This window comes from Pleurodeles waltl, chromosome 10, assembly GCF_031143425.1.
Source record: "Pleurodeles waltl isolate 20211129_DDA chromosome 10, aPleWal1.hap1.20221129, whole genome shotgun sequence".
In the NCBI taxonomy this organism is placed as follows: Eukaryota; Metazoa; Chordata; class Amphibia; order Caudata; family Salamandridae; genus Pleurodeles; species Pleurodeles waltl.
Genome location: NC_090449.1, coordinates 295687599 through 295748546, shown reverse-complemented (window position 1 = coordinate 295748546; position 60948 = coordinate 295687599). Strand labels below are relative to the sequence as shown.

At 43.6% G+C, this 60948-nt stretch overlaps 1 protein-coding gene across 1 annotated transcript; it reads left to right on the top strand.

Moving 5' to 3' along the window:
* The first annotated feature begins 1946 nt into the window (after positions 1-1946).
* ECI1 (enoyl-CoA delta isomerase 1) lies at positions 1947-53069 on the top strand. The gene is made up of 7 exons (XM_069210440.1): positions 1947-2064; positions 7640-7747; positions 9372-9499; positions 16372-16518; positions 21454-21575; positions 45688-45866; positions 51780-53069. Exons 1-7 carry the CDS (start codon positions 2022-2024, stop codon positions 51944-51946), a joined length of 894 nt encoding a protein of 297 aa, XP_069066541.1. The 5' UTR covers positions 1947-2021; the 3' UTR covers positions 51947-53069.
* Positions 53070-60948: the final 7879 nt, after the last annotated feature.

Genomic DNA, 60948 nt, shown 5'->3' with positions numbered 1-60948 from the left:
GCGGGCACTAAGCCTACCCACACCTGTGAGGTCACATTTTTACCGGGAGACTTGGTAGAATGCTGGGTGGAAGGAAGTTTGTGGCTCTCTTCAGACTGCAGAAATTTGCATCACAGAAATGTGAGGGAAATGTGTTTTTTAGACAAATTTTGAAGTTTGGAAAAGGATTCTGGGTGACAGAACCTGGTGAGAGCCCTACAAGTCACCCCATCCTGGATTTCCTTAGGTGTGTAGTTTTCAGAAATGAAGAGGTTTGCTAAGTTTTCTTAGGTGCTGGATAAGCTAGAGCCCAAAATCCACAGCTAGGCAGTTTGCAAAAAACGGTCAGTTTTCAGTGGAAAAATGTGATGTGTCCATGTTGATTTTTGGGGTGTTTCCTATTTTAGGCACTAGGCCTACCCACACAAGTGAGGCACTTTTTGATCGGGAGACTTGGGGAAATGCTAGGTGGAAGGAAGTGTGTTGCTCCCCTTAGACTGCAGAACTTTGCAACACCGAAACGTGAGGAGAATGTGTTGTATTTGGACAAATTGTGAGGTTTGTCAAGGATTCTGGGTGACAGAACCTAGTGAGAGCTCCACAAGTCTCCCCATCCTGGATTCCCCTAGGTGTCTAGTTTTAAAAAATGTACAGGTTTGCTAGGGTTCTCTAGTTGCCGGCTGAGCTAGAACCCAAAATCCACAGCTAAGCACTTTGCAAAAAACGCATCAGTTTTCAGTGGAAAAATGTGATGTGTCCATGTTGCGTTTTGGGGCATTTCGTGTCGCAGGCAGTAAACCCTCCTACACAAGTGAGGTACCATTTTTATCAAGATACTTGGAGGAACACAGACTATTAGTTATTACCAATTGTCTTGCTCTGCATTTGTGCCTTCCAAATGTATGACAGTGTGTAAGAAAGAAGTCATTTTCAGAAATGCCCTGTAATTCATATGCTAGTTTGGGTACCCCCAAATTCAGAGATGTGCAAATCTTGTGCCCATTTCGTAAATACTTAGGTTTTTCCTATTTTTTACTATGGATATTTTACCAAATTAATTGCTGTACACCCGGTACACAATGAAAAACCATTGCTAGGTGCAGCTCAGTTATTGGCTCTAGGTAGCTTGGACTTTTGGAGACTCTAAAAGCCCTATATATTCTTGTAACCAGAAGGGTTCATCGGACGTAACGGTATGTTGCTTTAAAACATCTGCCATACTTAGAAAAAGTTAAAGAGGAAATTTAAACACAAATGGCAGTTTTTTTAGCTCACTTTCAATTACTTTTTTTTATTTCAAGTGTTATTTTCTATTGGAAAACCTTGAAGGGTCTACACAAATGACCCCTTGCTGAATTCAGAATGTTGTCTACTTTTGAGAAATGTTTAGCTTTCTGGGATCTACCACTGGTTTCACACCCATTTCTGTCACTAACTGGAAAAAGGTTAAAAGCACAAAAAATAGGAAAATGGGTTATGTCCTCGTAAAACGCCAACACTGTGTTGAAAAAGTGGTTTTCTGATTTTAGTCTGCCTGTTCCTGAGGAAGATGGTGATTTTGGCATCCTTTGTTGATGCCGTTTTAAAGGGAAAAAAAAAGAATATTTCTTCTGCAGCACCTTTTCTCATTTTACTCAAAAAATAAATAAATAAATAAACGTAGCTTTCTGGGTTTCCTCCAAGGGAATCCACAAACCCTAGGTAACTTTAGAATGCCCCTGGTGTTGGAAAAAAGGAGGAGAGTTTGGCTGGATACCTTATGTGAACAAAATGTTATGGGGACTCAAGAGCGACGAACCCCAAATAGCTAAAAAAAAAAAAAGGCCTAGGAGCGAAGTGATGAAAGTGTAATTAGCAATCCTATTCATTCTTCTACTACCCTGCCTTAGCCCTGGGCACGGATTATCATTCTCTGCTTGCTTCGGCCACACCCCCTTCTCAGCAGCCCTTTCTACTCCCCCTTGTTACTGCCCAGCCCTGCCTTCTGCGCGCCGCCCCTCTTCTCCCCTCGCCTGCCCTCAGCCCCGCCTCGCTTGCTGAAGATGGCGGCTCTCTTGAAGCGCTCGGCGTCACTCCTCCGTGCAGGTGTGCTCCCTTCCCTCAGCCCCTTCGCGCAGTGACTGCCCGGTCTTTCGGGAGACGTCCGTTGGTTTCTTGGAGGTCGCACGTGGACTCGGGGTGGGTGGTCGGAGGGAGGCTTGTCATTGGGAGGCACATCCAGGGTCACCGCTCCTGTGCCCCTTCACTGGGCCAGCCGCGCTCTCCTCCTTGCGAGTGACCCTCATTAACACCTCCTACCCGCGCTGCGAAGATCCACCCTTTCGACACGTGTCGCAGCGCCTCGATGCTTTACCCGTCCCTCCTCTGCCCTGTGTGGTATTATACTTTAGATTCAGAACCGATTCTTTGAGTATTGTCAGAAAAGTAGAAACGCTTCCTAATTGGCTTGGTACTGTCTCACAAATGAACGCCGATTTAATGTTAAAAGTTTTCCTTTCTTGGAAGGGCAAAAGCTGGTCGTTTCTAACGAATTTGTGAAAAGCATTATTATTTTTTAACATGGGCGGTTCTCTCAGTTTGCTTTAAAATAATTCAGGAAAAAATACTTATTAAGTAATCTGTTCTTGTCAGTTTGTTTCTGTCTGGTAGATGTACAGTGTTTTGTTGATTTGCCAATTTTTATTCTGGCCTTGAAACAAAAAATACTTTTCAGGTGTCAGCCCCGTCTAGATGCCCACTGTCACGGCGAACCCATGACCCCTTGATGTCCCGTGTAACAGTTCTCTTCCAGTGTCTCATTTACCCTTGGCTATGTTCGTTTCCAATTTTGTTTCCCTCTTTCCTATTCTAGAACTGTTGGTACCTGTTGTGATTTTTCAAGACATAGAGTTTTGTTTTTGAAGTTTAACATTTTCTATAACATTTAATTTTTGTTTGCCTTCCTACACTTTTCTCAGAAACTGGAATATGAAGCGAATTCTTTGGCATGTGAAGGTGATACGTGTACGTGCAAGGTGATACATAGTTTGTGTGGTAGCCGCATATGCAAGCAATTAAAGAAAATTAAAAGCCGAGGTTTGAGGCCCAGTGGGTTGATTTAGGGAAATTAAAAAGCTGGTGCATCCTTATAACGTGTGTGTTATTTTGCTAAGGCTTTCATTGCCGGAACCGGTTTGTTTTTCTAAAGTGAAAAGTTTGTATTTCATAGCGAAATCTGTATTTTCTCAAAGTACCAAGCCAGTTTTTTGGAGAGAGTTGAGTGGTGGCAGAGGGCTGACCTTCCACATCTAACTCACCAAACCTCACTACTACCGTGACCTCCAACACAACCCTACTAAATTCTCCCGCATTTATCTCACCCTGCTACTATGCTCTCCCTAACCCTTTCACATACTCTTCCCTCCTCTATCCCCCTTTACTCTTCCCAAGCCGTTGGGTTGAGTAAATTAAGGATATACTTCCAATTAACACTTCTGGATTTCTTTCCTCCTCCACCCCTCCATTACTCCAGTCAATCTAACAAGCTCTCATATCCGCGGCTCAAATGAACTCATAATAATACTAAAACTGTACTCATTTTTTCCCGATACTAATTCTTGTTGGGTTCCAGAGTAGCGTGCGACTCACAGAAAAGGGCATCAACGCCTCGTCAGGGGTAGTGAGCGCTATATAAATACGATTACAATATCACTCAAATATTTTATTTGGATGTAATTGAAGCTTACATTAGAAGACATTGCGTGTGCATTTTATTTGCGCCAATGACTTTAGTTTCTTGACTGACCTTATCCCCAGGGTTTGCCGGATGCACATATTTTTAGATTGGTGCGTCCTATCTGATGTTGAACCTCTACACCCTATGTAATCTAAGTGGTAACACAGCCTTACCAACCTGTTAAATCAAGCAAACTGATTGAGATTGAGATTGTGAGGTCTTTGTAACCTTTACTGTTGCTGCTAAGTAGTTCCCCTTCTGTATAAGAGGAGCAGTAGAACTTATAAAAGAACCAGGTGAATCTGTCTTGATATGGTGTGTACAGCCTGGGACTGTAAGATCTGTTTGTTAGAATTTTTCTAGAGAGCGGGGCTTGTCAAGTTGACATCAAATTGCTGTGCAATCAATGAAAAAAGACCTTTTTGTAAAGACTACTTGATCCTGCGTACATATACTAAATTTGCAGGGATTGAATCTTGGTGGGTTTAATTTTTGAGAGATAAATTGTGAAGTAGATACATATTTAGAGAAGCATATGAACAATATGTAATAATATACAGCTGTAAACTAATACTTGGTAACCAGTGTCTAAATATGGGGCTGTTATGGTAGAGCATTCCCTTTTTAGGGGCGAGCGAGAAGCGCTTCGTCCCCAGTAGTAATCTCTCTTTGGGCTTCTTACCACACCCATGTCACGTCAGTCACTTTGAGTGGTTCGTGGGCTTGCCTTTTAAAATCCCCTTGCTTTCATTAGTGAAAGGCATGCGTACGTCATGTCTTTTCCGGTGTTTACCCCTCCTTGAACGCACCGACCAACTACTGAAAACATGAGGCTCGATGTTTTCCGTCTGGTTTCTGAACTACTTTTTCTCTTTATTTTGCAGCGCAATCTCGTTGGGCAGTAGTCTAGAGCTTTGCATGACATCGACCCTGTTACATAGATAATTGCATTTTTTTGCCAGTTACATGGATAATTGCACTTTTGCCGATACGTTTCACTGCGAGTAAAATTTTATTTCCCTTTGTGTGCCTGCTTTACACTGATGGCGGCCGTCAGTTCGTTTTAATTATGTTTTCATTTTGTTTGTTTTACTCTAGCTGTGTGTCTGCTTTTTGACAGCTTGTAACAGACAACGGAAAAAGGTGTGAAGTTTATTGGCCGTTTCAGTTTAACACCGACTGCCATTTAAACATATGTTTCCTGCTCATTCCTTGATCATTGGGGCATTAATATCCCAGAGTTTCACGAATGCTGAAATAGACCTGTTATCACCACATCCCACATGTTTTCCATCGTCCTATATCTACTTTGAATTTGCACATAAAAAATCATAAGAGTAAAAAAAAGTAGAATTCGTCTCTTTAGTTTACTGTTTTTTTCCTATGACATGTCTGGCAAAATTCGAACGATAGATGAACAGCTTCAAAGTCGGAGTGCTTTTCAGAGCAGTGACACTTTTGTTTGTATGTCGGTACATATTCACCTATTTAGGATAGAATTGCTAAGGCCGTTGAAAACTTCCAATGACCTTCTGATCATTAATATGAATTCTGGTGTTACTAAATCAGGCATTCATCTTTCCAAAATTGATTATATGAAATCCTTAACAATGGCAATACTGGTAGTAGTACAGTACGTAAAATTGGAAAACCGGGATATTAAAGTGCTCTATAAAAACACATTATTTGATTATTATTTTTTTGTCCATGACGCCAATATTTGATCTTTCAGACCACTTCAGAGCAGGTCGGTAAACAAAACAAACAGTGGAAAAACAGTAAAAGCATTAGTGATACATATAGATAAGATATAGATAATGTTGGTGTAGGTTAGTGTGGCTAGATTGAACTGGCGTATATTTATTACATTTCCAGAATTATTGTGAGTTCGCCTTTAAGTGAAGAGTAATTAATAGTGAGGGATAGTAGATAGCTTTCAAAGCTGATGATAGTAACTGAGTTCTATAGGATAGTAGCAGTTGAGGTTTGTGTTGCAGCAAAGATGTCGTAGGGCCTTATGCAGGCAAGGAAATTAGCCCTCTAGTCCGTTTCGGAGCAATATAGAGCGTTAATTGGGGTCAGGATGGCTGCCTTCCAAATCCTGTATCTCGATGCTGTTGCTACCGCTACACTATTGATAGCTGCGCTTCCCCTTGGAGTCAATGAAGTCTAATGAGAGATCTGCACTTCAGCTTCACTAAGGTTTGGTGTAGCAAGCAGTTGGGTTCTGTCCAGTTCTTTGTTTTGTTTTCCTTACTCCTTAGGCCTGATTACAGATGGCCCCATTTGGGTGCAATAATTATCTCACCAATGAAAATCCAACACTGAGGCGTTCTGAATTTATAGGATGTTATACTTATCACATATACAGAGGTTTTTGGGCATGGAATGTGGGTTTTTGTGCTTACTGCATTAAAATCTGCATGTTATTGTAAGCACTGTACACTTTCCATATTAAAATACGACAAGTTTTAGCTGCCAAAATCTAACAAAAGAATGTCATTATGACCCCTGTGCAAACAGGGACTTGCACTGTGGTAGAATAACACCATCTTGGTCATTGTCAGCGCTATTTTATTCTAGGTTCCCTGTTCTAACTTCACAATTTGTAGTAATAATTCAGTTTCAAAGATGTTTCTTGAGGGGTAGGTGCATCATTTCGCTGCCTTGACCGCTGCACTTTAAAATCTCCCAGCATGTCAGGAACAGTGCTACTTTGTGTTTTTCACAACATGCACTCCTCTAGCGTACCGGCCAACTACTGAAAACATACGAGGCTCCATGTTTTCAGCATGGTTTCTGGACTACTTTCTCTTTTTAATTTCCTAAGCAACGCAATCACGCTTTTTTTTTGTTTTTTTTTCTTCTTTCAATTTATGTGGCAAGAAAAGTGCGGTTAGGAGTTTACAACACTAATAGCTCTAACTCGACGTAATGCGAGACGTGTTGCATTGAAAATGCTTGTTTTTCTTCAACCCAAAAAAATAAAGTTAAGCGAACATGTGCAATATGGGACCCCTATGTGTTAAGAGTTTGAAACAGAACAGTAATGTTATATATTTCCCCTAGTCCATACAAGAAGATTTCAAATAATTTCTTATGAATGAGGAAAGAAGATAGAATAATGAAAGCAAGTGGAATGTAGAAGTAAAGAAAGATGCTTTATGCATTTAGAAAACTGAGGGGCAATGTAAAGTTTGTTTTGGCCTCACCAGCTCTATTGTTCACCAACAGGCCTCGTTTTTCAGCATCTGCAGCAAAACACATGCTTGTTTCTCTGCAGAACAGTAAATTACTTAATTCCCCAACAATAAATGCCACTCATCTTTCCTGGGTACCCACCTCCCTAGTGATGAGTCGTACTACTGCTGGTAAAAGAAATGGTTGTCTTGTTCTCTTAACTTGCTTACATCCCCTGCCAATATGAGTGCATTATATTCCTTGAAGCAAAAACAGAGTGCTAACAAAATAGTGATGAGGCACCCAGGAGCCATTCCTCACCCCTAAAAACAAAAAATGCCTCAAAACAGCAGTGGGAGTTTCATGGGGCAGGTTTTGAACTATATATTTTACATAGGCCCTCACCACCACTCTCCTTGCATGTCTAATGTGCCCATCAAAGGCAGAACAATCAACACTTCAGCTTTCAGTTTCAACAAAATCAGCATCTGTGAAGAGCACTGGATTTTCACTTCAGAAGAGCAAGATGGCTCTCGTTTTTGTGCCCCAACTGAATGGCTGAAATGGAGCCATGCTGCTTGGCCCCGCATGGCATTTTTGTACTGTCCTTACCATTTCTGCTGACTTGAAGAACATTCACATAGCAGGAGCTCCAGATCGGTGCCTAAAGTGTGCTTAAGAGTCACTTTTTTATTTTTTATGGAAACGCATTAGAAGTGCTAATTTGTTTACGTAAACAGAACTTACATATTCATTGTATTTCAGGTGCTCTTCAGAAACATGGAGTCCTCACAAAACAGGCCTTGTGCCTGTTCTCCACCAACATGCGGATGTTTACCAACAAGATTTCAGTCGAAATGGATGGCACAACAGGTATTTTGAGTTGTTTACCTTTTTCTTCAGCACCTAAACACAGCATTTTAATGAGGAACAGAACTACAGGGAGTTGGAAATCCCCCCCCCCCCCCAAATTCATGACATTTAGGGCCAGATGTACAAAGCCCTTGTGCATTTTTTAACGGTCGGAATCGCTATTTCGGGCTGTTAAGAAATGCAAGACAGCCTTTTCTTATGTACAAAGGCTCTTAAGAAATCGCAAATTGCGATTTCTACCTTGTAGAAATCAGTTTGCGATTTCCAGAATAGGAAATCGCAAGTGGGGATTCCCTATTTGCGATTTCTGCTCTGATGTACAAAGAATTTCCTTAATGCGACTTGGGCATTTTGGAGATGCAATTACCACCGTAACCAGTTGCAAAGTGCTTTTTTAATTGCAATAGAGCACACAAATACCCCGTAGGCATATGTGTGCTCTAGAGGTGCACCCCCTATCTTTGGGGTGCACCAAGGGGGGCCTTTTGCCCTTTGCCATCCCTGGTTTTCCGTTTCCTAGATAGTGATTTCTTAACAAGAAATCGTTATTTAGGAAATGCAAAACCAGCCCATTGACTAAAATGCAATGGGATTTCTTAATACTGATTTCCTAATAGCGATTCTTACTTTGTAGGAATCGCTATTAGGAAATTAGCATCTGTGTATATTGCATTTTACATTCCCTAAATAGCAATTTCTAAGAAGTCGCTATTTAAGAAATGCAAAACTGCATTTTTGCACATCTGGCCCTTAGTGATCCTATTTTCCTGCCTTTCGAGAAATAAGGGTTCAAAATGTACAGAAGGTGAGCGTGCAGTTTTATGAATGAAATGTTGGAGCTTGGTTGAGCGACGCATAAACATGTTGGTGTGTGAAATAAGACTTACCAGTACTCCCCAGTCACTAGAACCACAAAAATCCCACCTTTAAACCCATCTCTCTTGCACATTAAAAAAGAAAATGCATATTCCACATAATATATTCCTCTGTCTTTAATACCAGATGTTTGCTTAAACGAAGCAGGAAATGAAAACATTTAATTCCAGTACTTGTTAATTATTTTTTTTCCAATCAAGCATAGTCATGCGTCTCCGCATGAAGCAGCCCCTTGAGTAGCTATTATATTTGCATAGGATTCTGATTCTGTACACTCAAGACCCAATTCATTGTCTCCACCAGCTTTATCTCTTGTCCGTACTGCTACCCCTAATAATTGACATACATACCCCTACACATCTTCAGGTTAAATGGAGCCTTTCCTCCATTTACCTTGCGGCATAGGCGTTACACTCCCCTATTCTTTAACTCCTCACCACTGGTATGTCTGGGTCAGATAAGGTAAAGGGGGAACAGCTTTAGTGGCCCATGGTAAACATGGGTTAACACTTATTTGTGCAAGATAAATTGCTTGAAGTGCACTGTGGTACAGGCTGCTAGTGGCTTCTCTTATAGGTGGTCCACTTTGGGAGTTATATTTGGAGTTGGTGGTTTGGTTTTTTGACTTGTATTGATTTCCATTCTGCTAAAGAGTCATACGTCTAGTAGTAATTGAATCTGAGTGGCAAAATGTTTTCTTGATGTCCTCACACATAAACAATTGAACCTATGCTTTGATGTCTTCCAGGAGTTGCTGTATTGACCATGAAAAGCCCGCCTGTCAACAGCCTGAGCCTGGACTTCTTGACAGAGTTCACCATCAGCTTGGAGAAGTTGGAGATGGACAAAGCTTGCCGTGGGGTCATCTTAACATCGGTAGGACTTGTGTTCCTTCAGACCACAAAGGCGGATATGGCAGATGCTCAAACAGACACATTGCAGCTCACTGATAGACCCCTCAGAATCTTATTTGCTACTTGTTCATTGAAAGAATGTTTCTTTCAAGACCTCTATCTTTATAGTCTGGTTCAAGAAAAATATATTTTCAGTTAACAATAAATAGAAAATGGGAATGAGCCTTCAACATCTGTATCAGATTTTAAGTGTCATTCACACACTAAAAGGATCGAGGAAACCAAGACCTCTTGTACTGATTACTTAAAAGGGTTAGGGTAGAAAATTCAACACTTATTGTGGGTGATGCCCTCCTCTTTTACAGAATGAGGTGCTTAGAGAGAATGCAGGGCACACTGGTTGGTGGGTGAGTGGGCATCAACACTTTTCATTATTTCACACTGAGGGTTCAGTGTTCTACTGATGTGGGTAGTAAATGGGACTTGTGAACATGAAAATCATACTGGAGTTCCAGTCTTTCTTGATCTCCTCCTGGCACCAGCATAATCAAGTAGTTTGATTGGTTTTTGCCTTAGTGTTCCATCAACCATGAAGCGTGATTCGCATGTATTTTAGCACCAGCCAAAAACTTCATTTTTATTCATCCCTTTCATCTTCCAGTTCCACAGTAAGTGCACTTTGCCACAAAACCAGGAGCAAAGCTTAAACTGAGAACTCCAATAAGTGCACAATCAATGGACATTTGAAGTTCTCTTCATTGGTTGTGTTTATCTTTAGTAAGACTGAGAATGTGTCTGAAGTACTTCCCAACACCCTGAGCATAAGCAGAACTACCACTTTCGGAAGGTGTATTTTAACCATAATAATATGTGTCCAGCATGGTCAAAGTAGTGACAGGCTCTTAAGAGGATTCAGTGGTCTGGTTGATCATGTTAATCAAAATAAGCAACTTTGGAGTGACAGTACATGGTTCCTTGACATACAATAAGAGAATATCGAACTCCAGAGGCATAATATAGCATTGTTTGGCAAAGAAGACCTCTTCCTGACCTTTCTTCCCTATCAGCAGATGTGCTAGCTAATCTAACAAATACGCAAATAGAATGGAAGACCATGGATATTCCTTTTCCAGTCCTCATTGAACTTGTCTTGGTTCTTGAGTAAATTCTTTTGTCTTCAGCTCAGCTTTAAGCTTCTTGTACAACAGTTTAGCCCATGTCTGCATTTCAGGGCCAAAATATATCCTTATTATGATCTAGAAAAGATGCCCTAAAGTAGGGAATTGCTGTTCAAGAAGGTCTGCCTATTTCATAACTTCGTCCATTATATGGAAGAGGTATCTTATGTTAGCTTATAGGCAGTGTACAGGAGTAAATCCCAGTGGTTCTCTTTCTGCCACATAACTAAAGCACTTCCATTTACCTTCTTACTCTATCTGCAGCCAAAAATGAAAATGTTGCCATTTAGCATCCTAATTTAAGTCTGCCATGCTAATTCCAGTAGAATACCACTTTCACCAACCAACATCAGAGTTGCTGGCTGGCGAACACAATTCCCAAAACAAGACAGTCTCTGAGAAGTAACAAGAGAAATAAACGAGAAGTGTCACCCAAACATATCAAAAGTGTTCAAACAGTCATAGTGGAATAAGGATGTTAAGGGGGCCTGAGTCATGATCATAATTGCAATAAGGAGCAATTAATAAAACATGCACTTTTCATATAAACCCAATGAAACACTTTATCAGAAATCAATGTTTGGCATTAGACTGTAATGCTCAGAACAGCCCCTAGAGGACACCACAATGAAAATACTGTTTGTAAGAAACATGGTTATGTTACCACATAGTTAGCCCCTAGAAGTATAACCACATCACTAGAAAAATTAATGAAAGTATTGCAGTGTAGCCATATATTTAGCCCCTAGGGGGAATAGTGCATAACACATTTTCAGGGCTAGCAGGCCTACTGCAATGATATGACAAACAGCCCTTAATACACAAACTACTCTCAGCTGTAAAACAAAAGTTCCAACCACAAGAGAGGTTCAAAATGAACTGAATGGTGGGAGGGTTATTATTTTGGGGTCCCCATTAACCTAGAGTGTGGACCAATGGATGACCTTGACAGAGAGAGTGTGTCATGCTGAGTTTGGTGGTGGCCCCATTGTCCTAGGACCACCACAGACTGAGTTATGAGCAAAACATGTTTTGTAAAACAAAAATGCCCTGCAAAGCATTATGGGACGACTGAGTGCAGCAAACATTGTAGTATGTTGACTGTAATGCTCAGACCACATCCTAGAGGACACCACAATAAAAAATATCAATTGTAAGAAAAGTGGTCATGAAACCATATCATTAGCCCCCAAAGGGCATAACCTTATGAAAATAAAATAGAATGGCAGAAAGTAATGTAGTGCAACAATATATTTAGCCCCTAGAGGGCATAGTGTATTACACATTTTCAGGACTAGCAGGCCTACTGCAATGATATTACAAACGACTCTTAGAACACAAACCACTCCAAGCTGTAAAACAAAAGTTCCAGCCATAAGAGAGCTTAACAAATCTTTTGCAGTGCAATAGATTTCACATTTTCTTGAGTTAGAGCTATTGGCATTGTAAATTCAGAACTGGTCTTTTCTTGCCACATAAATTGGTCAATCATCTCTCATAATTTTGTCTTTTCCTACCAATCAGCAGCTAGGCCACTTTACTTCCTGCGTAGCAGCTTTCTGGCCAACAGAAAACCCAAGAGATTGGTAAGTACATTTGAAAGGCTGCTATACCTTGGACAGGGATATCCACAGTGCAACCCAGTGTTATTGGAACACCTCAATAATCCAAGGGTTTTTTCACACCATGGTGGCTTACATGAGTACTCAGTAATCACATTTCACGAGAAACAGTCAGTTTTGATTACTTTAAAAGAAGCATATTTGATTCTAGTAGAATTAAAAAAAAAAAAAAAAAAAGTGGGGTATTGGATAAAACAAATACAGAACGTCTAGGATACGTCACACCAGACACGTTTGAAGTCATGGGCAAAGTGGGCAAAGACCCAGGACCCCAGTTTTCAGGAGGTCCCATAGAGTTAGCTCTGTTCTGTTCTGTCCGTTTTCCTTTAGTTTATTTTTAATGTGTGTGATGTCTGAGCATCTATTACAGATGTTCTGCAGAGAAATCTGTTTGTGTTTCATGCAACCTCCATAACAAAGTTTCTTTTGGATCAAAACCGGATTCATCTATGAGCAACTGGAGAGTGTAACATAGGTTTGCTCTAATATATATTAGTAGGCTGCTCCTGTGTTACAGTATTGAATCACAAATCACTTTCTGTAAATATTAGAAAAAACACGTTTAGAATCTGGCGAGTGTGCCTGCCCAGTGTCAGAGACCTGACCAAAGAGAGCATGAAAAATCTGAAACTGGATCATAAATTCAAAGCTGTTCAGACCAGGACCGCCGAAATACAGTTTGTATAGGGCCCACAATATCCTTAAGATGCCCCTTGACAGTCTCAAGATCCCTGGAGGACTTGCACCCAAAAGCATCACAGTATAGTGCAGTCGTTAAACCTGACCATCTCAATACCGCAGGACGTTTCACATCACAGAATCTCAGTACTTTAAGAGGCCACATGGCACAGTTCTTCACAGTAAAGGTGACTACTCATACCCCAGAATCTCAGTATTGAAAAGGGACTCCAATGCCATACTGTACTGGAGATGCCCCCACCTCTGAGTGTCACTGCTACCGTGGGTCTCGTACTACACTGCCTCACTTACACAAGTGAATGCTCACAAGCGAGGTTCTCAATACCACAGGGGCCACATGAGTCAGACACTTGCTAAAACTGACGGATGCTCCCACAAGCATCTTTGTACCTTCACTGGCCCACTATGTAGACATATGTGGGAGTTGACAGCCAGAATACTACTACAGTTTCAGTATTATCAGCATCAATACATTAGGGATAAACATAACCTGCAGTCTTACTACACAGAGCGAGGGCTTACACTAATGTCTGTCTAAACCAAAGAGGCAGAGTCATGCTTTAGAATCTCCCTCCACCAAGAGGGATTATTAGGATGTCACACAACAGTGGTACCTACTCAATACCAAGACACACAAGGGCTTCTCATGCAGGAGTCTCACTTCACTACACTCACATAGGCCATATCAGATCAGCAGGCAGAGCAACAGCACGGCGGCACAAGAGCTCCTCATCTTTTCCAGGACCGTTGTGGGTGCTGCATATTCAGACCTGGTTGAGGGGTCATGACTCTGTCTTGGGGACAAGCAGGTGTTGTCAAGGGCAGTGAGGTAAGCAGAGGGGGCTGGTTTGCCCCGTTGTTTCCAGTCAAAGACCAGGAGGGTGACACAGCGAGAGCTGCGAGGAGCGCCAGCAAAAGCCAACCTCAAGCAATGACCCGCCACCCGCTGACAAAGCCAATCCTCACCAGCAAGAGCCAACCAGCGGGCACGCACCCTGCACTACCTCCTGCCCAGGGAGCGAGCTGACCTCCAACTCAATGCTGGTAATGGCCCTGCCCCCTTTGGTCAACGGACGCTGAATTGGAAGCAAGCGTGTCGTCAGCATGTATCTTAGAGCAGCCAGCTTTCTTTCAACATTGGTCTGATCACTCACAAACATGGAACAAGCAATAGCGAAGGAAAAGAGACAGCCTTGTCATGACGTTAATGACGTCATCCCGCATGATGTCTGGCGGCCATCTTAAATTTGAGAAACATACATAAAATATTGTAACTGTAGCGCTTTGCTCTACGCATCGGCCACGTATAAGGAAAACACTGTAAACATAGTTTGTCCACAATTGTATTTGTGCGACAGGGGCGGAAATAGGTGCCCTAATAAAACAGCCTGTAACATTGGACCTCTGTCTTTGAATGCACTGCACATGTAACCAGAGAAGAATGTGATTTACAGCTCCGTATGGAGAAACGGACTGGAGCCACTGAAAACATCCAGTGCTTTGGTCAAACGCTCTTAGTGTAAGAAAAAAATAGTCCCTAAGCACATGTTACAGTGGCACAAGTGGAAGGGTACAAGTGCTTGGGCCATGCTCCGGGGGAGTGTACAGCTGAGGAAAAGGTGGGACAAAGAGGAAGGACTGACCGCTAGCAATCAAGGATTTTATAAGGACACTAAAACCAATGAAAAAGCAGCGAGCCCTCAAGTATATAAGTATATATCAAAGTATATACAAGAGGTTGTACGCTTATGCTCGACATAAAAAGGAACTGAATGGTGGGAGAGGTTATTATTTTGGAGTCCCCACTAACCTAATGTGGGGGCCCTTAGATGACCTAAACAGAGAGTGTGTTGCGCTGAATGCTTTGGTGTAGTCCCCTTGTCCTAGGTCCACCACAGGCTGAGTTATGGGCAAAAATGTTTCGAAAAAAAATGCTTGCAAAACATTATTGGTCAACTTTTCCTTAGTGCAGTGAATATTGTTGTATCGGCTCTCCTGCTGTCCATTATAAGTGTTTTTGGGAAAGCTATGGAGCATGAAGGAGAGAGCCAAAAGAAATGACTAATAAGGTAACAGTGTGCACAATGTGACCACTGCTCCAATACCGCTGATGGAGTTAGGGTGTTTGGGCTGTCTGCACTGTGAGGGCAATGGAGCACGAAGGGGGGGGAGAGAAAAGAAAAAAATAGTTCATCCATGCTGAAGTATATTGGCAATCGTGCAGTTATCTATTTAACAGGGTCAGTCTGCAAGGTGTTAACAGAAACGCCCGAAGGCAGGACAAATGTAAAGCAATTACCAACGACATCAAGGGATTTTTGAAAGGCTAGCCCATGAGCGAGTGAAAGTGATGGGTGTGAGGTGGGTGTGGTTAAAAGCCCACTGTACTTACAATAGGGCAGAGTGCTGCGTGCTCGACCTAAAAAGGAAGTCTTATTTCGAGAGTGGAAATCAAAAAGCAGGAAAAGCTTCCAATAGTATTTGTGTAAAAATAATGTAAGCAGTAGGGAGTAATCCCTCCCACCAGTAATGTCAATTTCTAATTATATAGCATTAATTGTATTCTGTTTCTTTCAAGAAATATGGTTGCACCTTCTTTCAGAGTTGACTTTTTATTTCCATCTCAGTCTTAATGCAGTTTGCTACTAGACTTTATTTGTATTTCTACATCTTCAGTTCACTTGTTCGCAAGCAGATAGGTTAGCTTTACTTTTGAAATTGTCCACCCACTTTTCGGAATGAGTTGGTGTTCGTTTGAACAGTAATGCTGTAACCCAGCCTCGGAAGGTTTTAGAAGAGATCTAACTATTTCAGATGTGTTCATTAGTCACACTTCCTCACTCCCCGTGATTTCTACGAGCACTACTCTCGAGTACCTGTTGTATAACAAATGTTCCAATAGTACAGATAGCATAAGAATCCCTTATTCGGGTTTCATTCCAGCAGCTGAAGTTAGCACTTTCCAGAGTTTGTGAGCTTTGTGGGGAGAAGCTGCCATAAAAGTAACTTTACTCCCAAGCTTAGTGTTTCCTTGTTGAGCACTTCTTTGATTCCTCTGCAGTGTAGTTACACCTAGTGCGATGGTACTACCAGCCTGTCCTCCAAAACCACCGTCACAGCTAATCTGGACTAGGTTTCCATTGAATTGAGAATTATGAATGCGCGAGGAGGCATTGATGTTGAAAAACAAAAGAAACGCACATGTATTGGTTTGGCCCGGATTGTGGTACTTTTGCAAGTCTCAGCACTATTAATACGATGATAGCAGGAGGTACGTGAATTGGTTTTTCCCTTATTGCCTTTTTATTTTTACACATTACTGCAGTGTTTTTTGCTTGTACTGGTTATTATCCCCTAGCACAGTTCACGCTAATATTCTAGCCTTTATGTTGCAGGCACTTCCCAGGGTCTTCTCAGCGGGGCTGGACATCACCGAGATGTGTGGAAAGAGCGCTGAGCACTATGCAGCGTTCTGGAGGGCTGTACAGGAGTTTTGGCTGAAGCTCTACACCTCAAATATGGTCACCGTCGCTGCCATCAATGTAAGTCTCTTTTACGGTTTCAGGGATTAATTATGAAGGGTGCTGTAGTTAAGGGCCTTGTGGGTCGTGCTGAGTGCAATAGCGTGTGGTACCTAATAAATTATAGTGTGATGCACACTGCAGCCAATGCAGTGAGCTATCTAGGTTCTAGTCCTGGTCTGCATGCCTTATTTTTTATCTTGGGGCCTTGTCTAGAGGATTCGTTCTTTTTCTGCTCTGGATGATTGTTATTGTACCAACTAAATCTTCTGCCTCTGATTTGCCTAATTTCTGTATGTTAGCAAATCGAGAATCTGCCTAGGCCATTCCTACCATCTTTACCAGAGGGTGTGCCTGTGCAAAAAGATGCCACTGTCTGCAATATCTAAAGCTCAACAACTGCTTACTTTTCGGAAGCCTTTGAATAACTCAGTCAAATTCAGAGTGTACTCATTTGTTGCACAGAGTTAGACAATGAGTAAATATTACATTGATTCTCTCGTGGAGATTCCTTTGCAATGGGGACCTCAGTTGGCCTTTCATCTTAATAGCACTATTTTAGAGCAATGTTTTCAATCATGAAAATACTTCCAGATGAAACAAACCTTGAAGCACTCTTATCAACACCTTAAACGCCGCCTCATTTCCCAGGTATTATCAGGTGTTACAGGAATCCCAGTAACTAACTAAACCCTAAGCATACTTCTACACCAAGTATGGCTTTGTAAGTCTGCATACATGGAAAATTGCTTTGTCATATCTGTGTTGGGCATTCTTGAGAACAAAGTGAACATCCAACTTGGAAAGATTCAATCAAATTGGAAAAATACACCCTCCACAATCTTTCAATTACCATTTTTCTTTTTTCCACAAATCAGAAATGAAGTTTTAATTTATTAGAAATATGGTATAAAAATGTTTAATTGCATGAGGCATCTAATAATTGTTAAATACTTAGAAATCTACCCCAGCACACTATCTATTCATGACCTATTGTTTTCATTTTTTGAATGGAAGACTTAAGGACAAATGCAATATGCTATTCTACTGTCCGTTCCTTGCCAACCTGTGCTGTCTTATCAAGACCTCTTTTTGCAATCTATATTTCTACGTTCATCACCCATTGAATTCCGAACCTGCTCTCTATATGTTCGCACCCAAGCGGAAAGCTGCTTAAGTTGTTAACCTGTACAGGGAATCCCAAACCCAGTCATTTACATGCATGAAAATTCTGAAGGACAGATTATAGTACGTTGTGAAAGTGGAGAAAAATATGCACATCACAGGACACACCTTTAGACTCCTGATTCACAGGAACTGTCTGTTTGAAACAAAGCCAGATTCTCCTTGTATGGGTGAGAATCTATGTAATGGTGATTGCACTCTTTAATATCATGTTATATTTGCAAAATGAAGTAAACTTTTATTTACCATTATCAGGTGGTCAAGAACAATGCATCTTCTGCAGACAGTAGGGTCTGACTTCTGTAGATGATGACTGGGTTGGAGGGGGATGGACAAGTTTCCAACTTACCGCTAAGTACTATGACTGCAACAAGAAACAGTGATGGGCAGAATTCATAAATTGATCTCTCCCACTGACGATTGCCCTAGGTTGCATTTCAGTCCACCATTTTTGTCACCCTGGCACTCTAGATAGAGCCCAGACCTTTGCAAATCAGTGTTGACCCTGCTCCAGTAAGGACAGTCTAGCCTGCACTGGAAGACTAATTCCCCTCCAGAATGGAGCACAAGCAACCCCAGACAAGCTTTGGCCTAATTATGCCTTCAGTATAGCTTGAGTACTATAACACAGTGGCCATGATATCCAGATCTGGAAATACCGGTCAGTCTTGGGACTTCTTCCTCTTCAAACAAAGTTAAATGCTTGTGTCAATCTTAGCCACTGCTAGCTAAAAGCCACAGGCATTAATCTCATGACCAGTTGTAGCAACTGGTCTCCTTTACTACCCACGAGAGTCAGTCTCTTGACATTCTGGCTAGTAATCCTTATGTAATGAGGATTCCATTGGTTCTTATCTCCAAGTTGGGCAGCATGGAGCACTTTTAACCTTGCCAATGATGCAGAGCATTTCATGCAGAACGATACAGAGCATGCCATCTCCTGCAGATCATGATTTTGGCACAGAGGTGTAGTCCGTTATCTAAATGATTGCTCGAGCCCTGGGCAAACACTCCCCAACCGCCCCCACCTCTAACCCACAACAACACCTTCTCCCCCAATCCGCTGCCTGGTTTGGATAACTTTCAATTATCCTTTTTTAGCTAAATGAAACTCTTGTGATGCCAACTAATATTGATTTACACTATAAAGTAGCCCAAAAGTGGCAAAAGAAATGTTCAACAAGCTGATAAATCCATTTATCTTTGAGCTTTGTATAAATTGTTTTGTCTTGCAAAAGCAATAAATTGTATAGAATTCAGTCTTTGCCTGTTCACACATAGTAGAAACGACATATTAAAGACCTGGATATTTAGAGGTTTAGTACATAATATTAAAACATAGGCTTGTGTAAGCGCTTGAGTTGCTGAATATTCATAATCGCAAGTATATACTCCTTAATTGTTGACATTCTGTCCACAATAAAGAAAATCAAAGCACTCCTCTGTGCTCCTCAGGTAAAAATATGAACATTTTGCTCTCAGTTCTCTTCACCTGCCGTACCCCTTATCTCCTCTTTCTATGTGTACACTTCAGTCCCTGGACTGTGGCCTCTGGCTCTGCTCATTAAGAGAAATGAAGGCAACCGGAGACCCGGTCAGAACAGCGGTATAGAGAAAGATCTAATGGGTAGGCAACGAAGAGGTTGCCGGGAGGTAGAGGCATGTAAGGGTGCGAGGGATGTAAGATAAAAAGAGAAAGGTGAGGTATCCCCAAGGAACAATACTGAGGGTTCGAGGAATGTGGAGAAAGAACATTCAGTAGGCAGTGTTTTAAGTGAGGGAGCGCGTTAGTGAAAGCTAGAGTGGAGGGAAGACGAACAGGAGGTTCGGTAGATTTAGAGGTACGTTAGACAGGTGCGCTAGTGTGGTAAGAACACGAGAGGTTTGACCAGTGTAAGGGGAGACGGAGTGGTGTAGTAGAGAGAATACAGAGAAGTGGGGTGTAGATCAGTGGGTCAGTAAGAGAGGTGAAACAAAGCAAGGTAGTGGGAGTGGTGAAGGGGAGAAAAAGAGGAGGTTTATAGAGAATAACAATTGAGACACAATTAAGAAAGAGGTTAAGTTCTTAAACTGCTAGGGGGAGAGGATGGCTTTGAGAGAGTGATTGTGAGAGGGGAAGATTCCCAGGTGGAGTAAAGAGATAAAATAGAGGCAGGGTATAGAGGATGAGTATAAATGGTGAAGGAGTAAACCGTAATGATAGAGACTGGAGGTAATAATGGAGGAAAAGACTGATTGATGGAAAGGACTTTGGTAGCAAGAAGATAGATGTAAAGGGGAACAGTAGGCGGGTGAGGGGCGAATAAGTGATGAGGCTAATTGGGAGGTTAAATATTGAGGAAAACGAAGGTGTGGTAGGGATGGATTTACTGGAGGATGTGTGGAGAGGTATGGTAATAAATATACGGAAAGTTAAGTTGAGAGGTTAAGTACAGCAAGAGATGGGTAAAGACTGGTTAGGCGGGGAGAACAGCAAGAGATTGATGAGCGGCTGAGAGATGCATAGAGGGGCCAGGTACAGGGTGGGATTAAGATAGATGTATGAGGTGAGGTAAAAAGGGATGCGACTGAGAAAAAGGAGGGATAGATGAATGAGAACTACACATGTGTGAGATCAAACTAGAACAGTGACGTGTAGAGCTAAATAGGCTTGGGAGAGTTGCAGGATAGAGACAGTGTTGAGGTAGCGATCTGCAGGGGACCACAGAATTGTGCTAGAGGTGAGGTTGTGAGGCAGGTGGATAGGGGTGTGGTAGAAGGAGATGGCAGGAAATCAGAGCAAGGCAATTGGAGAAGTGAGGTCGGGCGAAGGAAGGTGATTTACTGAGTAGAAGAGAATGGTGAAATGGAAAGATGTGGGAGGTTGAAAGAGACGGTAGACAGAGGGAGATAAGAGTAAATAAGAGGGAAGTAGAGAGAGGTAAACAATGGCGAGGATGGCTGGGAAAGAGGCGATAGTGAGTGGTGAGGTAAAAAGAGTGCGATAGATACCGGTAGGTTGTGAGAGAAGTTAAGATGGAGAAAGGGACAGATTAGAAAGAGGGGTAAAGATAGTTTTCTGAGTGTCCCTAACTCGTTACCAGGAGGCTCCTTGGACCCTGAGGGGTCCTGGCCAGTTGCCCACTTTTCCCAGGCCTTAAAACATTTCTGGTTGTACATAAACTCCTAGGGAAAAAAACGAATGCTAGTCTTTCTCACGCTTAGAAATCTTTTCCTGTCAAAATCAGGCTGGCTTAAAAAAATAACTCTAATTCACACGCTTTGTGAGGCAACCTTGCTCCCCTTTCCATAGAAGAGCTTTCTTGCCTTGCCAAGCTCCCTTCCTGGCGTACCCCATGCCCCACAGCCTGACAAGTCATGCACTCCACCCTTTCCATTACGTGCTATATATTCCTCCCCCTAAATGCTCCCCTCAATTGGATGCTGCTTGTTTCTTTCCCGATATATTTTTATTATTTATTTAATGTGTGCATAAATTGCCAGAAAAATATAAAACTTCAAGGCACCACTACAGTAGAGAGAGTAACAAGATTGAAATAAATACTGTATAAAACATTTAAAAAAAAAAAACACAAGTACATTAAAAAAAATACACAGGACAGCTGAATACGAAAAGTAACTAACTTAGACTGAAAGCTTGATAAAGCCCTCTTTGGCTTTGTAAATAGGCTTGTGCTAAACAAGTCCACTTTCATACAAAGCTGGGGGGGATACATATGCTATAAGACGGTTTCTTGATTAGATGAGGTGATATCTCTTTTCTGTTTTCAGGGTTCTTGTCCTGCTGGAGGTTGCTTAATGGCACTGGTCTGCGACTACAGAGTCATGGCTGATGATCCGAAATTTAGTATTGGACTCAATGAGACAAAGTTGGGAATTGTGGCACCTTTCTGGTAAAATCCTTAATGTAATCACTTATTTTTTTCAAGTTTCTTCATTTTATTTATTGTGAATGTACAAAGTGCTATTTGCGAGGAAGAGATGCTTTAGACTGTAAAGCCGATCAAAGGGGGAAGTAAGTGGAAGCTGAGAGTGTGCATGATGGGCTGGAACGTGCAAGTACTTGTAGAGAGCAACAAATAGAGACAGGCTCATTGAAATGGTGTGTGGTTTTTAGGGGGCCCAGTATGATAAAAGGTTAAAAAGAAATTACTTTAGTATTGTTTGGGATTATAGCAGGCTGGCTCGTTTCTGAAGGGTAATATGAGGTAATCCCACTTAATAGAGGCTTAATTTGACACTGTATTCTCAAAGAGGTTATCTGGAACATGTAGCCACTGAGAGTAGTAAAGCAGGGTTGGTTTATTTTACTTGTATTGCCAGTGCCTGGAAAGCCTCTCTGCAAGGTGTTAGGGTTGGTCTTGTGCAGTGCTTAGTGAAGCAAAGGGTTTCAAATTCGATGTGAGCGTTCATGGCAGACAATTTAGAGATTGATTTGCAGTGTTCTCAAGGCTTGAGAGTGTACAGTAGCATGGCTGCTCTGTTTTTAGTTTGTTGGGTTTGCACTCTGGTGGCAGGGAAATCTGATGCGGAAGGATTTGTGGTACTACGTTGTATTCTGGTTTGACCAAGAAAAGGCCTGAGGTGCCCAAAATGAGTTAAGTGAGTTTCCCAACCAGAATGAGGAGATGGTTACAGCTGTTTTAAGTGTTTGTTTATTTTTTTAATATATATATATGTTCGATGGCATGTGTAGCTGCAGATACACATGCTGTGCACATCCCATCTGGTGTTGTGCTATATATATTATATATATATATATATATAATTGCCTTAGCCCCGAGGTTCAGACAGTTATAAAATGGTCAACAGATAATCAAGTTGAGCAATGAATACCACAAAAAAAGATAGGTTGACATGGGATTTCATTTCATAGAGATTATTCTTAAACCAGCATTAGTGTTAGATCAATCGATCCGTTTTACACTTTTTTGTTGGGGGAAGAGGGGAGGGAACTCATAACCTGTCCAAATCTAGTTAATTTATTCACTCTGGGACTTGTTTTAGGCCAATGAATCTTTTGACCCTGATTTGAAGACACCTTAGGACGAGATAACTGATCAACATGTCAATCAGCAAGTAAATAACGTCATCAATTAGACTCAGAAACCACCATGACCTTTCAGTCATGAATAACCACACCAGATTAGTACGATTTTGTGATGTTTATTCCCTATTGATTACAATTCTACTAACAAGTTTATTAGTCTCAAAACTATGGAACACATCAGCATTGTCATAATCTGGCAACTCGAATAAGATTTCATCAAAGCAAAGATCACAAACATTAGCACCTAGCACAACTTCAGCATGAATTAACATTAGCAGAGTATCATTAGAGCATTATTCAACAAAGCATTGATTCAGTCATTTGTCTATTTGCGTCCGTTTAGTGAACCCCTTAACTAATCTCGAATTAGCATTAGCATTGGCATGTTGGGCTTCATGCAAAACAATTTAGTAACACAAATTTGGAAAACATCTATCTATGGTCTCTGTCAAAAGAAGCAGTTGGTACTTAGAAAGGAAAGGCAATCCGACAAATACAATTTCATCATCAATAGTTACCCTCCGTAAATGGGTCAGCATACAGAGTCAGGCTTCGTCCTCAGGATGTCAGTTGATTCACCATCAGCCAGGGAATTCAGCAAGCCGGGTAAGAAGGGACACTTCCTTCATAAGGAGGAGAAGTATAGGACGGGCAAGATAAGGGCAAGGATGGTTTGAAAATTAAATAGCAAAGTCTCTATGCAGAGTGACAAAGTGTCTGGGTCATAGCAAAAGTTTGCAATCGCATCTCCTAATGGCTCCTTGTGTCAAAGGTTTTTATCCCTTTTCTGTTGTACAGTCCCCTAATTTCTGATTGAATAGGGTTGGTACCCAACTATCTCCATCCAATGGGTTTCACTGGTAATATCAAAATTTGTCACCCCATAACAGTTCTCCCGTAGTTTATTGGTTCTTGTGATTGACGTCTCCAGCGGGTAGAATGTCTGGTATGATTTCATACTCTCGTGGTCCTCTCGCATCTTCAGTCAGTAGATCCATTGTCTGTACCGGTTTAGGCGACCTTGTACCTGTATCTAGTCTACACTGTTGCATTCAGCAAAAATTAGTTCATAAACATTGCATGTTCATTTTTTAGTATAAGAGCTACGCTCCCTCAAGACCAAGTAAGCTCATCTTGGGCCAATAATATATGGTCCTATGATTCTTTATCATTTGTCTGTTTCTTTTCCTGTACTTTCAGGTTATGAATTGACACTGGAGTAACACATGTTCTGTCTGTAACTGTACAGTTAATTGTTGAGCCTGCATTGCTCTGAATCTTTGAATGCAAAAGTGCCTGTACCAACGTCTGATCCTGCACAAGGATCCATAGCTCATATGTTTATTCGTTAGAGTTATTTACCCAACTTGGGAGCTTACTTGGAGTTTCGCAGAGCTGGGCATTCGCCATAAAAAGTGACATGTTCTGTTTGTTGTGTTTAGAGTGCCATTTACACCGGTGTACTCCTAATACGGAGAAGGGCACATCTTCAGCTTATCCACAACTTACAACAGACAAACTCTAAATAAGGCCCTTCTAATATTTGTGAGCCTTTAATACCTCGGCCAGTGTTCGTACTTTATTAGTTGGTGTGCTGATTTGCAGTAATTCTTTATTCTCTAACTGCTATGATTTTCCTCATAGTACAACAAGAGCCAACCCAGGCAAGCAGAGTAATCCCCCATTATTATAAGGACATGCAATACTGTGTTTTGTAAAAATTTGGCCCATTGAGTCACAGTGGTGTATCTGGTCAGCATGGAGATTTGATTCTCTGGGAACCTGGTCGATTATTAAGTTCTTAATCACAATAATTATTGTAGGTAATTCTAATACACCAAAGGCCCATTGGAGCAGTAATTCGGCCCTAGGTCCGCATTACTATACTTTTTCTAAGATGTCTCTTGTTAGGTGGCAGATTTGAGGTGCCTTATGTGGTTGGCCAAATGACTCAATTACTGATGAGTTCTAAGGGCTTTATCACCGCCCTTTTAAAACTAAACGGAATACATCTGGTTCAGCCAAAACCCCGCCAAAGTCCAGGACAGTGGTTCTTAACCTGTGGGCCAGGGGCCCATGGAGGCATGCATCACCTACTCAGGAGGTAAGAGATTGCTTAGAAAATTAATTATTAACAGTAAAAAAGTGTATGTACACAAAAAAGCAAAGTGTAAAATTTGAAATGATAAAACTCTGTAAATGTGAAGAAATTTGAAATTGGAGACTAAAAACTAATTTGGTATTTCCCGATTCATTTGATGGAGCAGTGCAAGCACATCAAACAAAATATAGTGTGGCTGAAAGGTGGCCTGAGTTGAATTTAGAAAAGCTCCAACCTTCCATTATTTATTTATTCATTAATTTATTTTTATATATATATATAATCTGTGTATTTGTTTGATGGATATTTTTTTCCGTATTGTGTATTGTTTTGCAGTTTAAATCATCAAACGTACTTAGACTGTGGTCCCCGGATTCCAACAGTGGCTCAGTGGGTGGTCTCCGAATTCCACAATGGTTCATAGGAGGTCTTCGGATTCTAGTAATTAAGTGGAAGTACACAGTCATCTGAATTTTAAAACCACTGCACTGGGTCCAGCACCTTTTTGCAACAAGTAAAATGGTTGAGTAGTGAAGTCTCAGTGATAATGCTGGATTCCCAAGTAGCATATATCTCTATGGACCAAACATGGGAACGCAGGGAAATTGTCTTCCGTGGAAAATGGTAGTGGGTGATGAGGAAAAAGGCTGTACTTGCTGCAGTTGATCCTTAGGTCGGACACCATGCCAACATTTGTGTTGTTCCTCCAGTATAAAAGGGATGCACTGTACCAGTTCATATATATTGTCCCACAAGGACCGTTGACCAGATTCCAGAAAAAAAAGCCCATGTTATAATACATTGAGTGTTTACTGCAACGCAGGGTGTTTTCCCAGGTGGCCCTCCTGTTTATTGGGTAATGTTGTGGCTCTGTAATAAACAATGATTATCTGGCACACCTTTGGTAGGATCATGACCTGTACCTATGACAATCATAAATCGTACACATGCCAGCATACAGCACACCTATCCAGGCTGTTATGCAGCCAACCTGATTATTTTTACATATATTTTTTTTAGTCTTTCATCCATGCAATTAATAAAAAAAGAACATTACAAAACCTGTACAATGGACTGCATGTATCAAAAAATGAGTTTCATTTTATCAGCTTAAGACTGGGCAACAGAGTCCATAATCTGATGTGAAATGATTTTAATTTCAGTTGTAGACAAAATATTGTAGATTTAGCTTCCCACTTGATCCGGTCCATGACACCCACCTTCACTACCTGGTTTACTCCTTAGTTACACGGCCCCATTCTGTAAGAAGTCGGATTTTAATGTTGGGTGTTTGACCACCGACCTCAGTGAACAGTCACAACTCTTGTTGGTGTGAACCCTGCAAGTCACTAAATAAGACTAAGCTCAACCCCCTGGTAGCTACGTCACAGAGCACATAGGCTTAATGTGGAACAATGTGCATGTGTTAAGTACCACTCAGAAATAAATTAAAAATGTGAAACAATAAATAAATCCCACAACAAATTAGAATAATCAGAGTACAATTTATGGATCAAATCTTTTTTATTGAGTTTAACATATAAAAGCACATTGTGTAAATCGCAAGCGAGTCAACCTCCCAGCTACAGTGTTTCAGTCTGACATCCAAGAGGGCATGCACATGAACTCCCTTTTTCGCCCACTTCCAAACTTTTAGAAGAGCAAGGTAGGTAAAGACAGTGGCCTATTGACTTTAGTGCTTCGTGCATAAATAAACATAACATAAGAAGAATTAAACAGCAGAAAAACTGTGCCTCCCCCGACGAACATATCACTCCTCTCCCCAGGAATCCCCCCATCTCAACAGGCCAACATTGTGCCAAGTCGCCACCAGCCAAACACCTACTAGGAAGAGGCATATTCAACCCCAGGACCCTCAAGTAAGCCGGGCATGTCAGTTCCGTGAACTCTGTTGACAGTATCTCAAGGAACGGCTTCCATAACGTATTTATGTCACCCACTCTCTGCTGAGAAACCAGCGTAAGCTTCTCCATTGCAAGAATAAACCACAGCTTCTGAAGCCAGGTCGCATATGTCGGTACCCTGTCCGTCCCCCATAAGGCTAGGATAGATTGCACAGCTGGCCATGGTGCCAGCGCCATCTGTCGCCCTCTCAGGGAACGTAGGGGGAAGGAGGGGGTTGGGCAAACCCAGAAGTATATATGATGGAAACCTAGGGAGCTCGGTCCGTAACACTTTATCAATATAGTCTAAAATGCTCGTCCAATATCTCTGAAGTTTGGGGCAGTGCCAGAGCAGATGTACCAGCGAACCTGTGTTACCACACCCCCTCCAGCAAAGGCTGGGCCTGGTAGGGTCCCATGAGTGTACCCTGGCTGGAGTGTAATACCAATAGGAAGCCACTTTATATGCCGTCTCGGTCCCTGCTGCATTGAAAGCTGTGTGATGTGCTCTATAGTATATATTTTCCCATTCTTCGTCAGAGAACTCCCTCTCCAGCTCTCTCTCCTATCTTAGTTGCCCCTTAGTCTTAGGCAAGCGTTCTTTTCCTTGTAAGAGTCTATACAGCTCTGAGAGGACACGCCTGTCATCCTTCTTTGTCAAAAGCCATTTTTCGAACAGCGTGAGTAGCCTATCCATCAGAGCTCTGTTCGCCAGCAGAAGAGCCCAATGCCTCACCTGGTAGTACATTAATCTATCTGCCTCTGTCAGGCCATATGTTTCTCCATCTGATCAAAGGAGACAACTCCCTGTGCATCAAACAGGCTCCCCACCCTTTTACAGCCTCCATCATACCAGCGGCGTAGAGCCTCCAGACATAGCCCAGGCTCAAAATCAGGATTCGCCCCTATCGGGGTCATGGGGGACGGAAATGACGTAAGCCCTGCCCGACACGCCACGGCATCCCAGAAACGGAGCGTCGCTCCCGTAATCAGGGAGGAGTATAGGCCCGGCGTCCTATGTCAACATCAAAGCCAAGGTTCCTTCCAAATGTGTGATCCCGCTACCGCCTGATCCATGAAGCACCAGTGCTTCTCAGTAAGTGGACGACTCCACTCCAAGAGAAAGCGTAACTGTGCTGCCTGATATCGTATGAGGCAGGGGACCACCAGCCCCCCTCTGCTCTAGGGCGATATAAAAGTCTTCTAGGGAGCCGTGCAGGGCGCCCATCCCATATAAACTTAAGTATTGCCGACTGAAGAGTCGCTAATGCACGAGGCAGGGAGCCAGAGGCAACGCCTGGAAAACGTACAATATACGCAGTAATGTGGTCATCTTCACTGCCGCCATCCTGCCCAGCCAGGAAAGTTTATGTTTCGCCCAGCTCTCCAAATCGCGCTACACCTCCCTGACCAATGTCTCATAATTCAAGCTCACCGTCTTCGTAACTGAAGACGCTAGATCAATACCCAAGTAAGGGAGCTGTGATGAGGACCAAAGAAACGGGAATCGAGTCTTCAACTCTTCTCACGCTCTGGGTTCACCGACAAGCTAAGGACTTGGGATTTCTGCATATTTACCCGGAACCGGAGATCTGACCAAACTCCTATTATCGCCATTAGTTCAGACAGTGAGGTCGCGGGCTCAGAGAGGGTAAGAATCACATAATCCGCATAAAGTGTGAAAAGGTGGTGATCCCCTCCAAACTTCACCCCAGAGACCAAGGGGCTGTTGCATAGACGCTGAGCGAAAGGCTCCATGTAAAGCACAAACAAAAGAGGGGAAAGAGGGCACCCCTGTCGGGTCCCCCGTCCAATCGGGAACATCAAAGAGACTGTACCATTAACCCGGACAGCAGCCCTAGGTGAGCGATAAATGCACTGAACCCATTTCCTGAAGGCCGGGCCCAAACCATAACACTCCAAGACCCGAAATAAGTAAGGCCAGTGGACCCTATCAAACGCCTTCTCTGCGTCAATAGAGAGGAGCAGCGTCTCCCTGCGTGAGCTTAGTTTTATCTATCAACTGTAACAGTCGCTTTATGTTATCACTGCACTGATGATTGGGTATTAAGCCCGCCTGGTCTGGATCTATAAGACCCGGCATATAGGGGTTAAGGCGATGGGCCAGTATTCCAATAAAGAGCTTAGCGTCTATGTTCAAAAGCGAGATTGGTCTGTACGAAGCACACTCCTTGGGATCTTTCCCTTGCTTGTGAATCACCGTAATGGTAGCTTTGGACATGCTGGGTACAAGCGTCTCTGACTTCTGAAAGGAGTTAAAAAGACGCGCCAGAAGCGGAGCAAGTTCAGCGCAGAAAGTTTTATAAAAGAGCGCCGTAAAGCCATCAGGGCCAGGGGACTTCCCAACCTTAAGCCGTGATATTGCCAAGATAACCTCCTCCACTCGAATAGCCTGATCTAGGGAAGACTCTTCCCTCTCCGCGAGCGGAGTAATTGCTATCCCTGCCAGAAATGCAGCTGGATTCGCATCTCTCTGGGTATCAGCTGTATACAATACCCGGTAATATTTGGCGAACGCTTCTGCAATGTGATCGTCTCTGTGAGCCTCCCTCCCTAAAGGTGAGCGGACCATTTTTAACGCTGCTGCACGCTGTGCTCTCAACCGATGTGCCAGGCGCCTGCCACACCTATTACTCTCAATGTAGTATTTATGCTTAAGCCACGCTATTGCATACTCTGCTCTGTCCCAGTCCAACCGCTTCAGGTGCTGCCTCATTTTCTCCAGTTCCCGCCAAATTCTTGGAGCACACGTGGATTTATGGGATCGCTCCAATGCTGCCACCCTTTGTTCTAGCGCCGCCCTCTTCTTTCTCCTCGCTCTATTATCTCTTGCGGATAACAACGTTACCTCCCCCCGCACCACTGCCTTCAGAGCCTCCCACAGGGACTCCGAGCTAGTTATCCCATCATCATTGTGGTTAAGGTAATCCAAAATCATGCGCCAAAGCGACTCCTCAGTTTCTCTATTCTGCAAGATCGCGTCCCTGAAACGCCAGCTCGAGATTCCCACCCGACCCACATCCACTCCAATCTCCACCGTGATAGGCGCATGAGCTGTAAGGGCCCTGGGCTCTATTGTGGTCTCTCGGACTCGAGAAGCGAGCTCCTGTGAAGCCAGAAAGAAGTCAATCCGTGCGTATGTCTTGGTAGCTGCTGAATAAAAGGAGTAGTCCCTAAGCGAAGGATGTGATCTCTGCCAAATATCCTCTAGTTCACACTCTGCCAACCACTGTCGCCCTGCCGTCGTCAACGCCCCCGTCTGCCCAAAGCGGTGCCCCGATCTGTCCAGCTCATTGTCCATTACCAAATTAAAATCACCTCCCACTAACACAGCACTATCGTGTGTCGCAAGCACCGGGGCAATTGCCTTTTTCAGGAAGGATTCTTGCTGCGCATAGGGGGCATACAGAGAGGCAATGGTAAAGCAGTAGGCCCCCACCTGTAGTCTAAGGGCCAGGAATCTCCCCCGCACCTCATGAATCTGCGCTACCACTTCCCCAGAGAAGGTCTTTGAAAATAGTATTGCCACACCGGCATGTTTCGTGGGGGACGAGGACCAGAACTGTCTAGGAAACCACTTTGAGCGCATACGAAATGTGTCCCTAGCCAGCAGATGCGTTTCCTGTAAAAGGCAAACATGGCTACCAGAGCGCTCAAGCGTCGACAGGATCGCTAATCTCTTGGCCGGACTGTTAAGACCTCGGACATTCAAGCTTAGGCACTTAAGAGACATGTGATCCAGTGTCAAAAGACCTCATGGGGAGGGTCCACCAGGGGAGCCCGCGCTCAGACCCGTCCCCAGGCCGCTCCGAACGAAGGGGCCCGGCAGCCGAGGTAATCTGTATACAAGATCTAGGGGAAACACACCAACTTACAACCATAACGCACAACAGGTGCACATAACTATAAAGTCCTCTATCACTCATCTCCTAAGAGGCAAAGTCTCAACAGGGGCAGCACAATCACTTAAGTCCGTCGTGTAGCGTCCACCGACTCCGCCGCCCAGGCCCCATCGCAGCAGTCATGTAACCTGAATCGCTGCGGCCCACTCCCAGGCCATCGCCGCGGCCCTCTAGCCATTAAGTCTATGTTCCAGCGGCCACACTACTGAGTACTGATTGCCGCTCCTGGGCCTGCTCCGAAGTCGTCGGTCGCTGCTGTTTCCTTTTCCTCTCCTTGCGCCGCCATCTGTCGATCCCCATCAGCTAAGAGTGTGGATGCACCCTCTTCCTGGGTGTCTTCCTCCAAACGAAGGATCTTTCTCGCTTCCGGGACTGATTTCACCTGGCGGAGCTGTTCTTCTCAACGGAAAGTGAGGCGGAAAGGATGTCCCCAAAAGTATGATATTGAGTGCGCCCGCAGGTGCTCCATTATGGGCTTAAATTCGTGCTGCCTCTGCAGAGTCCGCAGCGAGAGGTCTTGAAATAATTGGAGCGTGTGCCCTCGTAACTGGATCTGCGGGAGATTACGGGCCCTCTGCAAGATGCTTTCTTTAAGGCCATAATTATGAACACATGCCAAGATATCAGGTGGACGCTCTCCGGGTCCGCCGATGCGCCCGCACGATGGACCCTGTCTAATGTAATCTCCCGGGCACCCTCCAGGCCAAGCACAGAGTCAAACAGTGCCACCACAAATTCTCTGATATCGTCCTTCTCTGCTCAGAGTAGCACACCTCAGATGCAAATGTTATGCCGTTGCGACCTATTTTCCAAGTCTTCAACCGCAGACTGGAGGAGCTCTTGCTGGTCCTGAAGGCGTATGACCTCTTGTTGCATGCCCGCCAACTCCTCGCCTCGAGATCTCGCCATCCTCAACCTGGGCCACACGCTCACCCAGAGACGTGACCTCCCCTCGAAGCTCTTTCACCTCTTGAAAAATGTCTCTATGAAGTTCCTGCAGGTCGCTCCGCAGCGAGTCAAACAATGAGGTAAGGAAACCTTTTGTGACCGGGGCCTCCCCGTCTTCCTCAGTCTCTCCACATGCTTCCGGAGACCGACCCGCCGCTGAGCCCTCAGCCGATTTGCCCTGCACCGGGTGGGATCTGGTCAGCATTTCTCTCAACAACTAATCTCGTTTTGGCTTGGAAGACATCTTAGCCCCAGGTACCTCTTTCGTCGCGTCTAGAGCCTCTTCGCACAGCTTGGTATGGGCCAAGTTGCCAGATCCTTCACTGTATGTCCTTGAAACTCTGGGCGCTAATTTCTACTTCTAGCGCGGCCCAAAGTTCGTAGGCCCATAGCATGCCCCAAACTCCTTCTGTCGACCGCACCGCCGATATGTGGCCCAACCCCTTAGCGCCCATCCAAGCTCCACCAACTCGGAGCAGGGGCGCTAATATGTTGCGTAGCGCCCTATCGTGTCTGGGACCTCTAGTCCGCAGCAGCGCTACAATGAAATGGCCGCTGCGGGCCGCAGAGAGCCACCTCACCTCCGCTCCACAACAGGACCACCGTCACTAGGGCCAGCACCCTCCGCTGCACCGTCGCGGGCCCAAGTAGCCCCTGCGTCACTCCGGGGTGCCGGCCGGTCACCGTGCATGCAGCCAGCCCACGCGGCACTGCCGCCCCACGTCGCGGTCGATGCCGCAGGGCCCAACACCGCCGGTGCTCTCCTTGGAGGGCAACTCGACCCTCCCCCGAAGCGTCCGCTGCCTCTTGGCCCCTCTCAGCAATCCAGGAGAGTCCGGAGGTCCCAAAAACGGGGCCGCAATGCTTTAATTGGGACCCTGGCGGCAGAGCTCAGACGGACGCTTCTGCTCACGCTGGCATCTTTGCCACGCCCCCCCCAGAGTACAATTTAATGAACAAAAAGACAAAACTCCAATAAGAGGTACCAGATATAACTTTTAAAATATTTTAAGCAGAAATTGTGCCAAAAAGCACAAACCACCAGTGAAAATCAATGGTCATGGTAGACCAGGACCCAGGTGTAAATTGAGGCTGACTACATGGAGCGCCAGTCGGATACACCAACCAGATTCGTCTTTGTCAAGGATTTACTACCAACTTAGTCCGGTAAGTCCCAATCCACCACAGGATTTCACTTCCGAGTTCCCCATCAGAACCCAAGGGGAGGCACTTACCCTGTGAGACTCTATCAGGCAGAGGTCAACAGCAGAGGCCAGTCCAGGTCCACTTGCCACTGGTCAGTCTAGTACTTCCAGAAAAAGATATCTTGCAGCCTGTACCTCTGTTGCTTGAGCAAGAGATGGAGTGAACTTCTTTGTTCTGGGTACATGAGAGAGCAGGTGCAGACCCTCAGGCCTCCTCTCCAATCAGACAGGTGGTGCAACCTTTTTCTGATCTTCCCCAGGGCCAAAAAGTGTTCTGACGTGGGTGACTGAAAGTGCCACATTCATGCCTGGCGCTGACAAGTGGTGTGAAAGTTCCCGGCACCAACCCTCCTCACTTCAGCTTATTTTACCAAATTACTAAGGACTTCAGCCACGTTGAACTTGGCCTCTGAAGCTTTGGGTGTGCGTGGGGAGTGTAGTCTGGTTATCTTTGTGTCATCCCACATCTAACACTAAAATCCAGTTTGAGCTGCCACTATACCCACAGTAAACCAGGGAAATCTGTTAGGCCAAAAGCAGAATCCTTCAGCAACCATACAGTGGACCCACAAGCACTGTCTTGCTGTTCTGTTCTTCCACTTTCAAGTATGCTCCAAGTATTATATATGATGCCAGCAGACAGACTGAATTGGTGAATTTACAGTGCTACTGCCAGGCTACTATGGTAGGACCAAAACCTTATTTGCACTGCCAGTGTTATAGATAGCACGATAGCCGCTGCAGTCCATTAGTGGCATTCAACTTCCAGACCCTGGGTACTGTTTTCTAAGGCCTTACAGGCAAATTAGCTATGCCAGTCAGGAAAATGGCATTCAACTATGTTTTCAATGGGGATCACGGGCACTTTACTACAAGTTGGAAGGGGTAAAGTGCACAGAGTTCTAAAGCAGACAGTATTATAGGGTCAAGCAAAAGGTGAACAATCCTGGGTGAACACGTAGAAAAGGCTGATTTCCAACACATCCCAAATCCTGACTTTGTATAGATCTAAATGCAAATCCTTGGTCGATTCCTCCCTCAGTGTCTGGACAGTATCCTACATGCCATCAGTACTTCCAATATGCAACACATATCGCGTATTCAAGAAGGTCTTTCATTGTTTCTCCTAGCGGATTCCAATATTGGAACGTCGCATCACTATTGCTTGCTTCCATTCTTTTGCAGCTATCATAGTATGGCATACTAGGCTTTATCCTCCTGCTTCATGTGCTGTGCTTTGTCTTTTGTCAGCTGTTCTTAGGTCTATGGAAAAGAAAGATCTTTGAATCTATTGCAAAATCAGTTTTTTTTGGGCCTACCCATTAATGCCCACACACAGATTTAGGGGTTGTGGACAATGGATATCTGTCACAGTTTCTGCAAATGATAGGGAATGAATTCTATATGAGTCATCAGAGGGACAAGACCTAAATGTGCGATAAATGTGTTCTTTTGTGTGTGACATCAGTCTGGCATGCCAAGAAACATTTTATGTAATCTGTTTGGTGTCCGATCAGCCCTGTACAATATCCTAAACTGATCTGACAGTTCTAGGAGGCTTATTCAGATACCACACCCCTTCCGCCCATTCTCTATCAGTAAGTACCATGTACCTTGTCCACGCCCCTCAGGAATTCACTGTAGTCACAAAGAAAGGGTGTTACCACCCTTCTACCACTTCTCAGCCATAACAACAAAGATATGACTGCATGCACCTTTCGTCCTTTAGTTTCCAGCTGCCTCAACTCAGTTTTTCTGTAGTATTTCTCTGCTGAGGTTCACCTTAAACTTGTCTGAATTCTGTATACACATGCCCTGTATGCAGATCTTAAAGGCTTTCCATTGAAAATAGTGTTACTACTCGAACCATCAGTAGTGTTAAAATATTTGTCTATATGGTCCATGAAAAAGTCCTTTTTATCAAGTAAAAGTGCCCCTGTAATCTCCACATAAGAACTTTAATTCTCATCCTGCCCCTATTCAGTGTATCAACAATGGGTAATGATCTCAAATATTGCATCCTGTATAGTCTGCATGTGTCGTCATACCCCTCTTCTGGGTGGGTTGCACAACCTTAACCGTTCTTGAAAGCAATGTGTGCATGGTAGTGTGAGAACCTGATCCCATCATGGTGTGCAGAGGTCACTTTAACAGCACTTTTGAGATATTGGATACAGAAGGACGTGTGCTGTAGTTATGAGGCTGTTGTGTGCTGCATGTAATTTCCCAGCTTTCTGAGCTTGACTTTTCCTAAATGATGAAGGACAACACTCAGTCCACTAGTCAATGAAACTGGTTGTTTCAAGAATGGTGATTCTTTTTGGGCAACAATCAACTTTGTGTATCGAGGTGTTCATCTTCAACTTTCACCACCCAACTACTTCATGTGTGTTCAGCATTTTTGTCTTCAAAAGATCTTATGCCATGATTGGAATTAGTCTAGGTGCCTGTTCCATAGCCAGGTGTTGCTGTTCTAATTCCACATCTGCGTCTAATTCTGTGACCACTGAGTCCATATAATCATCCTAGGTTTTCTGCCCTGCTGTTCTCAACATTGACGATTTGGCCACTAAGCCTGTATCCTTTTTTTCTACTGTTTGCTTCCCCATGGTACCCTCCTTTGTGGCTCCAGTATCAACATCTTGTGATCTGCAGCCCACCACTCAGCCTATTCTTTTGCTGCCCCTGCATCAGCGAAGTAGTGGTATTTTGTGCCCTCCAACACATGCATCTTGTTTGAAAAGAGCAACATGTACTAGAGACTCAGTATTCAGAGGTCATTTTGGACCTCCGTGAAATGTGCAGGACTGCCACTGTAAAATCTGAAAGTCTTGCTGTCATGGACTCTAAAAGCACCATTTTGTCTGACTTTGTGGAGCTCTTCATTTCCCTCCCTCTATTTTAACAATTTGGCTACCAGTGGCCGGGGAGGAGCACCAGGCTGAGGAGCATTGCTTGTAAGCTGTGCCCATCCGAAAGTTACAGCAGTGGTAATCTAGTTTTCTGAAGACATTTCCACCAGTGGGCCCTCAATCTTCACACTGGGGCTCGCTATCCGTAGGTTACTCCTTCTGGACCTCCCTCTGAGTACTTGGCCCGGTACTCCAAGAATTTCTACCGTTACTGAAGTTCCTTTCACTTGTTTCTGTAGTTCTCTGTGTGATATTTTGTTCTGTCTGCTCTTAGCAGAGTCAGGTCTGTTGACACAGTATCAATTTTAAGTTCCAAGACTTTGAGGAATTCACTCATCGGCTCGAGAATGCCATCTAAATTTACTGTTATCTTCGTCACCCCTAGCACTGTCTCTGTAGCTTTGCTATAGTCATTAACTACTGATGCTGTTTTAGTAGCTTGTGGTGCAGTAGATTTGAACACTTACATGAGTGCATTTGGTGAACAGTGACCACGTAGCTCGAATTGAGCATACTGGTTCACTACGCACCTATGTCTAACAATGATTATAAGGTGGCACTGTCCTACCTGGGTGGGGCTAGGTGGTCAAATGATGAAGCATGACACTATATAGTGTGTGAGACCACCTAGTCCATAAAGGAAATACCCCCTCCCCACACTCACCCCACACCGCCCGTTTTAGACACCCAGCGAGGTCTAGGAGCCCACGGATAATTTCTCGTGACTGTAGCTCCATATCATTGGTGAACCCCATACTTTTCTGTGACTGAACTCTTTATGTGAACTGCCGTTGACATTGTTCTACCAGATGGATAGGCTGTCAGTGTCCCTGATCTGGGCAGGTAAGAGGAGTAGGGTCCGTCTGAAGGTACTGAAGCTCGACCTGGTGGACGGTGGAATGGATGTGCCGGATCTTCATTTATATTACATGGCAGGTCTGTTGCAGTATGCAGCCCTTTGGTGCGATGATGGACCTAACTGGGAGAAAACCCTGCTGGATGGACAGTACAAGTAGCGGAGCTCCCGACACTCCTTATGAGTAGTGCTGGACTCCCCAAGAGTTATGTACCAAGACTTTTGGGGCCTTATCCGATGAAACTAACTTGTTCAGGGGAGGGTTTGGCGAAAACACAGTTTAAATTATATCCTAACTGTAATAATTTATTCCTATTGTCGGACTAACACAGGGCTTCTAACACCCGTCTTCTGAGGAATGATTGTGGGGCTGTTAGTTTGGCATGTAAAGTCTTTCTGTGCAAAAAGACTATTCACCAGTGGCGATACCGACCGAGGGTGTATTACAAGATGCATCACAAAATCATTCCCAAGCCTCTACCCGGAGAGCTGTACTTCTTAACAAAAGGGGTGGGCACTTTGGTATTGTGGCCACCCATATGGAGCAGAGTTATGAATATTTATCCTTCAGCGACTCTGACTGTAGGAGGCTGGACTGGCTTGTAGTGAGTACCAAGGGGTACTTGCACCTTGCACCAGGCCCAGTTATCCCTTATTAGTGTATAGGGTGTCTAGCAGCTTAGGCTGATAGATAATGGTAGCTTAGAAGAGCAGCTCAGGCTGAACTAGGAGACGTGTGAAGCTACTACAGTACCACTTAGTGTCATATGCACAATATCATAAGAAAACATAATACACAGTTATACTAAAAATAAAGGTACTTTATTTTTATGACAATATGCCAAAGTATCTTAGAGTGTACCCTCAGTGAGAGGATAGGAAATATACACAAGATATATATACACAATAGCAAAAATATGCAGTATAGTCTTAGAAAACAGTGCAAACAATGTATAGTTACAATAGGATGCAATGGGGAAACATAGGGATAGGGGCAACACAAACCATATACTCCAAAAGTGGAATGCGAACCACGAATGGACCCCAAACCTATGTGACCTTGTAGAGGGTCGCTGGGACTATTAGAAAATAGTGAGAGTTAGAAAAATAACCCTCCCCAAGACCCTGAAAAGTGAGTGCAAAGTGCACTAAAGTTCCCCTAAGGACAAAAGAGTCGTGTTAGAGGAATAATGCAGGAAAGACACAAACCAGCAATGCAACAACTGTGGATTTCCAATCTAGGGTACCTGTGGAACAAGGGGACCAAGTCCAAAAGTCACAAGCAAGTCGGAGATGGGCAGATGCCCAGGAAATGCCAGCTGCGGGTGCAAAGAAGCTTCGACTGGACAGAAGAAGCTGAGGTTTCTGCAGGAACGAAAAGGGCTAGAGACTTCCCCTTTGGTGGACGGATCCCTCTCGCCTTGGAGAGTCGTGCAGAAGTGTTTTCCCGCCGGAAGGACGCCAACAAGCCTTGCTACACGCAAATCGTGCGTTTGGCGTTTTTGGACGCTGCTGGGGCCCAGGAGGGACCAGGAGGTCGCAAATTGGACCTGCAGAGAGAGGGGACGTCGAGCAAGACAAAGAGCCCTCACTGAAGCAGGTGGCACCCGGAGAAGTGCCAGAAACAGGCACTACGAGGATGCGTGAAACGGTGCTCGCCGAAGTTGCACAAAGGAGTCCCACGTCGCCGGAGACCAACTTAGAAAGTCGTGCAATGCAGGTTAGAGTGCCGTGGACCCAGGCTTGGCTGTGCACGAAGGATTTCCGCCGGAAGTGCACAGGGGCCGGAGTAGCTGCAAAGTCGCGGTTCCCAGCAATGCAGCCCAGCGAGGTGAGGCAAGGACTTACCTCCACCAAACTTGGGCTGAAGAGTCACTGGACTGGTGGGGTCACTTGGACAGAGTCGCTGGATTCGAGGGACCTCGCTCGTCGTGCTGAGAGGAGACCCAAGGGACCGGTGATGCAGCTTTTTGGTGCCTGCGGTTGCAGGGGGAAGATTCCGTCGACCCACGGGAGATTTCTTCGGAGCTTCTGGTGCAGAGAAGAGGCAGGCTACCCCCACAGCATGCACAAGCAGGAAAACAGTCGAGAAGGCGGCAGGATCAGCGTTACAGAGTTGCAGTAGTCGTCTTTGCTACTATGTTGCAGGTTTGCAGGCTTCCAGCGCGGTCAGCGGTCGTTTCCTTATCAGAAGGTGAAGAGAGAGATGCAGAGGAACTCGGCTGAGCTCATGCATTCGTTATCTAAAGTTTCCCCAGAGACAGAGACCCTAAATAGCCAGAAAAGAGGGTTTGGCTACCTAGGAGAGAGGAAAGGCTACTAACACCTGAAGGAGCCTATCAGCAGGAGTCTCTGACGTCACCTGGTGGCACTGGCCACTCAGAGCAGTCCAGTGTGCCAGCAGCACCTCTGTTTCCAAGATGGCAGAGGTCTGGAGCACACTGGAGGAGCTCTGGACACCTCCCAGGGGAGGTGCAGGTCAGGGGAGTGGTCACTCCCCTTTCCTTTGTCCAGTTTCGCGCCAGAGCAGGGCTAAGGGGTCCCTGAACTGGTGTAGACTGGCTTATGCAGAATTGGGCACATCTGTGCCCAACAAAGCATTTCCAGAGGCTGGGGGAGGCTACTCCTCCCCTGCCTTCACACCATTTTCCAAAGGGAGAGGGTGTCACACCCTCTCTCAGAGGAAGTTCTTTGTTCTGCCATCCTGGGCCAGGCCTGGCTGGACCCCAGGAGGGCAGCTGCCTGTCTGAGGGGTTGGCAGCAGCAGCAGCTGCAGTGAAACCCCAGGAAGGGCAGTTTGGCAGTACCAGGGTCTGTGCTACAGACCACTGGGATCATGGGATTGTGCCAACTATGCCAGGATGGCATAGAGGGGGCAATTCCATGATCATAGACATGTTACATGGCCATATTCGGAGTTACCATGGTGAAGCTACATATAGGTAGTGACCTATATGTAGTGCACGTGTGTAATGGTGTCCCCACACTCACAAAGTTCAGGGAATTGGCTCTGAACAATGTGGGGGCACCTTGGCTAGTGCCAGGGTGCCCTCACACTAAGTAACTTTGCACCTAACCTTTACCAGGTAAAGGTTAGACATATAGGTGACTTATAAGTTACTTAAGTGCAGTGTAAAATGGCTGTGAAATAACGTGGACGTTATTTCACTCAGGCTGCAGTGGCAGGCCTGTGTAAGAATTGTCAGAGCTCCCTATGGGTGGCAAAAGAAATGCTGCAGCCCATAGGGATCTCCTGGAACCCCAATACCCTGGGTACCTCAGTACCATATACTAGGGAATTATAAGGGTGTTCCAGTAAGCCAATGTAAATTGGTAAAAATGGTCACTAGCCTGTTAGTGACAATTTGAAAGTAATGAGAGAGCATAACCACTGAGGTTCTGGTTAGCAGAGCCTCAGTGAGACAGTTAGGCACCACACAGGGAACATATACATGCACACCTATGAGCACTGGGGCCCTGTGTGACAGGGTCCCAGTGACACATACATATAGGCCACAAACCTATGAGCACTGGGGTCCTGACCAGCAGGATCCCAGTGACACATAACAACCATACTGAAAACATAGTGTCTTCACTATGAGCACTGAGGCCTGGCTATCAGGATCCCAGTGAGACAGTGAAAACAGTGACAAACATCCTGACATACACTCACAAATAGGCCAAAAGTGGGGGTAACAAGGCTAGAAAGAGGCTACCTTCTCACACTGACTTCAGAGTCTATTTTCCTGGGCCCTCAGTGGGTCTGAGAATAAACATTACTGCTAGGGTTTCATACATCATACACACACCTTCTTCCCCGCAGGGATCTATCTTGAAGGACCCCCTCCTCCAGGCTAAGAATAGTCCTGAGGGCACCATGCCTTGACCTCTGAACTGCCTCCGAAGAGAGCTTGACAGTCTGAGTCTACAGAGGTCAGCCTTAACACTGAGAGCCCGAGGATCATGTCTCGGAAGGGAGATTGTCTCAGATGTAGACTTTGAAGACAGCCTCTAGCTGGACTCCGAATGATGAATGGCAGATAAGGATTGACCCAGTCTCCTGCCTGATCTTTGCACAACCTCTTTCACCCAAACAAACCCACACCAAGAAGTGACCCTTTACCTTTGACCAGGCTCTGGAGAGCTTAAGGCGTACCCACTACCTAAAAAGAGGACAAGAAAACCCACACCTCCAACTTCACCCTCATGCTGTCCATCCTGGGCAACGTCCATTTACATAGACTTGCATGAGGACCCTTTGCAGACCTCCAAACCCATGCTATGATCCACTACCCATGGATGACTGAGATGACCCTTGGCACGAAAACACTTTGGATCCACCAGGTGGCCCCATGTTGCCATCATATCCTGTCAAACCGTCTTCACCCAACGACACAACAATCTACCCTGGAGTCATACTATGTGTGACAAACTACTTCAAAACGAAACTCCATGTAGAGGCAGGTTGCTTCATTATTGCGATGCACTCCAAAATGAAGCATGATCAGTGTTTGCTGGTAGCTTCAAAGACCCTGTCAAAACACAAGTTCTTGGGTTAGAGAAAAACTATGAGCTATTACTGCAATATTCCATAGTCATTCACAGACATGTTCAACCCGATTCTCTTGATGGCCACATTGCATGTAAATAACATTCATGCAGGGAACAGCTGATACACCTCCACCTGATAAATAAAAAGATTGATGCCATGGGCAGCTGTAGGGACTACCACGTAATGGCAAATCTCCAACTGTCAGCCTTCTCCCCTATGCTATGCTACGGGAGTGTTTAGAGAAGTTCATTGAGCCCCTTTCAGATGCTTACAGAGGGCAAGGGAAAGAAGTTGACGAGGGCAAATCCTTTTCCCATGCAAACGGCACACCTTAGACACCATTAATACAACATCCTGTGAGCCCAAAACTGCTATCTTCCTCTGCCACCACCCTTGGCTCAGGGTGTTTGGCGTCTGACCCGAGGTGCAGCAGCACCTCATTAACGATTACCTCTTTGGACCAGAAGTTGACTTTCTCTTGAGCCATCCCAAGCAGCATAAGTTTGGGCTTCGCCACCAATATCCATGGACAGCAGGAACAAACCAGCTTCCCACATTGATTACTATAACTGATGCAGCAGTCCTTTCAGGTAAGTCAGGCATTCAAGCAATACTTCAGATGCAGCTTCTGTGGCAACATCCACCAGTGGTGCCCAAATCAAGGTTAGCTCTACCTCCAAACAGTGACCTTCCACACACACCTTCCTGTCTAGTAACTACTAAATTTCAATTGGGAGAAGCATTAGGTTGTATCTTCCCAGGGAGAAGGATATAACCATCAACCAGTATGTGCTTCTCTATAATCGCCCATGGCTACTACCCAGAATTCCAAACCACTGCACCCAGAGTACCACCCAGGGGACACGTCAACGAAGCCTACATAAAGCTGCTGCTGTAAAAAGTGGATATGTTTCTCCAGAACGGAGCAATAGAACCTTTTCCACAATAACAGCAAGGACAAGGAGTCTGTGCCCTTTTCTTTCTTATCCCCAAGAGAAACTGGACATTGTGGCAGATACTAGATTTCCGACTGATCAGACGTCACGTCAGACAACTTCAGTATAACAACTCTCCAAGACATCCTTCTACTTTTATGCATCAGGAAACTACATGGCAACACTTGACCTCAAGGACACCACTTGCAATGATCCATCCAGCCAGTACCTCAAGTTCACAGTAAGCGAAGTTAATTATCAATTCAAAAACTCCCCCTTTACACAGTGAGTTTAACCAAAGTCCTCTCAGAAGCAGCATGCTTCTTTGGGGAAACTGCAGACATTTCTTAACATACCTAAATGGCTGAGCTAAAAATGCCTCAGTCGCACTCAAAAAGCTATCTTCTCAACTCTTTGAGATTCACTATTGGTACTGTAGATCCTGTCTTTGTCCACCAATAGATGCAAGCATTCTTGGATCCAGGCACAATACAGGGAGCAGCAAACCTTATCCTAGCAACAACAGTGATGGTATTTCAAAGGCTGCTTCCCCTTTACCACACTTTCTGCAGGAACGAAACTGTTGAGTGATTGTGTCTTCCATTGTCCTGTTCCCAAATGCCCAAAAGTACATGCGTCGTCTGCAAGAGTCCTTTTCAAGACAATGATCACAAGTGACTGGATGAGATGATATAATATTGGTCGCGTCCAGTGTTCAGGACAAACTCCAACGGTGGAAAAGTACATTACTGGACAGGTGGTTCCTCAAAAGCAAGTGACAATCCACACAGATAGCTCCATCCTGGAGTGTGAGCGCACACAGCCCAGCTCACATCCAGTCAGTGGTCTCCACAGCAACATCACCTGCACATCAATGTACTGCCGCTGATAACAGCTTGGGTAGTGTTGCAAGCCTCTTGCAAATTCATTCATTGTAAGACAGTGCTTGTTTGCACATATACTATGACCACAGTGTACTGCTTGCAGAAACAGAGGAAAGTTCTAATGACAATTGTCCAAGCTAAACAATTATACACTTGGTCAGCATTTCTTCACTTGTGGTCTGGGAATCACTGAGGGTCCGTGAATGCTTAGAAATTTCAATTATATCCACAGATTTAAAAAAAACACATTGAAATCACAAATGGGAAATCAATGCTAATCAGTTTCCACTGAGCGCATCCCAGTGGTAGACATGTTTGTTACACATAAGACCGCAAAATGCCCAAGCTACACCTCCAGGAATCTTCAGCCACAGATCATATGCAATGCTATATCAGTCAGCTGGCCAGGAATCATTGCTTATTTCTCCCCACTTTTCACTCATTTCATATCCTTTGATCAGTCTTTAATTTCAGTGGAGTTGGAACATAACCATGTAATGAAGGGCTGTGAATTGTATGTGCTTCATAATAGTATTGAAAGGCTGCATTTTCAACTCCTCTTCAAGAGTTACAACAAAGGGAAGAATTGCCTCTGTCCCCTGGTGCATGGAACCAAGGGCCAGATGTAGCAAAGGTTTTTACCCATTCTGTGACTATGGGAAAAAGTGTTCGTACATATGTCCCTAAATCCCTTGGCCATCTGTAGAATGATGCATCTTTTTGAAATTTGAGATGTTTAACCATGTCTTCGTAGTTGGCTGTTGGTGCCCACTGTGTCGACAGGACTGTACATGCCCTTTAAGACATTTAAAAAAGTGTAGACCCCCTTTCTGCTTTGGGCACCCTTTTTCCAGAGATAATAATAAAGTCCAAGTTTGTGGCTCACCTATTTCTCAGCCTGCCCACCATTCAGATGTTGCAACATCTAGCTTATCTTTCTTCATCCATGACTTAAATTTCCCATGACTTGTATGCGACTCTGAAGGCTGATACTTTAGCCTTCAATCCACCCACCTTTTTCTCAAGATCTGATTTCCTCGCCTCACTTAGCAAACTGTTTGTAACCTTGCACAGATCTTCTCTTATTAAGCCCAAATCTTTTCTAGCCATTGGATGTGGACTGAGATAAAAACTTTTTGCACCGTCATGGTGCAATTCCTGGCTTAGATCACGCTCGGAGTCATGAGCCCCATTGAGCTTGCCCTGTCTTTTGCGGGTAATGCTAGCTAAGAAACCTAGCATGAACATTACCAATTTTGTGATACTTGGCATAGTATTGGCCAAGAGACAGTTTGCCATCAGTTGGAAATACCAAGTATCCTGGATGTGTGCCCCTGGAACCTTGTTTGACAAAAACGACCTGATGCAGGAATATACTCCAAAGCTACAGGTGCGAAACTTCAGTAAGGAACCTTGGGCTTGAACATGTGTTAACAGTTATTCTGAACATACTTGATTATGTGTGAGGTCACCTGACACCAAGAGATGAATACAAATTGTAAAATTCTATAAAATTCTAAAGGAAAAAAATCATTTTTGGAGCTGGGAGTTGAATTTTGCTTTTTTTCATCTGCGGAGTGGACAGTTGGTTGGGTGTGTCTGAGGCATTGGCGAGATGCTTGCTTGTTCTTTATGTAGTTTCTAGTTTGCAGGATGGGCGGCTAAACTCTTGAGGCTTTTGGGATGATGTACAAGGAGAATAGGAAGTGGTATGACCCAGAGACCAGAAAGGTTCATTTTATTTGTGTGAAGTTCTGTGGTCAAGATGAAATGAAGCAAGGATGTCTTTTCACTGTATAGTTAGTGTGCATTCAAACAAGTGAACAAGAAGGTGGCATTTTTTTGCATGTTCTAAAGAATCGCTGAGTTGAAATTGTTGATATTGTCTTTGGGTAAGATACTATTGTCTCCTTTGTGATGACATTGTTCCTATGTTGTAAGGCTTTTTAATGTGTGCCATGCTGTCTTAATGAAGAGAAGAGGTTCACGTGGCGCCCCCCCTTTGCCTGTTATTTTTTCAAGTAATGCGTTAAGCCCTAAAAGTTCCTTTGCGTCGGTTAACTGTTCTTTTCCCCCTCATCTAGGTTAGAGCATGAAGTAATTTTAGAAGAATCTAGCACCTTGATGACAGGTGCCCTGGAACTGAATATTTGTAGAGAGCCTATGGGGTACCACTGTAGTCAGATGGTGGGCTCCAGAATAAAGGATGCTAGCATTGAATCTGGAAGGGAGAATGGCTGTGTGCTTTAGGATTTTGAGCGTTTAAGTGGAACAACATTTCTGTTTACTCTAGTCAGTGGTTTACTTGAGAAGAAAAGCAAGTCTTTAAGTGTAATAGCAATTCTCAGCAGGTAAGATAATAATGTGATTTTTAAAGCGCATAGCTAGTCCTTGCGGAGTGTCCCAGTGCCATGGTACTGACAGTGGACGAGGGGTTACACAGTCTGATGGAAAAGCTCACTGCAAGTCAAGAAAACAGGTCTTTAACTTCTTTCTGAATAGGAGTTCAGATGGGGCTTGCCGAATTTCCACAGGCAGAGTGTCCAGGCTTTAGGAGTTACGAGGCAAAAAGAACTGCTTCCTGCTCTGATCCTCTTGAATTTCGGGGTGATGGCCCATTTGTATTCTGACATTAATTCAATCTGAAACTGTAAAGGCGTTTGCCACTGAAAATTCTAAAATGTAATTGTTTTTATTTTCCATAGTATACATCATCATCTTGTTTCCTATTTCAGGTTTAAGGACACTATGACAAATACGATTGGAAACCGTGAGACTGAGAAAGCCCTTCAGCTCGGGTATATGTACAGCCCTGCAGATGCCCTGAAAGTGGGCTTGGTGGATCAGTTGGCATCTGCAGACAAGGTGGAGACAGTGGCCTCCACTGTGATGTCTGAGTGGTTAGCCATCCCAGGTAGGAATTTGTTAGAACATTCCACATGTGTGTTTTTAAGCATCCCCTCTGCAGGTTTGGGCTTTGTCCAGAAAATCCCTCCGACAGACCGCCATGTATGAAAGTGCGCAACATGGAGATGTGGGTGAGAGCAAAGGTAAGAGTGAGTATTTTCCAGGTAAGTTTGTTGGCCACACTACTCGAGGTTCCAGTTTTCTTTCAAGAGGGTTTAATTGTTAGAGCCTTGGGTTGCATGGAGCTGCATAAATGTGTGATTAGGCCTTGAAGGTTTTGGCATCATGCAGTAATGTTCGTGTCTTGAAATTAGGGTGTTCATGTGAGGAAGTGGAGATGGTGGCCCTTCTTGTTGCATGCAGCCTATAACAGAGAACTATCACTAAGGGTATTATGGCTTTCTACACTGCTGTTTTACATAGTTAAAACCGCCCTCTGGGAAGAAATCGCTGAATCTAGTTTTTGTAGCAGCGTCCTTGATTTCTCTTCGCAGTTCTGAATGAACTTGGATTGATGCAGGAGCCGGAAACTCAGTGAATATTGAGTCCGAGTTCTACAGCACATTTTCTACCATGCTAGGACAGTGCAGAAAACTGTATCAATTTCAGACCTTTTAGTCATGGTCTGTGAACTGCAGTGATTTGTAACACAATGGGCCTATTTCACCTGGGTGCAAAGGTATTATCTAAGCCAAGGATGCATACTGGATTTGGCCATTTTACAGCAAGGACTTTAGACTTGTAAAGAAATGTTAAGGTAATGATAGAGGTGTTATTGAATAAATAAATAACAAAATGATGGATGAAATGATTGAATTACTCTCAGCCAATCACCCTGGGACGCATTTCAGTCCATTGTTTTTCACCCACCATGCCCACTCTAGACAAAGGCTCACCTTACGCAAATCAGCATGGTCGGTACTGATTTGCCTAAGACAGGCCTCTGTCTAGTGTTGCATGGTGGGGGAAAACGATGGGCTGGAATGCAATCCAGGGCGTTTGTCAATAGCTGAGATTGAATAAAGGCTTCCGTCCATCACTTTGTTCTTGTTGCAACTGATGCCCAATGTATGATGGGTATGCCCAGATGTGGGCCAATGCTTAGTGTGCAACAGAACTTAAGCTACACTCTACTGATAAACCCAACTGATAAACCCAATGTAACATAAAACCAGTGTGGGGTTAGGCAAATCAGTACCGACCATGTTCCTCATGAGAACAGTCCATCCTGAACTGCACCCCGTAGGGACTACAAGCAAACCCAGACCGTTTTCACCCTACTTGAGGCTCGTCAGCAGAGTGTAGCTTGAGTCATGGAGCACGGGACCACGTCTGGGAATAACCATCACACTTAGAATGTCCGCTGCAACAACCGATTTTAAAAAAGAACTTTGTGTGGTCAAGCATTTTATCACTGTTGGTTGCCTGCCAGAGAAGTGCAGAGCAGGTTAGTATCTAATCGGTTCTCAAGACTGGTGAGAGCCACACTGTGGGTTCACTTGATGATTACATCTGGATATCAGTTGATCCATATTCAAAGAGATTTCACTGACTTCGTACTTCACAGAAATAGGTAGTCAAAGGGACATTTAATAATAAAGAGGTCTGACAGGAATCCCAACTTTAAATACTCCCCAATAGTGGGAAATAGATTGTTCTTGGCGACTGGGATAAAGAGCACCATATTATTTGTGTATAATGATATGAGACGTTTTTGGTTCGCAAAACTGAGGGGGCTGTAGGAGTAATACTGGTGTTGTCTCTATGCAACTGCAGTCTGCATGCAAGTGGTTGTAGTGCTAGGGCGAATAAGATTGGGAAAGAAGCTTCCTTGCCTGGTGCCATCCATTATATTTACTGGGTAAAAACAAAATGCATTAGTATGAAAGTGCACAGTGGCGCAGGCGTAAAGGGATTTGATCTCATTGATAAAGGTAACAACACTCCCATCTGTTGAATATAATAGAAATTCCCATTGTAGTGAGTCATATGCTTTACTTGCATTCAGGAGCTCATCCTTTGATTCCGGTTCTGGATTCAGTTGAATTAGTGAAACACTGTTGCCAGATTATGTCTGATAGATCTAGCATGAATAAAACCCGATTGATCATTCGATACAAATTTGACGACAAGTGGAAGCAGTCAATTAGCTATTATTTCAACAAGTATTTTTACATCCCTATTTATGAGTGATAGTGGCTGATAGGATCAGTAAAGATGTGGTGCTTAGCCTGGTTTAAGAAGCATACTTCTGTTATGGAAAGAGGGAGAATATGACCTGCTCATGCTTTCTCGAATATTGTCAGTTCCCAAGTGGAAATCTACTTACTGTAGAATTCAGCCGGGAGACTATTTCTATCAAGTGCTCTGCCACCCGGCATGTCCTGGACAGCTCTTGCCATCTCTTTCATGGTGATGGGTTGAATTGGAAAGTCTTGGTGGCTATCTTCCAGCCCTGTGTGTGCAGTGCTATCTCGGTCCAGTGCACATCTCTAGCATGAGATTTGTACGCTCATAACTGTCTGGAATTTAGTGGAAGTTTGGAGAATGCGCTCTTAATCATGACATGGTTGCCCATCATCATTGGCTATTGTGATGGTATCTTTGGATGGCCATGGATGTTTGATCATTGTCCCACCAGGTCTTGCCCTCTCTTCAAAGGAGCATGCTGCTGCTTTCCCAGCATTTCTCTCCCTTCCAGCCAGATCAACAGTTGTGCTAATATGCATCACTTTTGTTTCCTGGTGCAGACTGTTAATAAATCTACCCCTAGTTGCTTTAAAAATGTATGTTTCTGAAAGCTTAGTCAGATACTGTCAAGTGCAAACAATTTTTTTTTTACTTTTCATTATATTACTTCTCGCAAACAATAAGCATTTGTTAACTTGAAACCTCAAATGAGCCAATTAAAGCCACATACAGTTTCCTAGTAGGCAGATTTGCTGATCAACCAATTGCACTTAACATTTCTTTCAGGTAGTGGGCACCCTGGTGGGAAGGCTTATTTCTTCTTTCACTGTCTCTTTCCCTTGGCTTCACAGAACATGAAACAACCCCTTTCTTCTGTGAGATTGTTTATGGAAGTATGTTTGCTGTCCCTTAGATGTTAAGGCACTCCATTGCAACCAGTACAGTAAATATCTTAATTTTAATTCCCTACTGACGCGTGACACAATAAATCAAATACACTGGGTTAGGGTGAAGCACATTATGCCCCACAATGATGAGAGTGGTGGATTTGCAAACTGTAAAGTTATTGTAACAGATTATTAAAATTACAAACCCCAACTTTTCATACTTGGTATACACCAGTAATCCATACTTGAAGGTAATTTGTATAATTCAAATCAATTTGAGATAGCCAACCAACAAAGGCAAGCTGTTTAATATTGTAATAAAGCAAATCAAGCAAGTCCCCTGAAAGTAGGTTCCCTAATATGTTAGGCTAGAGGAATCTGAAAATTGGTGAGAAGTCGCGCAGCAGTGATTCAGGAAATAAAGCCTTCTAAAGACAGAATCAAAGTGTTGTAAGTGAAAAATAAATCTCCTCTGAGGTGAGTGGAAAGGGCATCACATTCTAGCTAACTCCGCAATGCACAATTAAACAATGTCTTTTATAGTGAAAAGCAACCTCTTACAGTTCTATTGAAGAGTATTAATCAGCATCAAACATTTCATAGTAATGTAAGTTTCAGACTTCTTCCCAGCTATCACGCAATGGCGTTTCTGCTGCATGACCTTCAATGGATATCTTGTAGTAGGATGATGCAATTCAGTCAGCGTGTTCTTTCTCACAGGTGCGGAGGTTCATTACTCAGCACTCCAAGGAACTCATACTGATAAACTTTCACACTGAATCCAACACAGTACGATACAATTTATTTAACATGAAATGGTGTAGTTTCACTCCTGAAACGAGATAAAGGAGAAATGCATAGCAGAAAGAAAGGCATTTCAACCTAACTTGAACCATATTAAATTTGAAGCCTACATTAACAATGGCCAACTTTAATGTTAAAATCTCACTATATATATTCACTCATGGCTCAGATTAATGTAAATATTTGTGCAAAGCATACAGTAATGAAAATGCACCATCACAGGCTCAGATGGACGACTCATGATTGCCATCACAGCTCTAAAATTCATACTAACATTTTTTACGGGCCTCATCATGCGGAAAAGAGGGTATCTCAGCCTCCTGGACTCCCTCAGAAAACGATTTTTTCCCCTGCAATTTGCTTAGTCAACTGTCTTAATTTTACATAAAATGGTCGCAGAGTTTGGGTGTTACAGTGCACAGCTGTAGAGAATTCTGTAATGGAGATTCAAGCGTTTGTGGACTCTTGAAAGTGCCTATTGACAGCTTCATGTAACCCAGTATCAGGAGTCTCGGAGGGTGGGATATACCATTTGAAAGATCCTTAAACAGGTACCCTTTACGAATGTCTAAAGGCTGCGTTTTTGTGCTCTGGTAAGAGCCCTGTTTATATTTTGTTTTAACAAGCTGAAACGATTATTTAAAAGCTGGCTGTGACAAACTTGTAGTTGTACTTCCTATCTGGACCTATGTTCTTGCAGTCCCCATCCTTTCTCTATATATTTGGTCTGGGAAGTGTTGCAAATGATGATGCAAGTTACAGCAAATACTTACCTTCGACAAGATGAAAACACTTTTTTGGCCATGAACAATCCCTTATTACATATTCCTTGCACCTTTGCAGTCTTTGTGTCTTTTATATAGGCCCAGGTTTTTATAAAAAGTCAAATGACAACGTGAGTTCTAATGAATTACCAGACTTCAGGAGCATAGTTGTAGGCATGAACATAATAACAAGCATCTATCAGCGAGTCACCGTGAGCAGAACACTGTCTGGCCTAACAGTGAAGTAGAGAGGGACTGACACACCACCTACGATCCTAGCATCTGTGCTCCAGTCCTCTAATTCAGCAATCCTCTCAATCAGCCCCCTGCAGCAACTGGAACCTGAAATTATGCAGATAGCATTGCAAGATGCAAACTTAGAATGTACATCATCTTCTCCACCGATCACCTTTGGAAACAACAGATAAAGCACTAGCAGGTGCAACAAGGACTAAGATGGGAACTGGCCTGTTCTACTGAAACGCACAGTAAGCCTCACAGCACACCATGTTTACTCTAGTAGGCATGTAAATCAATTCACTGATCGGTTCTTAGTCTCTTTGGCTGGAGATTCTCCATGCTAGTAAGGGAAAGACTGCGCTGTAGTATGTTTCACAGACACAAAATGTTTGAAATTCCTCTCTGAATCACCTGTAATCAATTTGTCTACTTTTCCATAATTGCTATTAACTACACTTGTACATTCGTATTTGCCTTGTTCATTTGAATGAGATGCGCTGTATAGTATTTGTATGATTTCTTTTATTGCCTATTTGTTTTTTAATATTGTAAAACAGTGACACGTTTATAAATGTACCAGTACAATTATAGAAGTAAAAGCTAAAAGCAAATAATTGATGTAATATCTACCAACTTGTCTAGTTGCATGTATTCTGGCATGCTAGAATCGAATGACTTTGGTTGCTCTGCTGAAACATTGGAATCTTAAAGATCAAATTATTAAAGCTCTGAGTTTTCCTCGTGATTCCGAGAGCCTTTCTGTGGAAACAGATGTGTTTTTATTTCAGCGCAGTATCCGATGTGGTGAAACAAGGGATTTGCTAATAAGTTTTCATTTGGACACAGAGACTTCCTCAAACAAACTTAATATCTAAACCAAGAAATCAAGTACTGCTTCTCCATGCAGTTACTAAAAGAGCCTTCACCGTGGAGTACCTTACGCAGAGCTGAATATTTTTCATTACTATCTCTTATCTTAAAACTCATGAACTTTCCTGGAGAGCTGCAAATTCTAACACTGTCTTCTTATTGCAGACCATGCTCGCCATCTGACCAAGTCCATGATGAGAAAGCCCACAAGGGACCGACTTGTTACACACCGTGATGCAGACATTACCAGCTTTGTCAACTTTGTCACTAAAGACTCCATTCAGAAGTCATTGCAGATGTATTTGGAAAGCCTGAAACAAAGAAAGAGATAAGAACAATGATTCTGCCTTATTATTAGAGCTCTGAAACCTCGGGGCACCTTCCAGGGTGAACGGGTGGAATAACTGCTGATTTTAAAATTAATCTGGTCTACACCTCGTCTGTGACTCGATCTAATTGTTACATTGCCTGTTTCAGCATTAGCTCTTTTGTAGTGTCACATGCTCCCCGGAAGTGCACCGTTAGGTGTATGGGCCCCTAGTCCTTTTTTTGTTTTTTTTTCCCACAGATATCCACATACAGCTTTCCTACCACCCAGTTTGTTACTTCTATACTTCTACCTTAGAGTTGTGAAATTGCGCTCTGGTCCTAGCGGGATACTTCTAATGCTGAATCAGTATTTTTCTACTCAGTTTTACACTAACCTTTTTTACTTGCTGCTGGTGTTAATCAAGCCCCTCTGCTCTTGCACCAAGCTCGAATGCTCTTTTCCCTCACAAGACCCTCACCCTTTTCCATCACTCCTGGCATTACGCAGAACTTGCATAGTTCACCCCACCGAACATTGCATTGTCAGCTACACCAGACACCAAGCATCTTCAGAACAAGCGAGGGTCCAGAGTACCTTTTCACAATCCACAGAGTGCCCTTCGCTGCTCTGCAATGTTTGTTGAATTTACAGTTCCGAATCTATGAGCGTTCCATTCTTAGAGTTGTGAAAATTTGCGTTTGTGAATTTTGTGGCCTTTTTCAGTAGTGGTTATAATTTTAGTTCCTGTGCTCTGAAATGCATCTGCATTTTGGCTTCTGTAGTTCTTGAGGACCGGGATGACAAAGTGTTAGGCTTTGGGAATTCTGTGTCTGTATTGTTTTATTGTGATGCATAAAGACCAGGGGAGTCCATTTATATGTTTGCCTTTAAATCCTTGATACTGCCAGGCCCTGTAGTCTATGCTGCTGAGAACACTGGTATCAGTAATTAGGGGAGTTGGAAGTGCTAATAGATATTGCATTCTGAAGGCCAGAGGTTTATAAAAATGTTTGACCCTAAAGACCTAGGAGTTTGAAAGACAAATGTTCAAGGATTCATTCTTGAGTAACATTTAGAATCTGTTTTTATTATATAATTAATAAACTATATCATGTAATTAATAAACCTTTTTCTAATTTGCAAGAGACACCTTGTGAAATCTTTTCTATAATGCAGTTTGTAAAACTGTATTGGTAACCAAATTCTTCCTGACAGTGTTGTCTTTACTGAGGTCAAAGTAATCGTTAGAAATACACATGCCTTTCCCAGAATTCTCATGCCTGTGACTTGCGATGAAGGCCTCTTTCAGTGTATTGTGTAGGCAGAAGATTACCAATTTCAAAGTGTATATGCATTGGAATCTGACCTCTAAAAATCTATTTAGCCACTCGCTCTGGCGGGTCCTATTTTATCAGGTTGAGCTATTTTTAGGACCTACTCACCCCTTCTGGCGAGTTGACATGGACAGGTGTTCTATTCAGTCAGAAAGTGAAGGAGCAATAATTACGCCTTTACATCTTGTTCTTATCTTGATCCATTAGTACAGAGACAGAAGTAAAAAATCAGTTGCTCTTTTTACAGTTACTTAGTTCCAGGATTTTGTTGGGTGAGCTCTCTGACCTGATGTACAAAGAGTGTGAAATGAAAGGCTGTAGATTGGCTTGCTTTTCCTAACACACACTTAATAACTAAGTCGACTGTACAAATATTTCAAAATATATTTATGTAGTTGTGAAAGGCCATTTTTTCTTTTTGTTTTGTTGTCTGATGAAAAAATATTTTAATAGGATGAAAACAAATCGTAAAACTTCACTTGGTGGTATCCAGATGATAAATATGTTTTCTGAAACCCAATTTTCAGAATTTCAGATTATTGTTATCAGTAAAGCTTCAAGTTAGTGGGAAGGTTTTTGGATATTTATTGAAAGTTTACTATCAAATTACAGTGCAGTACCATATCATGCTTTAGTAATATATTTATTAAAAGTGAGTGTTTAAACATATAAACTGAGAAACATTCCTGCCCTGATGGCAATGCTATTAGTAAACTAAAAGGTAAGTCATGGATCATTTATACCGTATATGTGGGCTACATTCTTATCATATATGGATCAAAGGTTTAGTCTATTTATTCAAACAAAATAGTTTTTTCCTGTACAGCAGAAATGCTGAACTCTCATATTTGAAGGTCCACTCAGATTCGAGTATGAAGAAAATGACGAATAATATAATATTTGCCGAGGATCACACAGTTCAAGACCCGTTTACAGGTTAAGTACATTATACTCAGTTCGAGTAGATCATTCAAGTTACTCGACCTGCAGGTCTAGTAACATTTTTATGATTTTTCGAGGCCTGGGAATATATAAAGAAAAGAATGGCTGACTTCATCATGCCGATTGACACTCCTCCCACCACTGTTCTAACCATCTTGTCAACTACCTAAGCAGCCATTCTCTAAACATGTAGACTGCAATGAGAAAATCTGCTTAGTTATGTTCAAGGTTTATTTATTTTTTATTTATAACATTTGTGATGTGACAAGTTATGTATTTTGCTTATTTCAGATCATTAATTTAACTTCAGAATATTGTGTTTTGATATATTTGACTAGACCTGCAAATCAGTGACAACAATACTGTAAAGCATAATTTTTAATCCCACATTTTTCAATGATGACTTGGCATTCCTGGCGCAAAAAGCATGATTGGATTTTGAGATGTTTACATTTCAAAAGCACAGCATAAAGTGCAGTTAAACGAAGTGAGACCAAGGGAAACAGATTTTAAAATGAAACTGTGTTCACAAGTAACTTGTTTTAAAAATGCTGGAATCTGAGGTTCAGAGAGGAGATGCAATTCTTCTGGTGTTTTGAAAGGAAGTTTGTTTGGTTAGCAGAGCAATATATTAAAGGTGTCAAAGCAAAAGCAGGGCCATCTATTGGCCTTATGCTATAGTACAACTTTAGAACCATGTCCCGCATTTTAGAATGACAAACTTTTGCGATCCACCGAGCTTTATTGAACATGAGGCAGGCGATGTTTTTAATATAACTAAAGATATGTTGTGTGGTAGTGCACTGTTATATGCAGACAGCACATTTTTCATTAAGATGATCACTAAATGTGCACAATCAGTTTTACTGAAAATATATTTCAGAAATCATAACGTGTGGAAATACATTTTCAGTGAATATTTATGAAATCGTGCATCACCAATTAAAGTGTCTTCATTTGTTCTGATCCAACTAAAATCCATCACATTTCAGAATTACAAAAAAAATGGCTTCTTTTTGCTTTCCAAACTGCTAAATGTTTGCAGTTTGACAGGTATTCAAGTTTTGTAGTGTGGTAAAAATGAAATCCTCCAGCTTGCCTTTCACACTTCATACACCCGAGCAGGATTGACACACATTACGCATTACTATTCGTTCTCTGACTGCAAACTGATAGGATTTCATAAACACCAGTCGTTGTGTTAAAAAATAAACAGCAGTAGACATAGCCTGACATTTGACCTCTGTCTTTGAAGCTGTAGCAAATGTGCCACGGTAAATACAGAATTTAGAGGCATCTTAATTTATTGCCTGGACTTTGGTGATCTGACAAAAATCGGCTCCCCACTGAGCATTGGGTCGCAACCTACAATGTGGGAAACAATGCATGATTAGTATCAAAATTCTTGATTGAAGGAGTCATTAGCCATCCATCTTATGGAAGTATGAAATTTCCAAATTAAGTTTTGTTGTGTATTTTATGGACATTGGAGTTCTAGCTTAATGAAGGAAAACGACCTCCCAACTAATAATCTAGTCCTTTACAGAAGTAAAGTTTATAATTTGTTTAATTTGAACTTCTTACCAGAGATCCTATTTTAACGTTAACATTTTTCTAGAATTTCTTGAGATTCTAGCCCAGGATAAAACTTTTCACGCTTCATACTTTTTCAAAGTTTCAGCGTGTTTCTTCAATGTAGAAAATAGAAGTCTGGTAAAATGTTATTGAAACTTTTGAAGTAGTTTGTGATATGTGTAGCTGCATCTAGTGTTGGGCTTTGATGTGTACGACTTGTTTTTTTCCAAAGAAGTCTTTCCAGTCTTGAGGTATATTGACTCCTCCTATGATTGGTAATGCACTTTGGCACCGTCTCTATAGTTAGATTGTTTTCTTTTGCCTTTCGGGTGTCAACTTGCATTACTTGCACTCTGACTTGATGCCACTTTGCGCTCTTCTTTGGGGCCTCTTGAGTTTTCTGTTCCCGGTAGCCCTCGAACAATTCTTCGTGCGCCATGTTTTCCATTCTGTCGTGGTGGAACCTGCGCCTTCGAGTTTGTCAATGCCCGTTTGGGTCTATTTCTTTGAGTCTGGCGCTTGAAAATCAGAGTACCATAATGGAAAGTACACCCTTTGCTACTGTCTACAGTGCCAATCTTCTCTTGGGCAGATCAACATGCAGTTTGCAATCTCTCTCTGTCCGTTCAGCATAACAAGGTATCCTGCTCCTCTTGACTCTCCTTTTGCTTCAGAAAGATGAACTGGACCATTGTGATTGTCAACTCGCGCGACACGCCTTGATGCAACACAGAGAAGACGATACCCCCATGAACTCCGAAATCCAAGACCCGCAGCCCATGACGAGCCAGCATCACAAGACCATTACTGTGAGTCCTAGTTCACACCACCAAGTCACTCACCACCCCTCTGAGGCCCGGGCATCGAGCCCACAATGGGGGACACAGCCTTCTGGGCCACCAGTGCCTCCCAGTCATGTGCAGCACCGACCTAAGGCTTAGGAGCCTACTCCGGCATCAACCAAGCCACTCAAGACCATGCCTGTCTCAATGCCAACAGCTCTCTCAGCGACCTCTGGAGTCTGGGTGCCAGGGCACTGACAGACACTTCGGAGCTGAAACATTGGTCAATGTTGAAGATACCCTGAAACAGCCTTCGGCGCCCAGTCTGCTGTCAACAGCAGACTTGGAGGACATGGAGCTTCTGATTGTTTTTTTGTTTTGGGTCATCCATTCCACAGATGGAGAAAATCACTGCAAAGCCTCCAAAGGTCCAGGAGACCCTTGTTTGCAAGAGGAATCTTATTTTTGAAGAACAACTAAGCATCAGAACCCCCTCCACCTCCAAATCTTAGGAAGTGTCAAGTCAGGGGCACCAGTTCACTGCCCTCAAGACTTGTTCGTCCAATTCCTCCTCTTCTTTGTACACCAGAACAGGGGCCTCCTCCTCCTTCCCTGGAGGTCCCTACTCATTCTTGCCATGAGGAGGGGAGGCCTTAGATTTTTATGATGCTCTCTATGACCTGGAACAACCAATGGGATGATTATGGTGTTGTCCCTTCTGTTGACAATAACCCAGACCTTTACGTTTCCAAACCTTACCCTCTTGACGGTACCACTTCTTGCCACAGGTTAAACCTTTCACAAGGTGGACCTACACCCCAATCCAGAAGAAGAGGACTTTCTTGTGTGAACACTCTCCCTTACCCAGTGTGCCATCCAGTTTTTGCCTATGCTTAAGGGAATGCTTAACTGTATGCAGGAGGTCTTCAAAGATCCAGTCACCCCAAGCCTTGACAAAAAATAAAAACCCTCACCCTACATTAGAGTCCTGCTCAGACCAGACTCATTGGTGGTGTACGACACCCGTAAACAGGCTAATGCCCAAGGTACTTTGGATGATGCCCAGCCACCTAAAAAAGAGTGAAAAGATCGATACAGCAGGAAAAAGGGTTGCCGCACAATCTACAACTCATTGGAGTATTGCCACCTCTGTAGGGTTGTTGTCGAGATCAGCAAACTCAATAGGACAAAATGGGGGACCTAATCCAACGTCTCCCTGACTAATATAAGCAACAGATGTAGGAGACTGTAACAGAAGTGCAAACCATCTCTAACATATCGTCAGTATGCTTATCTCCATATCTCGGTCTTTAAGCCAGACGTCCAGCAGCATCTGATCAACAAGCCCTTTGATGGGGAACACCTCGCTGGAACTCTAGTTCATCAAGTGCTTGAGAAAATGAAAAAACACACAGATACAGCCAAAACAGTGGGGGCTCTCCAGTCTCCATCTCGCTGTGCAGTTTTACACAGTTCCATGGCGGCATGAAGACTACTCCGTCTACCACTGGCAGCAGGATCAACCACAGACTTCCTGGGAATATTTTAGGGGTTCCTGTAGAGAGAAACAGCTAAAGGAGCGGCACATCCAAAGCAGTAACTTACTCTCACTTCCACCTGATCAAAAAACACATGTCGGGGCGTCTGCAGGGTTTCATTCAACAGTGAAGAACCATCACCTCAAACCGATGGGTCCTGGTCATTGTAGAGTAGGGTCACTGCATGGAGCTCACTGCTTCACTGTCAAACATCCTCCCATGGTGCGCACCTCCTCCTCCTCCTCCGAACTCACTCACTCCTTTTCCCCACAACACCAGAGGCTACTCCAATAGGAGATAGATGCACTGTTGCTCAAGGGAGCCATTGAGCCAGTGCCTCCTGAATGATGTACTCCCTATACATTCTAATCCCTAAGAAAGACGGGTCCCTGAGGCCCGTTCTAGATCTCAGACCCCTTAACAAGTATATACTGTTGGAGCTTTTACCCAATATCAGGCTCCAGGATGTCATACCACTATTGCGGCAAGTCGAATTCATGACTGCCCTTAATTTGAATGACCGGTAATTCCACATCCCAATGAACACTGCACATCACTGGTACCTCAGTCATGGCAACAGCACTTCCACTTGAAAGACATACCCTTTAACCACTGCCCGAGAGCTTTCACCAAATGCCGTGCAGTGGTAGCTGCTCATCCTCCGAGGAGTGGCGTCCACATCTTCCTGTACCTCGACAACTGGCTGATTAAAAAGTGGAAGTCAGCAGCAGTATCTGGCTCACACGCAGATCACCCTACTACATCTCTACGATCGGGGCTTCACCATCAACATGGGCATATTCTACCTCCAAACTTCACAAACCCAACCCTTCCTATTGGCTATACTAAACTCAGTCACTGGGGAAGCCTACACCAGTACAAGCCTTTCAATTACTGCTGCCTTCTTTAAAGCCAAATCACCTGCTAAGTTGTGCACCTCCTAGGCATGATGGCTTTCTGCATTGCCATTGTTCCCCATGCCTACTTACATGTGTCTGCTCCAAGAGTGTCTAGCAGCACAGAGGTCATAAGCGAAGGGTGTATGGGAAGATCTAGTGTTGATTTGGGCCAGCACCCATCGCTCTCTGCAGAGGTAGAACAACAAGAATATGCAATGAGGCAGGCCTTTTCTAGACCCAGTTCTCAAAGTGACCATCACCATGGATCCCCCTCTCATGGGCTGGGAGGGAATGTGGGGGTGCATCTACAAGACATGACTGGTCAGTGTCTACGAACACTCCTTAAACAGACTATACACACAAACTGTCTGGAGTTTGTGGCATTTCAATTGGCTTTAAAGGCCGCCTTCTGACATGTACATCGTAAGACTGCCCTGGTCAAAACAAACAACATGACTGCCATGCATTGCCTGCAGAAACAGAAGGGTGCACTCTCTCTCCCATGCGCTCAGTGTTAGGGCAAGACATTTGGCATTGGGTGGTCCACCACAGAGCATGCCTGCTAGCACAGTAGATTCTGGGAGCAGACAACGACTACGCTGACCTCCTCAGCAGGATGCAGCAACAAGTTCACAAGTGGGAACTTCACCCTGAAGTCCTTATCCCCTATTTCCAACATTGGGAGTTTATAGGCATAGATCTGTTTAGAAATGCCAAATGCCCAAGCTTCACCTCTAGGTTTCCACACCCACAGTCCATGGGCAATGCATTATGATGCTGGTCAGGGATATTTTCAAGTGCTTTTCCGCTTCTCCCACTCCTTACGTACATGATTCAGAAGCTTCTGCAGACCTCCCTCATCTTAGTTGCTTCCACGTAGGCCTGGCAGCCATAGTTCACAACCTTCCTCAAGTTGTTTTTAATTCCTCATGAGAAGCTACCCAACAAACCATACCTTCTCTTCCAACACCAGGGCACACCCATGCCATCCAAATCCCAGGCAGCTCAATCTGGCGATGTGGCTTCTAAGATCTTAGAGTTGGTTACCTCAATTTGCTTCCTGAATGTATGCCGTTCCACCATTTGAGCCTGCTATGCTGCAAAGTGGAAGAGGTACTTTCACTTCTGCCTGCCAGGATACATTGATCCACTAAAGCTGACATCACCTGTTACCTCTTTCAGTTGCAGCATATCCTTTTGTTGGTATTTGGCTACAGTGGCAGCATGTGTAGAGAACAGGGAAAACTATTCAGATTCCCCTTCATTAAAGCATTTATGGAAGGACTTGAGGGTTATCCCTCCTGGGGTACCCCTAGTCCTGTCCTTGAACCTCAATGTGATCCTCACTAGGCTCATGGGGCCCCCCTTTTGAGCCCTTTCTGTCTTGCCTCGTCCAATTTTTGGTTTGAGAAGTAGCATTTCTAATTGCAGTCACTTCACTCAAGCGTGTGAGCGAGATGCAAGCCCTGACACTGGAAGAGCTGTTTTCCAAGATTCACGTTGACAGGGTAGTTTTTGGAACTAACTGAAAGATTCTAACCAAGGCGATCTCTCCTTTCCACCTCAACCAGACTATTGAACTCCTGCTGTACTTCCCACACTAAGACTCAGTAGGAGAGAGAGCCCTTCAGACAAATGATGTAAAGAGGACTCATGTACTAAATTGATAGGACAAAATCATTTTGTAAACCGCAACAGTTATTTGTTGCCTACTCTAAATCATACAAAGACAATGCTGTTTCTAAAGCAGAGGTAGCTCACTGGCTAGACAAATGCATTCATACCTGCTACACTAACAAGTAGCTCCCTATTCCACCAAGGCCACATTCTACACATGAAAAAGCAGCCTCTATGGTTTACAGCCTTTTAGCAGGTATATGTAAGACAGCTACTGGGTCCACACCTCATACGTTCACAAAACACTACTGTACGGATGTCTGTGCATGACAGCAGG

Coding starts and splice junctions, on each gene's coding strand:
- ECI1 (XM_069210440.1), top strand. CDS start 2,022: ATGGCGGCTCTCTTGAAGCGCTCGGCGTCACTCCTCCGTGCAG. Junction 2,065..7,639: donor GGCGTCACTCCTCCGTGCAG/GTGTGCTCCCTT, acceptor ATTGTATTTCAG/GTGCTCTTCAGAAACATGGA. Junction 21,576..45,687: donor GGAATTGTGGCACCTTTCTG/GTAAAATCCTTA, acceptor TTCCTATTTCAG/GTTTAAGGACACTATGACAA.